Below are 72,089 nucleotides of genomic sequence, written 5' to 3' on the forward strand. Positions count from 1 at the left end.
AAAAGAATTTAAATTGTTTGTCCTCCACCCTTAACCCTCCCCATTGCCCCTTAATACATTAATTGAATTTCTAAAACTTTCACCACTCTCTAGAAACCCATTGCCCGTTAATACATTAATTGAATTTCTAAAACTTTTACTACTCTCTCTAGAAACCTAAAAAACATGTGTGAGCAAGCAGATATTTTAAATACCCTAAATTTAAAATTATTATTTTGTATAATTCTATACATATATAGGTTGTAATATGGAATTTAAAATCCCCTTCATACAAGTACATGCCATAATTATATTGGGTAAGTATTTTTTGAACCCCTTCTTGTCCGTAAATTTTTTGAACCCCTTCTTGTCCGTAAATGGCTTGTACATCTCCCAAATTAAAAAATCCCCTTCCTTTAACGAACCTATTATCTTACATTTTGTCGTGAATGATCCCCCGGGAACCTTCAATGGATGGGACACTATTGGGCTTACCTTGCCCTAAAAGTATAATCATAAGAAGGACATGTATATGGGCTAAGCATCTGAAGGCATAAGGAAGCTAGAAAATAAGTGTTTGTTGCTTTAAGGATCACATATGTATGCACGCATGTGCACACACTCACACATGCACACATGTGTGTGTGTGTGTGTGTGTGTGTGTGCGCACACACGTGCATGCAAACATGTACATGCATCTCAATATGTTTTATTGTGCACAATGTTAAGTTTACCCATCGAAGGAGCATGGGTGCCCCTCCCATTCTACATGCATTTTACAATTTAAACTCTCTTTCTAGTTTTGTGCCAGAGGTTTTCCAAGGCAAATGCATCACAAAAATTTATTTTCTATTCTTGAGTGGGGTGTTTGGCATAGCTCTTGGGTTGGGCACCCATATCACGAATTTCATGTCCAGCGTGTTGAAGCTGCATGTGTAGTACTTGAATCAACTTATTCACTATTCTCCACATGGCCACATGGAAAGGAGTGATGCTTGACTTGTTGGAAATGTAGTGTTGATTGTTCTTGGGAATCTCCATGTTGTTGGAGACACAAAACTCAAAGATACAATGGCAAGGTAGTTAAACCACTAATCTCCATGTTGTTGGAGACACAAAACTCAAAGATACAATGGCAAGGTAGTTAAACCACTAGTCTTGCCATGAACTTCTTTGATACCTAGGGTGTGTATTCATGGAGGGTCTCGCACAAAACAATGGTGGTTTGCTAAAGCTGGTGATGTTTGATGTTAAACCTTCCCATGAGCTCAGCACCAAGTATAAATCCTTCGTCCCCACATCCCACTTGTTTCAAGGGTAAAGACACCTACATTGAATGGGTGTTACTGAAAGGAGTTGGGGGTGGTTGGGGAGACCGTTTTGGCCACCACTTTTGTTGGGGTGGATAATCCAAGCACGCAAACCATAGTAAGCTCATAAAGGTGATAGAAGGCATATGAAAAGTAGACACTAAGATCAAGTTTTTATTATTTGTAACAAGGCAATGTGCTACCATGTTCACAAAGAGTGGTGCCACATGTATCCACTCAATGCAACCCTCACATCATCTTAGGTTCTACCAACTTGCATATTCTCCCCTCGTTCATGGTCCCACTATGGCATGTGAACAGGTGAGCCTAGCATGCATTGGATGTAAGGCCGGGTTCACACCACTCGCACATGCTAGGTGTTGAGGATCTCCAATGAGACACAAACAAGTCGATAGGGCTGTTGATCGCACCATCTGGTGGGCGTCTTTAGCCTGAGGAGACGGCCAAGTTTTGAGGAATCCACCCTTGCCCATCCTCGTTGCTCTCTTTGACGAGGAAGATAGCTGCATTAGAAAATTCTAAGCCAGTAACATTGGGTGGGTGGTTCGTGAGAATTGCTCGGAGTGTCTCGCAAGTAAGTGGACACACTCTCATGATTGGTCACACACCGGCTGAGATTTATGGACCGATACTAGAAAGAAAAGAAAGAAATATTAATGTCCTCGGAAGACCTTGTGGGTGTATGGGACAAAGTACCAAAAAAAAAAGATAGCTCATACAAGCCTCACGGAGCTGAAGCAAAAGCAAAGGGTACGCTAAGGCCTTTTTGCTGAGTGCTATGCTATGCTAAGATACGGGTGGGCTCCCCCTGCCTGAACTTGCAATCTGGTGATCTTGTCCACCAATGGAAAGCTTGTAGTAGTCCAATGCTGGGCGGGAATCCCACATTTGAAATTCGCCGGACCTGGCTGAGCTAGCTCTCAAGGCTCCATGGGGCAACTAGTAGGGTACCCACGGGAGGCTCTCTAATAGCATGTTCCGGAACCTTCGATGGCACTGTTTTTAACCTTGCTCCCTGGAATTGTCTTTTCTATGCACACTTGTGCTGGAGCATCCTAGCATAGCAAATCGGGCTATAATAACTTGTCGTGGAGGTCTGGACAACCAAAAATAGCCCGGAACCAACAGCAACCAAACTTTGGTTCAATTGTGCGCCTGACGCTATCTGATTCAGAGGAGAGCGCTCTGAGAGATACGCTGTCTCCTCTGAGAGAGAGAGAGAGAGCGCGAGCTCTGAGAGATACGCTGTCTCCTCTTTGGCTGTCGGCGCAGAGAGAGAGAGAGAGAGAGCGCGCGCGCGCGCGCTAGAGACGCGAGAGAGAGTGAGGTACGCTTATTTGAGGCTTCGTGCTTCCGTCGCTTCACGTCTCTAGTGAACGGTGCACGCGTACCCGCGCTGTTGAGTTCACTCATCAGGATGATGGTTTGTTGTCCTTCTTTTCTACCACGTTGTTGCTTTCCAGAATGAAAATTCTCGGAACAAATGGTGCGTATCTCGAAGACGGAAGAATGCCTGCGTTAATCACGGTCGAGGGGAATTCGTAGCCGCCGGGTACCTTGGAGCCTGAAGCACAAACATCCAAATCGCACGGTGCCTCGTATCATGGCAACACGGTTGCAGCAAAACAAGCCGTAGTCTCGGGCGTGATTTTACGCCAGTCGATGATTCATTAGACTGAACCGTGAAGATGTAACACACAATGTTCGAAGCTGGTCATGGTTTGAGAAGTCGAAGCGATCTCTCTAAAGAAACAAACTATTGAGATAGCTCCTCGGTTGTTGATTCCTCCGTGATTCAGTAGCCAATACAAAAGCGTCGCTGGGCAGAAGATTTGCGGTGTTTTGACGCCACTAGTATGCTAGTATGAATGTGACATGGGAGAATGAATAGTATCCATGAATGAAAGGGTCAACATTTTGCTTGTGAGCAACTAGCAGTTAACTTCCTTTGGCAATGGGCTTGCCACGGCCGCCTTCTGGGGATATTGATGACGACGCAGATGTGATTGTTAGCGATCGTTCTAAGCAAATTGAGGCGTCCATCACTGGAATTACAAGCTCTGTCACGTATGGCAGCAATATATATTTTCAAGAAGTCGGAGCACACGAAGTCGAATGTTGTCGGTATTCAGGATGTGGTGTCGGTTCGAGCTTGTTGAATAAACAGCTTCAAAGTGCAGGGCCCAGTCTGTTTGACTCAAAATCTGGAAAAGTGGGTGCTGCGGTTGGGAGCAGTTCACCTTTCCTGAAGGATTCCATAAGCAACAAAACTCCTGCCTCGATTATTGTTGGTTTCTACACTTCGTCATGTTCTGAAACAAGCCAAGAGCAAATTAGCGAATCCTTAAACTTAACAAATCCGGCACAGTTAACTCAACCTGCAACATATCCGGAAGGAGTTACAAGCTCAGTAAGAAAGAAGGCCTTTTCTCCGCTTTCAAATTTGCTAAAGTCTGGTAGCAGGGCTGACTTGCTTGGAAACCTGGAAGGCAAGCAATCAAAAGAAGGACAAAATAAGGTTCAAAGCATAAATAAGCGACCAGGTTTAGACAGCAAACTCGTGTTGGAAGACACAAGCACAGCGTTTTGTGTCTATCAAACGGCAAAATGTGGAATTTGCAATAAGAGCGGCCCAGTGTCCATTATATTGTCAGATAGGGATTGCCGTGCAGGAAGTGTCGATAAAGTGGATTGCAACTGTTTGCTGACAGATGGTCCCTTGCTTACAGATAAGGAAGTGCAAGCATTGCATGAAGATATTGGAAGGCCCCATCCAAAGCAACTAGATCCTGTGAGAGGACAAGAGATTCAGGCTGATGGGTGGATGATGGGAGCCCCTTGTCAGCATTTTTCACAACAATCAAGCTCCCCTGGCCTGTCCTTATCACCACTTGGTCCAAAATATTTGTCGAGAGTAAATAGCTCTTCCAGCACTCTTGAAGTTGGGCATTCAGTTACTGCAGCAGTATTGTCTCGTGCTGTCAACGGGGTACATACTACGAAAGGGCAGATGGTTGGGATGACAAAGAGATCTGTTCTGCATATTGAAGATGACTACGATGATTTGCCTCGCCATACACCTCCAAAACAGGAAGTTTGGTGCCAAAGATGGAGTTATGAACCTCCCTTATCAGTCCAGGTGGGATGCAAGCCAATGACAAGCATAAATGGTTCAACCACAAGGAGGTCCCTAGTGGGGTCCTTTGAAGAATCTCTGTTGTCTGGCCGTTTTCTGGCAGGAAAACCTTGTCAGGTAGTTTTACATCGCAGTCCTTTTGTACAGCCATTCACAAAAACTTCTGCTCGCCTTGCCTCTATTGGTACATTCTTTGTCTAAGAAATGGAACATTGGCAGGTACACTTAGTATCGCATGGTAAAACTGTGCTCAAAGGATCACTTTATATGGCTTATGTGAAAGTTGTATTGGACCATCTTCACAGTCTGTGCAGGTGTATGACCTTGTTTGTGGTCATTCAAGTTGTAATAGTTTCAGATTTGTGTATTGCTCTTACTATATGCTTTGTGCTCTTTGCAGAGGTTGGACGGGTTCCTAGCTCTCTTAAGTGTGACTGGTGGATCTTGGTCCCCAGTGTTGCAAAAGCTTCCATTTTCTGTTTCTTGTGTGGATGGAGAGACCTCATTACTCTACTATGCATCAATTGATCTTATTGGCAATGAGTCGTGCATGCGAAACAGAGGAAACAAGAATTTGAAAAATGGCTCTCTTGATGAAACTCCAGTGAACAAAAGCCGCTTTCGAGTTCCCATCAGTGGTCGTGTGCAATTGGTAATTTTGAACTTTGTCTTTGCGCAGATGCAATTGTGTGGAGCCTGTTTGCGCCGTAGTTGGTGATGTCTTGTCTATCTGTGGATTGCCAGTCTGTACTAGTGTCTCTTGGCTGTAAGCTTGGTGATATAATGGAATCCTTAACAAAGTCAATCGTCTAGACCTCCATCTGTCCTGTCTGGGCGTTGAGGTCTCCCAAAGGAGACCCATGTCAGGGATGTAGTGAAGTAGGAATTGGGGTTCCCGCTTCACAGCAGGCTTTTTGCATAATGAGATGTCACAAGTTGGAATAGCAGACTGTGTGACATGCAACAGTCGATCTAGTTTTCTTTTATCAGAATTAACCACCTAAGAGTAGCTAATCAAGCACATAAGGGAGGTATTGAAATGTTGGAATACCTCCCTCTACCACTTTAAGTAGCAATATATTCACTAAGGATAGGCGATATATTTTTCTTATGTGACTCATATCTCACCACCTTGAAGTAGCATATACATCATGGCACCAAGGAGAGATGTTGAGTGTTGTGGTGCCGTGAGCATAGAATAGAGCTAAGGTATGAGTAAAATTATGAAATAAAAGCATTATGCCACATTGAAAGGAGGATTCATCCCACATGTGAGCAAGTAATGAACTTATATAGTACACGCCTACTATAAAAGGGAGATCACTTTCATGCAAGAATATATGCAAGCTGACCATCTTATGCTGAACCAAATGAGTCTGGAGTGCTCATTGGGTATCAACACCTTGATGATACTTTGTAGTTGTGAAAAAAACATGACAGCCACACCCCCCTAAAAAGACGACTCCCACGTGTATCCATATGTACTATGGCAGACCTCTTCAACACTCTGATGAGTCCCTGCTTACCATATGACGCCTCTACGTAGGATTTGATGTAAGTCTGCTATTGCAGGTCTAAACTGTATATGGGGTCTGTATATGGGGCGTCTTGAGCACATCAATCTTGGTTTGCTGTTTGTCCCTGATGTGGACATTGCCCTTCCTGTGGACAGCTGCCCTCATAGCCTCCCTCACTTGTGTTATGCCCACTTTTTTGTGATCAAGATGCATTGACACACGTACGCACACAGCACGCACTCGCGCACACACATGCAGAGAGAGAGAGAGAGAGAGAGAGAGAGAGAGAGAGAGACGTTACATATATCTGTAAAGTTGCCTTGGGTAATGTGTTAGTCATTGTTCTAGGAAGATGTCCAGGTGAAAGTAGATGCTTGCCTTTTTTAGAGCCTATTTGTACTTTAAATTGACCCTTTTTTGTGTGTCTGTACAGGTTCTCAGTAATCCAGAGATGACTCCTGTACATACTTTTCTATGTAGCTACGACTTAACAGACATGCCACCTGGGACAAAGGTATGGATATCCATAGAAATGTCTCAAGCTGCCGAAACCTGATTACAACGTTGCTAACCCCCTGTTTCTGGAATAGGTTCATTGTGATCTATCTGTCTCTTGATGAAGCAGTTTGTGCAGCAGTGAAGCAGTTTTGTGCAGCAACACTGGTAGTCTACTAACGCTCACTGTTTGCCTCTCTCTTTTTCTCTCTGTCTGTCTCTTTTTGTGTTTGATTGCTAGACATTTTTACGACACAAAGTATTTTTATCAGCACCTAGATCAGCAGGAAAGACTGGAAAGGTTGCTTCTGACAGTGCAAAAGGGGACTGCACATCTGGTCTATCCTTGTGGGACAGCCTGGCTGTGCATAGCGATATAAATGGGGCTGTCTCCACTGTAGCCTGCAAGAAGACAAAAGAAGAAACTGGGGATTGGAGTGACGGCTCAAACAGCCTGGCTGTGCATAGTGATAAAATTGGGGCTGTCTCCACTGTAGCCCGCAAGAAGACAAAAGAAGAAAGAGGGGGGAGAATTGACGGCTCAAAAATATGTACAGTCCAGCATTCCGATACAGTTGGAGGTGCTGAAAACATATCATCAATCTTTTATGACATTGAAAAGAGTGGCAATAATTCCAAGTTATCCAGCAGGCTTGATAAGCGTGTCTTGAATGGATCTAACCCTGAGGAGAACGATTTTATAAGCAAGGGATACAGCAACAGTGCATCCCCAAGTCCTACTTGTAAAAATTCATCCAGTTGTAATCTTGTACAGGCCAATAGCAGGAAGGACTCTGAAGGAGCAGGAAGTGTTTTGCGCTATGCTCTCCATCTGCGCTTTGTCTGCCCTCACCTGAAGACAAACCACGAGACCAGGAAACCCAAGTTGCGTTCTTCAGACCCCTCTGAAGTGCACTTCAAGGGTGGAGGGGATCATATTCTGGATGATAAAAGGCGGTTCTACTTGTACAGTGACCTTCGGGTTGTCTTTCCGCAAAGACAGGCAGATTCGGATGAGGGAAAGGTATCCGTCTTCATTGTCTCATCTTTCTGTGTTTATTAGCACCAGATTTTTAGGAGAGGGATGGGTTTCCATTCTGTGTTTTACCAGTGACATCTTTTTATTTCTTTTTTCCTTGGACATTTGAAAGGGAAGCAAATGCTCCTGTTGGGTGTTGGTTAATAGGAATCCTCTTTTTGATTTTCTTTGTTAAAGAGCTGAAAGAATTAAGTCAATCAATTCTGTTATTTATTTATTATTTTAGACATTTTCCATAAGTAATGCTTCATGGATACCTCCAAAGATAATACAAAAGGTGCCTCACAACCTGTAGTCTCTGGACAGCGGGATTCTGCTCCACTTGGTGCTAGATCTGAGGCAACAAGTGTTGCCTGGCTCTCCTTCTGCTGTGTGCCTCCAAATGAGGTCTTCAGTGACTTATGAAATTGTCTTCTCAGCTACCCTTCTGCAATGGATGTTCTGCTCCAACACCTTGCCGCTACCAATCTCCACTTTGCTAGTGACTGGAGTGCACCCTACAAATGGCTGGACTGAACTGCTCAAACTACTTGCTTGCTGCCCACTGTTTGTGCCTGGATTGCACCCCACAATCGCTGCCAAATGATCTGCGAAAATTGTCTATTTTGCCCTCCCCGGGGGACTTTTTTTTTTTCTTTGTGAAAAGAAAGAACCTTCTATTAATGCTTGAAAAAACCTCATACAAAACAGCAGCCCCAAAGGTGCTGAGTATGGAAAAAAACCTGATAAAGGCTGAAAGAACAAACCAGCCTATTCCAGAGAAACCCAGCTCACTGCCTAGGGAATCTCTAGTACAGGGGCTAACAACCAAGTAGGGGGAATATACAACCAGCGAATCCCTCGCGGAGTGAATGTGTAGAAAACTCGTGCAGGCCAAGCCTTGCAGAAACGTGTGCGCCTCGCAACAGTTGCCCTAGAGCCCGGGGTCCCGCGTTCCCAGGTTGAGCGCAGGGTGTAAATGACATCCTGCCAGATCGACCAAGGTAGTTGAGGGTGGAACCGGATGCTCACCCGTCACCAGACTACAACGAGCAACCCAAATGTTCCACGCTGTGACATTGGCTACTACCTCCCATATGCTATCCTTTGGAGGGGAATGAGGATCTATGCTATCAGGAGGAACCGCCTCGTGGAGCTCTATCTCTGAATGCTTTGACCCTGCATCCGGTAAGCTGGGGAGACCTCATCAATTTGGAACACGTGACCTCCCTCAGTCACCAGGCCATCATCCCCCAGGTGTAGTCCCTCTGAAGGCTTTGCATGCGGGACAAAGTCGTGAGGGCTCCCATTCAAATCCTCACTACACTGTGACAGCTCCAAAGGCAGTGGGGAATTGTCTTCAGAACTCCAGCAGAGCAACAACGACACTACTCCTCTCCACCCGCATCTGCTCCAACCATGGGCCTATGGGCAAGGGCGGCTAGCCAGGAGAAATAGGAGATCTTCCTTGGCCGCAAACTGGACCAAAGGTGAGTCCAAAACTTGGAACAGACCTCGTGGGGTACCTTCTAGGCCACCCAATGCCTCTCCCTCGAAGGGGCCCAAGTCGAAGTGTCCATCTGGAGCCTCCTACCAACGCGGGTGGTATAAGAAAAGAAGGGCACCTCGTCCACCCGCTCCGTGAGGCCGACCCTGGAAGGACAAAACTACTCTCCAGGATCCCACTAGACCTCCTTCAGGGGCCTACCTTCCCAAAGCCAAAGGCGCCATCTGGGGGCATCCTGCTCTAGAATGTTGGGTGATTAATGTGCCACTCCTTCCCCAACCAGCCCACAACTCTGATCATCTGCCAATGAATCCCATCCAGACTCCCATCCATCTTTGGGTCTCTCTCTGTGAGTGCCTGAAGCAAGCCTCCAGGTCCTACGCAGAAGAAACCGGGCTGATTGTTGTCTTGTTGGATCATCATCCTCAAGGGAACCCCAATCCGAGAAAATTGACCCAACCAACTGCTGTCCATCCACGTGCTGAGTCCCTCCCACCAAGACTCTGGGATGGCGAGGTCAATCTCCCTCTTCCGCTGCCTTGCCCCTCGCATATGCGCTAAGGCTCCAAGCCTCACCTCTGCCTTGGGGACGAGCATTTTCCGAGCGAAATCTTCCGAGCAATCGAGCGAAGGAAAAAAAAAGCTTCCAACTATGTAAAAACATGGCAAAAATAGATCAGAACAAAACATAGTTTCACTTAGAAATATGCAAAGTATTATAGCAATGCCTATTTTATACACAAATCTTTACATGAATCTTTTGGAATGGTAAATAACATAATGGGATGGCTTTTGAAGAAACCCACATGTAGAGTAGACTTCTTTATGAAAATTCCCTTATGATCCTTACAACTTTTACTTAATAGGGGGTGACATTGAAAACCCTCTCTCAACCAAGCCTATGAAAGGGTTTATCCAATGAAACCTCATTGAAGTAAGCCATCAAGGTAGTTTCGCCAGCGAAACCCCTTTGAAGTAGGTCTTCCAAGGTAGTTTCGCCAGCGAAACTACCATAGACAACACTTTTAAAAGTGGCATAACTTTCACATCTAATGTCCAAATATAGTCATTCAACCACTCAAAATGATCGGAAAAAACCATTTGAGCATATCTAGGGGGTTTATATTTTGGAAAATCTTGCAAATATAGTATTAAATACTACATATATTTTATGAGAGTGATATATAAGCCCAAGTTAATACTTATTTATAGTAATTTAAACTTTGTTAGAAACATATCTATAAATATCTTGTTATCTATGCTATTAAAATACTAGAAAGCTCTTGTCATATTGATATAAATATGTTTAATAAGTAATTATATATGTATAATATTATTACATTGAGAGTGATTATGAGGGATGTTTCTTAAAGGAAATATTTTTCAACACTTTTTTAAGGTAATAATAGGGGTACAAAGGATGTCTATGAAGAAGAAAATTTATGTTATGTGAAATTGAATGAGTGACAATTCTTTATGTTTTAATGATAAAGGGATCTAGTTCTAGTGAAAATAAAAGTGTAAAACCATGTTTCTTAAAGAAAGATAAATTTTAAAATATCTTGAAAAACACGCTCGGATACACCTGCTCTCATAGGTTTTCGTTGGTAAAATTGACGCATCCCCTCTGCCTTCAAGGGCAATCTACTCCATCTGCCAAAGGAGCAAGCCGGGCCACTGTCCCACTGTGCCCATCCAATGAGAGGAAAGGCCTCGCCCGTGTGTCCACCGACAAGCATCTGACTAGAGCTCCCCGCATAAAGCGCAGAGACTCCTCTAATCCATCTGTCTAAGAAACTCAACCTCTACATAGTGCCCTCCAGGAAAGACCACTCTACCCTATCGTAAGCCTTCTCAAAATCCAAGAGAAGGATGGCCAAAGGCTGCGACTCCTCCGTGGCCCAATCCATTGCCTCCCAAAACATGAAAATGTTGTCTAGGATGCTACGCTCCTGAACAAGGCCGATCTGCGTGTCATGGATGATGTCGGTGAGATGAGGCCGCAACCACAAACTCAGGACCTTGGCGAGGATCTTGTATTCGGTGTCAAGCAAGGTGATCGGTCTCCATTGCCGAATGTTTGACCTATCCCCCCCTTTCGGGATCAAACAAATCCACCCCATGCTCAGGGACTGAGGAAACGAGCCCGTGTCGAAGATCTCCTTGCAGGCTAAGCGGAAAGGGGTGGAAATGATGTCCTAGAAGTTCCGGATTCAAGCCATCTTCGCTGGGACACTCCTAGGTCAGGAGGGCCTTGAGGGCTTCCCATAGCTCCTCATCCATAAAAGCTTCCTCTATACTCCTGCACAATCCCGCGAGACTACGGTCCAAATGTGGTTCCAAACTAGCTCACGGGTCACAAGGCAAGCTGGAGTCACCCTCTCCACCTGAAAGAGCTAGCTGTAGAAAACCGTGGTCAGCTCTAGAATCTCTTGTGGATTAGTGTGCATAATGCCATGCAGATCCTGTAATCGTTGTAACTGCGTGTCTGCCGATCGAGGTCCATTGGTCTAAAAGAACTGCTTCGTCATCCTATCCCTTGCTGTACCCAACGGGTGCAGGTGGAGTGGTAGGAGAACTCAGCTCGCTGAACCTCTGTGTCCTGGAGCTCAAGGCACGCGCTCTCATATCTGTCACTAAGCTATTAGGATCCTGGGTCCTGCTCCCTAAGCCTCTCTATGGAGATGAGATCTCGTCGCAGTGCACACCTGCGCTCCTGAAGAGCCCTCCATCTAAGGGCGTGAGACTGCAGCTCCTTACTGTTCCTCTGAATTGCATCTGCCACCCACGAAGCCCAGCCCTCGCAAGGTGCTGACTTTGGCTGCTGCCAAATCTCAGTCATGACTTGCTGAATCTCCTCATCTTGCAGGAGGTCCTCTGGAATGCGGACCCCCTTTTGGTGAAGACACCAGCGAGGCTCCTCTAGGTAGAGTACTGCTGGAGAGTGGTCTGACATCATGGTGCCTGCTAGAGTCCCTGTAGACCCGCCTCTGTGGAGTGCTCAGTCCCCAACGTAGAAGCGATCTAGCCTCTCAAGCAATCCATCATGTCTCCTCTGGCCGAATGAGAAGAGGAGGCTGCCAGGTATCTTGTTGAACTTTGGCTCTTGCCACGGGACTTTGCCATTGATCATGAAGATGGACTATTCCCATGTGCTTTGCTCTGCTGCTTGCATCTCAGAGAAGGAGGCACCACCCTGCTTGTCCTCCCCAAACTCCAGGTTGTTGAAGTCTCCTCCAACAATCCGGGAGTCAACATTTGGAAGACACTCTGTCAGCCTCCTCCAAAAGGCCGGACGGTGGTGTCTGCACGTTGGGGCATACACATTCAAGATCCCAATCCTGGACTCTCCCATCCTGCTGACTTCCATCCAAACTGCCCATCTTGGGATAAGCTCACCCTGATCATAGACCTCTAGGGCCACCGCCTTTGAGACCACGATGCAGACCCCTCCGCTCCGTCCTATGGCAGGGGACCACAACTCCGGGCCTCTCCTTGAAAGAAGGTGGTGTCGCCGTCTGATGTATGATGCTGAGAACATATGCTCCTATATCATAAGGAAGTCCACTGCTCGCCCTACCACTGCCCTCTGCAACTCCTGCTGAAGGATCAGGTACTGCGGCTGACTACGAGCATGGTCATGGAGCCCGTGCACATTCCAACTCATATGGTCCAGCTCATGAGGACGGGGAAGCAAAAAACAAGGCTCTCCTGTGAGTGGGTGCCTGTTCCAGAAAAACTGCCTTTTGTGACTTTGAAGGGGGTTTGGAGGGCAAATAGTCCGTATCCATACGTCGGCGTACTAGGGTGGACACCGGCTCTATGCCAATCTTCCGTGCCCATTTCATCATGAAGGAGACTTCCACTCCAAACAAATCAGGACACCTCTGAAGTGGTTAGTAGTGTGCTTGGTCAATCTTTGCCTCGACAGAAATCTGATAACCCCTACTACCAAACCATACATCGGCTTCTCCCGCGTGAAGGTCAATTGAAAATTCACTTCAGCACCATGGGCGTGCCAAAGGTCCAGTCCGTGTGGCCCCATCCATTTGTCCATCATGCGTGAACCCCCAACATAGCATCAAATACCACTAGAGACCACCTCTCCAACCTTGTGGAGGCGAACTGGAATCTCCGGGGCTGCAAGATCATAAGCATTACCTCCAGAGGCAGAGGGTAAGAGTCCGGAATCTCTAGGTAGTTTCTGTCATGGGCATCCACAAGCCCGTGGCCATGGTAGCTAGTGCCAGTGCAGGCAGCCAGGTCAACTGCCACGCAAGCATCTGTACAGCCATGCAGGCAGCCTTGTGCAGTAAGCAATCAACACACAGTCAACAGAGAGTCAATGCCATGTCATCGCAGGTAAAAAACATAGAGTCTACTTTTTGGTCAAAAGGCAATGCATTGACTTTTTGATTGACCTAGTCAATGGTCGGCGTTGACCAGCCGACCAAGGTCAACGGTCGCCGTTGACCAAGTCGGCAAGGCTAACCAAACAACTTATAAAAGGGCAGTCTTTGGCCCTCATTCTTCATCCACTCCTCAGGCCTTCAAGCCTTCAGAGTAGTAGAGCCCAGGCCTCCCCGCAGCAGACCAACAGGGTAGCCTCGGCCTCTTCAGGGATCTAGTGAGGATTTTCCTCCTCTAGGTAGTCTAATCTTCTAGTTTTGCGGTGAGAGTTTCAGCCCCTTCATACAGTTGTATTCAGCCCTTTGGGCATTCATTATTCAGTTGTATCTATTTCCTTTTCGGAGGTCCACCACATTCTCTCCCTCTGATTTTCTTTCACTCACATCCACAGCATCACTTTGTGTATTGAGTGCTTGCAGTTGCAGTTAGTATTGAGCAGGAGAGAGAGTGATGTCCCGCTACACTGGTATCAGAGCTTTAGATTCTTTCCTGAGACAGATGGTTTTCCAATATTTTTTTGTATTTGTTCTTGAGATAGGAGAGAGAGGAGGATAGTCTATCTCCCGCTACACTGGTATCAGAGCTTTAGATTCTTTCCTGAGACAGAGGGCTTTCCTATATTTTTTTGTATTGAGACAGAGGGTTGAGAGAGACTAAGGATAGTCTATCTCTTGCTACACTGGTATTAGAGCTTTAGATTCTTTCTTGAGGCAGAGGGTTTTCCTATATATTTTTGTATTGAGACAGAGGGTTTTCTTATATTTTTTTGTATTTTGTTCCTACCCCGAACTAGTGGTAGTATCATACTCCATTAGCCGCTCCCTCCCTTACTCCATCGCGCATCAGGCCAGCTCCTGTCTTCACCCATAGGTCTTTACACCTTGCGGCGTGAGGGGAAAGTTTGTTTCTAGAAGTTAGGAGGTTCAGGTTGGTTAGGGACAGCCCCATCGTAATGGTCCAGACAAGATCTGGTAAGGACACCATGAGCACCAGTGAGCAGTCCAACACACAGGCCCCTGTGGGCGTGGGGGGGAGGAGCCCGGCCTTAGCCACGAGGGCAATCTCTGGCTAAATGACCCATCTGCCTACAACAATGACAGTGGCTTGGTAACCTAGAAATCTCCACTTTTTGATGAAGAGTACCCCCCTCAAGGGTTTCGAGGAGGATCAACTCTGGGAGGGACTCTGGGCTCTCAACCACCAGTTTGATCATGGGGACTCCATCGTCTGCTACCACTGATGCAACCGAATCTGGCAGGGACTCTAGCATCGTGCCAAATGCTCTACCAATGGAGGGGAGGATGGCTCTGTATTCCTTTGGGAGCCCTGGGAAGTGGAGCGTCACCGGGAATCGGGGAACATGGTGTGTTGTGCCCATATCCTCCACTGTAAAGCCATGGTACCAAGGGAAGAGGTACAGTAAATGCGGGCCAAGGAGGATGGGGCTCTGCTCTACAAGTGTCAAGGTGGTGGCAGGGGAGCTCAGCTGGATGAGGAAGACGTCTCGTTCGTAGATGGTGACCTCTTGCATGTGGTTGCCCTCTAGTGCCAAGCTCGTCTGGATCCACTCTCACCTGTCTCCTTGTGGGTGCGAGGCCCACAATTCTGCCCACGACTGCCTTGTCCTGGAGGGACTGAGCTGCATGTTGCACCTGTTGCTTGTCGGCTGGAGAAAGAATGACCTTAACGGCTGTGGGGTTCGAGGGTGTTGCCATAGAGCCCCTTTGGCCTCACCAAGGGTCACCACCAAGACTTTCTTTCTCTGAACAAGCACAAAAACTCCCACTGCTAGGAAGGGGGAAAGAAAAGGAAAGGCCACTTGGATGGTGGGCAAGGAAGCTGCCTCACCCTCAAGCAAGGCTAGGGAGCCCTTGAAGAAAGAGGCACCTCGAAGAAACCAAACCCGAACACACCCAAGGCCCGAGGGTCGATGGAGGAGTCAAGAGAGGGCTGGAGGTCTGCAAGGAGATCCTTGAAAAAGGGAAAAAGGGCCCAGCCTTCTTCTTGGGACGGTACCTACCCACTAATGGGCTTTGAGCAGCACGGGTTGCTCACTAAGCAGCACAAGGTGAAGGTTGCTGCTCCAAGGTACGCGGGGCTTTGCGGGCAGCTCTGAGTCGCCACCCACAAGCCATGAACCAAGAGGCGAGGCACAAGGACAAAGGTAAGGAAGGAGAGGACAAGGCGGGGAAGAAAGAAGGTGCGGGAGAGGGGCGTGAAGGAGGAGGCAGGAAGGGAAGGGAGGAGACGGGGAAGGAGGCGGAGAAGGGGTGGGATGGAGGTGGGAGGGTGGCGGGGGGGGGCGAAATGGAGGCGGGGAGGAGGCGGGGAGAGGAGGCGAGGAGCTAACGGGGGAAGGAGGCGAGAGATGGCGGGGGGAGGAGGCGGGGAGAAGAGGTAGGGAAGGAGGTTGGGAGAGGATGAGGCGGAAGAGGGCTGGAGGGAGGAGGGAGAAGGCGGAGAGGGTGGGTAGTGGGAGCAGCCAGGGAGCCGTCTGTGTCTGCTCTGTACTATTGCTGCGGAAAGAGCCGAGTCTTTCTAGCTAGGAATTCTCAAGAGGCTCCACTTTCAAGAATCCCCCAGGGAGACTTCAAAGGTGTCACGAGAGATGGCAGTTGTTACCAGTCCTGGTATGGCCTTGTAGGCTAGTTAGGACATTTGGTCCTAGTCCTGCTCAACTAGTTGACATTGGGGCCATATAGTGGCCACATTTGTACTTTCTTCATTATCCATTTGCAAGTACTCTTGTTTGCTCAGTTGTTGTTTACTCACTTGCGTTCCACTTGCACCATTGGGCATTTCAAGCACATTACCCCTTGCGAATCTCTATTTTACTCCTTGAGTGACTCTCCACACAGAGGCATTGTCGCTTGTGCAAACAATGTAGCTTATCCGCGAAAGGGATTGGTTAGGTGCAAATCACATGAGCACCAGGTGATATAGTGACACTTGTAGAAGTTTTGTATGTTCCAGGTGTTACGTCCACGACTAGATGTAACGCAGGTATAGGGTTCACTAAACCCTAGGCCTAGTTGTCAAGGATCTAGGATTAGATCTGGAGTCAACGTGGGGCTTGATCTGGGGTCCTATCCAGAACCTCGACCATGAAAACCCATAGCGATTCTCTCTCAAGATCCATATGCCAGATCTTCTCTCGAAACCTCATCTGGAGAGATGACGAGATCCATCTCTAGCACACCATGGCCTAGAGACTCCCCTCAAAGTATGAGGTAAGGTTCTTCCTGATATGGAGTGGCTCTGATACCAACTGTAACAACCCTCACCAGGTCTGGTCAACCCTAGACCCTGGTGGAGTATCCACGTAAGTTCCATAACGCAAGCAACCCATCCGGGTCAAGGCATCTTCCCTAGACACAACCCATAAGGGTTGGCGACCTCCATGACGTCTGAATTGGCGTTTCTTGGTTTTACAATCTGGACAGAGCTTCGAGGAATCCCTTTAATCCTTTCCTATGCTTGTGCAAGGGAATCCTAAACTTACGCATAGAGATGGGCTCTAGGACAAGCTTATGACTTGGGAATCCCAAACCTGCTGATAGGGATGGGAATCCTAATCTCCAGGGGTAGGCTTTGGATAAGCCTGTGAATCCTTGAAAAGCGTGAGCACTCCTAGGTATGAATCTTCTTCGGAAAGGTTGTACCCTTGTGATCTGATATGGGTGTTGCTGGATAGTGACTTCCTCAATATCTAATCACCTAGCTTCATCAATAAATGTGAAATTGGGGATTTCTTGGTGCCTATATAGTGATCCGATTGAGGGTTGGATACACCCGATTGTTAGCTTGATGCCAATGCAGGTTGGGGAGGTTTTCTGCTGAGCAGATCACTCTAAATTCATGAGAAGAAGAGGATCTTGTTTTCGGCTGATCCAAGAAGGGCTTTCTGCCCTAAATTTGTGCGCACAAGTAAAGCATAAGCCCTAATCCTAAAGGTGAATCGAGGCTATAGGTTTTTAACTCTAAAGGAGGAAGGGTCTATGCAGAGCTAGCGCTTGTGGATAGGGCTATTGATTTTCCTGAAGATTCGGGAACTCGATTTTAGTATTAGGGAGCTATGACCCTGATTACGGCAGACCTAAATTGTGGAGTCCAAGATTGTGAGTAAAGCTCTCCCTGTTATGGGAATTTACTTTTGGTATCCGTTCAGGAAATTTAGGACTTGCTTTATTTGAAAAAGCAAGATCTATTATTGACGCTAGACTGTATCAGCCTGCTGGTTTAGCGGTGCTTATAGAAGTAAAGGGGTTAGAGCCTCACACGATTGGCCTTTGGGATCCGCAGTGCCTGAGGTTGATCAACCCCTTCGTATATAACTGATTTGTTGCTGAGAATCCTCCCTGATTTTTTTAATTCTTTACCTCAAACTTGAGGTCGAGGTTTTTTCTTAAGTGGCATTGAGAATCTCGTCTCTAGTACCAGATTCAATAGATTCAGCAGCATGCCGATTGCCTTCAAGTTGGATAACTCTATAAGGGGCTGCAGTCTGCTACTTTGACAGGTAATCCTCAGTTCATGGACAACTTTGATTACCTTCATTAAAGTATTTGGAGTTCTTACGTTTAGCATAAGGCTGGATAGATCGATTAGTAGATAACAGCTGTTATTCCAGGGTGGTAAGGTGTAATCTCTGAGGATTTAGAGAGGTAGACACCTCCGAATTTGTTCTTGGAAAGGGGCTTCCTTAATTTTGATCTATTATGCGCTCTGGAGGCTTAAGGATTGAAGGAAGAAGCATATACCTTATCTCCAAGATCGTTCAAGGACTTGTTGGTAAGCCACTTGTTGATTCAAGCCTATGATTGACTGCAGGTTTAAAAACTTCATACCAGAATTCAGATTTGATGAAGTTATATGATTGGCCCTGTCGGAGTTGATGCCTTACCCAAAAATTGGGAAAAGTGCGATCATGGCAATCGTTGTTAAGAATCTCCTCAATATGGTTTTGCCTAAATCTTGGATTGGAGACGTTAAAGGCAAAATTTTAAAGCTGTTAGCTTCATGAAATTGAAGGCTACACAGCAGAAAGCTGAGCTTATACATGACTTAGATTGTAAATCCATGAGGTCTTCTATGTGATATTCATCCACCGTTTTATGTCGGTACATAGGTGGATTGCATAAGGATGTTGTAAACCACCACTTTATATCTTAAGGGTGGAATAGAGCATAGTATATTTGCTCTACTTTTGTAATTGTCTATGTTTATATGCTACAAATATATTGACGATTACCATTGCTGTCCATGTTTTATGCTACTTGATTCATTGATTATGTTCCTAAGCAAAGTTGCCATTGAATCCTCTTGTCTCTCAACTTGTGGATATCCCTAATACAAATCATTCTTGATCCTTAAATCCTTCCAGACTTGTGGATATCCCTAATACAAATCATTCTTGATCCTTAAATCCTTCCAGACTTGGGTCTGCCTAATGACAGCCAGATTGGGATTGACTAAGGTCAATGGGTGCAAATCAAAGAAAGATTTGGTTACTCATGGATTTGACTAACTAGTCATGGAAATAGCGAGATTATATGAACAGTGTAAGGTTGGCTAACCTACTATTCTCATGGGATATTGTATAGTTGGTAATATGACTTCCTATGGATGTTGTGCTTGGATGGAGCACTATTGAGACTCTATGTTCCTGTGAACACAGAAATTTTTGGCCATGTTTTAATGGAACACACAAAATGGAACACGTGGTAACATTAAAACTTATCCTGTATTTGGATATTAGACGTTACTGATACCTATGAAGCACAACATGAGAAGTTGACTCCTTGGATTGAGGAATCCTTCTAGACTTTGGGCAGACTTATCCTTCTGGACAGGGTTTTGAGATGTCGGATGACATCAATCAGCCTAGTGGATACTTGGCTGAATTTCCACCCGCACCTCTCCCTCAAGGCCAAGGTTATGACAGACAGGTCTGGGATCCCTTTACAAAAGAGAGGGAGAGAAGATAAAATTTGGAAGATGATTTTCTAGAAGTGAGACTTTGCCAAGTATAAAATTCTCTTGTGAATCCCCAATACTATTAAGCCCATTGCAATTTTTTACATCATGGGATGGTGGGATGAATGGACAATTGTGGAAGGGTATGCCCTTTCGACGACGGGACACTTCTCTTGAGGCACACACCTTGTCACGTATCTGGATGGTGGTCTGCAGTAGTATGGGATGCTGTAGATGCTATTGTGGGTGCATCAGAATTCCTCAGTGGCAGGGAATTCAGAACCTCTACCATTGGGCGCGCACTTGGTAGATGAAAGGTTCATTCTTTGGTGATGAGGATCACCTAGTAACTCCTAGTTGCTAGATACCATGAGTATTGGGCATTCATTGGTGAGTGGGTGTGGCCAAACCTACCGAATGGGCTACTATTTGTTACCCTAATGTAGCTGGGTAATGGATGACCGTAGACTTGCTGACGAGCATAGGAAGTTGAGGGCTATAAATTAGTTGCAGCTCGATTTTTTTTTCCTACCCTGACATATATCAGTAAAAGTCTTATTTTAAGGGAAAGAGTAATCTGGGATAAGGATAGACCTAAGCTGGCAGGTGAGGTCTAGATCACTAGGAGTGAGCTACCCTGCTATACTTGGCAATGGAGTGCTAGCCAAGTCAGGGCAAGGCAAATTGGGCTGCGGCTTGACCATAAAGCAAGGGATGCTTGCTTTAAAGTATCCTAGCTAAGAATAGGGCTAAGAATAAAGCAGGATGCCTAGCCTATAAATATAGGCTAGGGGCTCAGTTGATGGTGTCCTGAGGATGCGATTCTCAGTGACCAAGACCTGCTGGCCAAAGAGCAGCGGCTAGGGGAAAGGGCTTGTGGTATGGGACACAAGGTTGGAATTTGAGGCTGGCTGGCTCTCTCCGGGTGGTTTAGACCTCTAGCCCGGGGATGGTTCAGATGAGGTGAGCTGCTAGCACCAACCCTTATGGGTTGTGTCTAGGGAAGATGCCCTGGCTCGGATGGGTTGCTTGCAGGCCTGGCTCGTGTTTTGTTTAGGGTTTCTGGTTATGGAGCTGACGTGGATACCCCACCAAGGTCTAGGGTTGACCAGACCTGATGAGGGTTGTTACACCAGGTATCAAGAAGAATCTTGGGCATTGTCACATGTGCAAACAATGCAACTCATTGAGTGATAGGGATTGGTTAGGTGCAAGTCACATGTGTGGAAGTTGTGTATGTTCTAGGTATCAATAAGAATTGATTTCTATTTCAGCCATCTCCACACATGGCTTCAGAGTTCATTTTGACGATCGTCATTGTGCCATGTACGATAACCAACACGATAACTGTTTTGTACTCATCGGGACACTTGACAGTGGCCTGCATCACCTTGATAGCTATAGAAGCTAATGCCATTGCTATATCCAATACTCACGTATGTCATGAGAGGTTGGGGTATCTAAACTCTAACAGTTTGGTGAAGATGCATTCAAAGGACATGGTGGTAGATCTCCCACCCATGCATGCAGTTACAAAACATGTGAGGGCTGCTTATTGGGGGAAATTCATTGGTTCCCATTTTCAAAGGATGGGACCATTGGTGCATCCAGGTAGTTGCACCTAGTACATTGTAACCGGCCTTTGACTGACAAAAGGGCAATGTATCTTACTCTATTATCTCACAACACCAAAATACAGCCACCATGTTCCATTGCCTTTGCCCAAACACAATACTTAGAGCATACAAATTCACAGCATAGCATCACTGAACTATACAAAACAAGGGAGGCTAGAATGCCCCTACTCAAAAGCATACATAGTGACACCTATTGGCCCCAACACTTGGCGCCGCTTGCGGTATTTATTTATTCACTGGTTAGTTCAATTACAAGGGACTCCCTTCTTGAACTCACCCGTAGGTGCAACCCAGTACAATGCCAACCCATGGTTGTGCAAGTGACCAACTCCGAGTGCTATTCTCTTGGTTCCCTTCAGTAGCCATGCATACCATAAGAAGAACAACCCAGCATCATGCCAAGCAATGCATCTACACAAATCAAAGCCATTACTGAGCCCAAGACTTGCTAGTGCACCCCAGGAAGAGAGTATCACAACCAGTACCCCAATCCTCTCCCGAGCCAACGGCAGGGCTTCCAACCTTCCAAAAACTGAACAAGAATGATAGTAGCACAAAGAAGAAGGACAAGAATTCGGCCAACAAAAGGAGCCTGTATCAGCTTGAAACAGCCTCAAAAGATGGTTGGACATAAGATAGCAGACTTTGGTAGGAGGGAGCTGTCCTTGACTGACTTCCAGCACTAGAAAAGGTCATAAAAGAGGGCGTCCAGTAAGCTGCAGCAAAGCTGCCATGAATTCGACCACCAGAATGAAGATTCCAGCCCACAGAAAACTCAGAAATCAGTGCGCCTTGCACTAGACAGGAGCTAGGAGTGAGGCGTCAAAAAATACGGCTCCAGATGAAGTAAAGGAGAACTTTTGTCTCGAAGAAAGTCGAGAAAAGCTTAAGAAAAGGCCCAGAATGAAGACGCCCTGGTCCAGGGAGCATGCCAACAACATGAAACATCAAGGGGAGGAGATCTGTCGCGGAGAAAGCTTCAAAATCGACTTCAGCCAGCAAAGGGAGAGCTGCAAAAATCCGCCATCTTCAGAAGAAGACTCCTTTGGTAGGGGAGAAGACCCAGAACCGCAAGGAAGACTAGAGTATGTACGCTTTGACTTTTTGACGCAATCTAAGCTGTCCGAGAAGTGCTGAGGTGGGCAAACTTCTTGTCAATGTTTCATTTTCAGATTGAACATGTTGAAGGCAAGAAGAATGTGGTTGCGGATGCTTTGTCCAGGAAGCCACAAGCTTCAGTTGTGACCATTGCTTATCATAATGAGTTGGATGTAATGAAGGATTACTATGCGGAAGATGAGCAATTTGCTGAAATTAATGACCAGCTGAATAATGGATAGAGACACGAGCATTATGTGCTTAAGGATGGGTTTATGATGATGCATGGCAGGTTGTGTGTAACTAAGCAGCTAAGGCAGAAGGTCATGAGTGAATGCCATGATCCACCGTATGCAGGACATCGAGGTATTGATGCTACATTTAAGGTGGTGGAGCATTTCTTTTATTGGCCTACACTGCGTCACGATGTTGAGGAGTATGTTCGCACATGCCTAACCTGTCAGAAGGTGAAGTAGTATGATCGCAGAAAGACTCTTGGACTGTTATGTCCTTTGCCCATACCCGATGGACCATGAGAGAGCATAGCCATGGATTTTATTTTTGATTTGCCAAGGACACCTACAGGTAATGATGGAATATGGACGATCATTGATCGCTTCAACAAGTAGGCGCACTTCATTTCTATACGGAAGAAGTTTGGGGCAGATCATATGACGAAGCTATTTATGCAGAATATCTTCAAGTATCATGGTATGCCAAAGTCCATTGTGAGTGATAGAGACCCTTTCATGACCCTTTCAAGTTTTAGCGGGGACTTTTTGAGAATATGGGTACTACACTCCTATTTTCTTCTGCTTTTCATCCACAGACCAATGGACAATCGGAGGAGGCTAATTCCACAGCTCTAGATTTGCTGAAATGCTATGTTTCGGAGCACTAGTCACAGTGGGAGAAGTTTTTACCATTGGTGGAGTTTGCATACAATAACATGGTACATTCTTCCACAGGTAAAGCTCCATTTGAGATAGTGGAAGGCCGACGTAAGATTCCATCCATCTTGCAAACGAAATATAAAATTTTTGAAGCTGATAAGTATGTGGAGAGCTTGGACATAACTTATCTAAAGGTGAAACAAGCATTGCAGAAGTCACAGGAGAAGCAGAAAAAGGCAAGCAGACTATCACAGGCATGACGTTGCCATCAAGGAAGGTGATTATGTCTTGCTGCGTTTTCAGAAAGCAAGGCTGAAAAGTACTCGGGGCCGTACTCGGCTATTCCTTAAGCTAAGTATGAGGTACTATGGGCCTTTCAAGGTAACACAACAGATTAATGATGTAGCATTTCGCTCACAGTTACCTGATCATTGGAAGATTCACAATGCTTTTCATGTGAGTCTCCTTAAGCCTTTTCAAGCTGATGTGCCTACGGATTTGCCTCCGGAGATCTAGCCAGAGGTGGAAGACATGAATGCGATCCTTGTACCTGAGCAAATTCCAGCACATAGGGAAAGGAAGGTAAGAGGTAAAGTTGCATGACGCTACTTGGTGACATTTTGTAATTATTCATCATTGCGAAGTGGATGGACGAGGACGAGTTAGCAAATACTCCTCATGTGTTATAGCTTTACCTTGAGGCTTTCCAGTTGGAGCCCACTTTGCGTGGCATTCATTCAGGTTCAGCAGCGCGCCAGGTGTCTGTAGCATTACCTGATGCACAGGGGGGAGTTAGTACTTCCATTCCTTTTGTACAGACCCGCTTATGTATCTAGAGGACACTTGGTGTTGCATTTTTTTCCACCTGAAGTACTAGTTGTTGACAGTATCTTCATCGTGAGGGCCTCTATGATTGGTGTACTAGTCACTTGGTTATGACATATCTTATGTGCAATGTATTATGTATTTGCTACCATGGCTCTTTAGATACATATTCATTGTTGGTTGATCTGTCGGCGGCATTGTTTGGTTGGTTTGTTGGGTCACTCCTATTTCAGACTTGGTTGATCTGTTGACGGCATTGTTGGCTGTCTTTCAGATTTGGTTATTTGGTTATTTTTCTATTTCAGCTTTGGTTATTTCATTTGCTTTTGGTTTTTCCATTGGTATTATTTCTTTTTGTTTTGGTTTGCAGGCAATCGAGGACGCTTGTCTTCTTTCAAGAAGGGGGTCTGTCACGAGGACGTGAAATTATGGGACTTTTGATTTACGACTCCCGTAATTTGCGCGTGATTGCCTTGAGCCTCTAGGACGCGAGGGTCCGGCCATGGGACAGGACTTGGGAAATTAAAATTCCCTAAGTGGGCCCTTGGAAATAGTGAATGTGCGTCCAGTTACTAGGCAATTAATTCCTAGGGCCAAAGTGTGCAATAGGGGGACCAAAAGAGTGGTGCAATTAAAAATTGCTATATTTAGCACAAGGTTTAAAAAGAGGGGGAGAGCTCTTCTTTTAGTGTCAGAAGGCCAAAATCAGTTCCAGAAGAGCCAAATCATCAGTTGTGAGCTGCCAGAGCCTGCCAGGTGCTGCTAGAGAAAAATCGTCATCTGCCAGGAGCTTCCAGAGCCTACTGTTCTAGGGCTGTGCCAGGTGATTGCGTCCAATTCCAGGGCTGTTCCAGGCCAAGTTGCTATAGAAGATTGCGATTTTGTTTCTAGGCTGTCGAGGCTCTGTAGAGGGAAACTTGCGATTTGATTTCTGGAGCCTTCCGGGTGTTGCTACTGATTTTGATAACTTTCCAGGTGTGGGTGTTCACTTCTAAGCTGCTCTTGGGGCTGTGCCAAGGCATAATTAGCTTTTCTCTGCAGGATCTAGGGTTTTCTAGCCCTGGTGACCTTTCTTCTATGGATACTGGGTAGAAGAACGCTTGTCTTTGCCTGCTTTTGCCGTTCCCTGATTGGTTGCTGGCTAGTTATTGCGTTTGGGTTTCTCTCCTCGCGAAGAAAGGTTGATTTGTGCTGTTGGGAAGTGGCCGGAGAGGCTATAGATTGAAGCAACCTGTTTGGGAGTGCTTTATCGATTGATTGCACCAGAGTTTGGCTGTTGAGGGAGTTGTCTTGTAGTTGTTCAGCCGTGTCTAGCTGGTTGGGCACTTGGTTGTGCAATTGCAGGTGTGACACAGACAGTGGATGCTATTGGGGTCTCTGTTGCATGCTTTGGTTGGCTGAGGATACATGATTGTCTAGTGATTGGATGCCATTTACCGTTTGAAGTTGAGTAGGGAATTATAGGGTGGGCTGGACGGGAGTCTGCGGGCGTTGGTTTTGCCTGTGGTGCAGCTTCCCAGAGACCTTTGTAATCAGCCGCTTGGCTTCAAATTAATGTTAAATAAATACCGCAAGGGGTGCCAACATTTGGGGCCAATCGGTTGTCCTTGTTTCTGAGTAGGAGTGCTCTAGCTCCCCTTGTGATTTGATCTATGGTGCATAATTATTTGTCAAATTACTGTGTATGCTGTAATTAAGTGGATCCTACCACCCTTTACGTTGTTGAGGCTGGTTTCAGTTTGCTTAGTTGTGCAGGACTTGAGCTTGCTCTTGTCAAAGATCCCTTCAAAGGGTGGAGGTGGCAGGTCCACCATGCTTGTGTCTTAGATGTAGAGAGTTTGGCCATCCCGTTTCACAAATTGCAGCCCCCCGTGAAGAGGGAGGACAAAGCCAGCACGACATTGATGGCTCAATCACACCCGCTACACGATGTCCCTGACCCATCGGATGAACCCTTGGGTTGGGAATGAAGCCACAAGGGCAAGCAAAAGGAGGAATAATGGACAAGATGCAAGGATGCAGGCACAGAGGACGCAGGTGATGGACACGGACCTGCTGTTGGAACCTGGGAGTAGCAAGCCTCTGAGTCCATGGAGAGCTCAAATTGTAGAAATAGTGTGTCCATATGGATCTTTTTGCTTGAAAAGCATTGCATGAAATACCATTTTTCTTAGAGTCACTTTAAATAACACGTTAATTTTCTGTGATGGGATCGCTTATATCGAATTGAAGTCTTTTCTTAGTAGCTCCTCTTTGGAGAGTTTCTATAATATCATTCTTAGTCACAGAAGTGCTATAGTTATTTTGCTGCTAACTATTTCAGCTTCCTTTATTGTTTTGATGTGATTTATGAACTTTTCTCATGGCTGCTGATTCTTCCTTTAATGTGCCAGCTGCGAGTTGAATATGATTCTCCAGCAGATCCCAAGTATTACAAGTACTGCAGTTAGCTTTGGCACACTTCATGTCAAATGATGCAACATTCACTTTGCATATTTGTACATCTCTAAGGATCCATTCATTGCTCCACCAGTACATTGCTTTGTGTACATAAGTTATTCTTTATGATATTTGAATTGTGCCATCTGTGTCGTACAATGAATAGAGGATCATTTCTGTCACATGTGTCACAGTTGGTCTTTTTACTTGCTAATATCTGGCCACCATTTCTCATCACATGTTAAATCATAACATCTCCGTATGGGAAACCATCATGGAAGGATAGACTCTTGTATCTTTATTATTATTTTTTCCACATACACATGCATGCACCGATGCAGATGTGCGCACGCACGCACACACACACACACACACATGCACGCACACACGCACAGAGAGAGAGAGAGAGAGAGAGAGAGAGAGAGAGAGTTAATGTCTTTAGAAGACCAAAATAGTGTATGAGATGAATTATCAATGGAAGCTTCTTTCAAGGCAACGGATGTCTTGCATGCATGCGCGTTTGCCTTTCTGGACACTCCAATGCACTTGTGTATGCACTTGTGTGTTACAATGAATTAGAGGTTTCTAGTAGAACCCATTAAATAAATGAAAAGGAAATGAGGATCTTTTTTGGACTATTGGTCTCTAATGTCCTTTTCTTTGCTCTATGGGACAAAACTCATAGGTGCCACGAGAGGGCCTAAATCTAGTGATGTCGTGGGCTGATGCTTTCATGTTCTATTGTGCCAGATGAATGTATCTCCTTCCCTAGTGAAGTTCTTGACTATATGTTAATGGGGTTCTTGTCCATTAAGGGGTCTCTTTTTGGTGTTGGGTAACTTCATATATACAGAATTGGATAATCAATGGCCTATCTCATGTCCCTGAATCCTCTATTAACAAACCTATTAATAGATAGTGGTATGACCTTTATCTCAAAATAATGGGGCATCCCATAAGAACGTGCTCTCTACATCCACCTCTCACATGTCATGGAGAGTGCACAATGCAAATCACATTGATGTCATGTGGCTTCTATCCCCATCCTACTTTATATGAAATTGGCACACAGGTGGCCCATGGCTATTCACACGACTTATGAGATATTCTCACTGTTAGTCAAGCCTAGGAATTCTCTATATAGATGCCACTTTAATGCTATGTGGCTACACCAGGAAGATCCATGTTTGCTAAGTATACACCTACTATAAATCATATTTGATGATCCCACACATGTCTCGTTGTGTTGGGGGTGAGAAAAGTGCATCCTAGGAGTATTGGTATGGTGGAGGATGGCCAATGCATCTAGTGGCATGAGCAAAGCAACATCTCTCATCCCCCTCGTTTGCAAGTTATATGGAAGAATAGAGCTTGCCATGCTCGAGGCATTCTCTGATGATACATGTTGACACATTCCAAATCTATGATTACTTATGATTATCTCATAGTGTGTCAATTAAAGGAGCTAACCCATGCATGTAGACCTTGAAGAGGGTCAGGGATAAGAAAATTGGATAATTAGGTACAATTGCAATATAATGATTATCTAACAATCGCATGTAGAGCTTGAAGAGGGTCAGAGATAAGAAAATTGGATAATTAGGTATAATTGCAATATAATGACTATCTAACAACTATAGATTTTAGGGACTATATGATGATTAGATACAATTACAATCTCGTGATACATGTAACAACTATATGATGATTACTTACAATTGCAATCTAATGACTATCTAACAACTATAGATTACGAAAAAGATCCAATATGAGTATATGGGTCAATTGCATATATCATCGCAAATCTATACAATCCTTGGAATCAGATGCAAAAATTACAGCAACTAAGAAGAGATTGCCATGTGAATTTGACATGAAGGATCTTGGACCTGAAGTGCATTGGTGGAGAACAAAGGTCATGTACTATTGTATTGCAGCAAATATACGAATATCACAAGAAAGTATGATTAAAAAAACCTCCGACTCTCTACAATGTTGTCAAATTGTTACCAAAGCAAAATGTTTTGCCATAAAAAATTAGCAAGTATAAGGCATTTACTATATATCATGATCTATGAAAATGATGAGTAGCATAGCTTGTGGAATAGGTAAATTAGAGTCATATCACAAGATGGTATGCTTTGCTTTATCAAGCCCATCCCATAGGTCTCCACATGCCATTAACAGAGCATTTAATCTCTCTCTCTCTCTCTCTCTTAATGTCAAAATATTAGCACAAAGAAAGAAAGTGGGTAGTTGGTTCTCATGCTAACCTGAGCAATAGCCTCAAATTGGCCACTAAATTTACGCATCAACTCTTCACGTACTTGGTCTTTGAACTCTTTTTGCATCTTGTCTTGTACTTGCTCTCGAATTTTTGATACAATACCTCAAGATCCTCCTTTCTTAATATGATCGATATGTGACGGTTAGGCAAAGATGCACCTAGGCCATGGCCTGGAACTCGACCGCTATTGACATGGCCAAATGGTGGTGGTGTTTGCTCTAATCCCTCTGATATTCTCTTTCAAATTTCTGATTAAAAAAAAAACTAATTAGAACTTGCATATTATATTGGAATGCTTATGCAGTTGCATGCATTTCAACATGTAATTTGCAAGATATCATAAAATACCCCTTTTTCTTATTTTGCATTCTCACTAAGCTCTCCCTTGGACATCTTACCATATCCCTTTGATGTATGCGCTGAATACAAAACCTCCTCCATAGTTGTAATTCTATCTTATTTTTTCCCTTGGTTGAGAAGGACATTTAGTAATTAATATATTATTAAGAGATATTAACATAGGCTTTCTATACATATGTTGACTCTATGCCAACATGGACTTATGTAGAAAGAGAATGTGTTACAACTTCTACGTCCGACTTCTACATGTAGAAAGAGAATGTGTTATAACTTTGTGTTACAACTTCTACACACGACTTCTACATGTAGAAAGAGAATGTGTTACAACTTCTACATGTAGAAAGAGAATGTGTTACAACTTCTACATACGACTTCTACATGTAGAGAGAGAATGTGTTACAATTCCTACATGCAGAGAGAGAAGCTCTCCAACTTGTATAAATACCCCATAATGGAATGAAGCCCAGACTCTTTGGGGCATTGTGTTGAGTCTACTTTGGTATTCCAAGCATTTGTCTCAAGTGTCCATGCTTCCTTGCACTCCACGTCCAAAAGCATGTCCTAACCTTGCAACTCCTCCTCCCTCCTCCTCCTTCCAACTCCTCCTCCCCTCTCCTCCAACCTTGCAACCCATCCTCTCCCTCTCCTCCTCCCTCCTCCTCCTTCCTCCTCCTCCTCCCTCCTCCTCCTCCTCCTCCCTCCTCCTCCTCCTCCTCTCTCCTCCTCCTCCCTCCTCCTCCTCCCTCCTCTCTCTTCTTTCCCCCATGCTCTTACACCTTCTTCCTCTCCCACTCCTATGCTCCCCCTAAACCCTTTGTTCCTCAACCCTTAAACTCCATGATCTATGAGGGAGACGAGTTCTCCACCATGTACTCTACCCTGAACCTTGGATCCTCCTTCTAACCCTGGACTCCTTCTGAACCTTGGAACCTCCTTCTAACCCTGGACTCCTTCTGAACCTTGGAACCTCCTTCTAACCCTGGAACCTCTTCTAAACTCTGGAACCTCTTTCTAAACCCTGGAACCTCCTTCTAAACCTTGGAACCTCCTTCTAACCCTGGAATCTCCTTCTAAACCCTGGAACCTCCTTCTAACCCTTAAACTCCTCCTAAATCCTACAACCCCCAATGAAGGCGAAAGCCTTCATTACCTCAATCATGATGATACACGTTTCTTTTACACATGCATGCACTTTGTTTGCTTACCACACTTAAGCCTACGTCTCTCACTGGAACATGACTCGAGGTCCTAAGCTACACGTATACTACAACGACAACACCAATATCTCTGTAGGTGACAAAAAGCCTCGGAACCCTGCAAGTTGAGAGAACCCTGCTCTTCCTACGAAAGCAGTAGGAAAGAGCCAACATTTGGCGCCGTTGTCGAGGAGACTAGTGTCTCAAGTAAGAGTAAACATATGCAGGTATGTGTAGAAAACAAACTACTTCGAACTTTCACGAAAATAACACTCAAGGGCAAGGAGAGTAAATTTTTTTTTCCATTTCTAGCCAAACATATTAACCCCAAGCATCAACCTTGGGTTACTACCTTAAGAAATTTTCTTTATTTCTTAAATAGAGGCCACTTGATAAACAATCAGGCTAGGTAGTGGACACGAATGTGTAGAGCTTGCAATTTCGATCATTTCACCTTTTTGCAGAAGAGCAAACCGAGCTATCCATAACAAGTTACGGCTCTGGAAAAGTTTAGGGTTTAACCCTAAACCTAAACTCATTACCTATAAAAACCCACTCACCCCCTCATTCTTCATCTTTCACATTTTGCCTCCATCCTCCTCTTCATTCCGAGTCCTACGCAAGACACTCCTCCCTCTCCATCGACCACGACCTTACTCCCATCCTCACATTGTAAGTGACTTCGATCCCATCTCGCTGCGATAACCCAGCCATCCACCCACCGTCCATTGTTCCTCAACAATCCCGTTACATCGACAAAGACTTGGAGAGCATTCAGGTGACCACCTCTCCCTCCCTTTCGATTTTCATCCGTCAAGTTTTTTATTTCTTCTCTCTTTTCTCCCCCTCCCCCCTCCCCCCTCTATTTCCACCATCTCCACCACCCCTTCCCCCTCCCCCCTCCATCTCCACCACCCCTCCCCCCTCCATTATTTCCACCACCCACCCCTTCCCCCTCCCCCCTCCATCTCCACCACCCCTTCCCCCTCCCCCCTCCATTTCCACCACCCCTCCCCCCTCCATCTCCACCACCCCTTCCCCCTCCCCCCTCCATTTCCACGACCCCTCCCCCCTCCCCCCTCCATCTCCATCTCCACCACTTCCCCCTTCCCCCTCCATTTCCACCACCCCCTCCCACCCCCCCCTCCCATCTCCACTACCCCCTCCCCTCTTCCCCCCCTCCATCTCCATCTCCACCACCCCCTCTCCCTCCCCCCTCCCCCCTCCATCTCCACCACCCCCTTCACCCCTCCTCCCCCCTCCCCCCTCCATTTCCACCACCCTTCCCCCTTTCCCCCTCCATTTCCACCACTCTCTCTCTCTCTCTTTCCCTCCCCCTCTCCTTCTTTCTCTCTTACTCTTTCTCTCTCTCTCACTCTCTCTCTCACTCTCTCTCTCTCTTTTCTCTCTCTCCACTCTCTCTCTCTCTCTCACTCACTCACTCACTCACTCTCTCTCTCTCTCTCTCTCTCTCTCTCATTCTCTCCCCCTCCCCCCCCCCTCTCTCTCTCTCTCTCTCTCTCACTCTCTCTCTCTCTTTTCTCTCTCCACTCTCTCTCTTTCTCTCTCTCTCTCTCTCTCTCTCTCTCTCTCTCTCTCTCTGTCTCTCTCTCTCTGTGTCTCTCTCTGTGTCTCTCTCTCTCTCTCCCCCTTACCCCCCCTCTCTCTACCATCCCCCTCTGGCTTCTCTCTTCCCCCCTTCTCTCTACCATCCCCCTCCCGCTTCTCTCTTCCCCCCCTCTCTGTACCATCCCCCTCCCGCTTCTCTCTTCCCCCCTTCTCTCTACCATCCCCCTCCTACTTCTCTCTTCCCCCCCTCTCTCTACCATCCCCCTCCCGCTTCTCTCTTCCCCCCCTCTCTCTACCATCCCCCTCCCCCTCTCCCCCCTCCCCCCCACCCCCCGCCGCCCCGAGGTAGTGCCCCGCAGAGCCGCCCGCACGCCAGTGCGCACCCGCGACGATGCTAGCAGTGCCCACCAATGGCAGTGCACCAACGCTTGCCCCGGTGCTCGCCCGCCCTACCGCCCTAGCGCACACGCCTCGATGCCCGCCTGCGCCCTCCTTGCTCGTCGCCCTGCCCCGCCCCACCCGCGCCCTCCCACGCCATCCACCCCGCCCACCACCCCGCTCCCCTGCCCGCCGTTCGCCCTACCGCCCTACCGCGCCACCGCCCGGCCGCCCTACCGTGCCCCTCCCCGCGCCACCCCGCCCTACTGCGCCCCGATCCACTCACCCTGCCCTCCGCCCGCCTCCCTCACTCCCCACTCCACACTCTCCTCCCCTCCACCTCCCTCACCCGCCCCTCCACCCTCCTCACTTGCCTCTCCACCCTCCCCTCCCCTCCACCTCCCTCCCCTCCCCTTTGTGTGAAAACACCCCCCCCCCCCCTCGCCATCCCCGTCGGGATGCCCCCCACAAGAGTCACACACACACACAAAAAAAAAAAAAGAAAAAAAGAAAAAAAAAGAAGCTAACCTAAAGCTAACCCTAGGGTTAAGTTAACCTTAGTTAGGTTAGTTTTAGCTGTAGTTAGGTTAGTTAAACTAGGCTAGGTTAGGTTAGTTTTAACCTAGGTTAGTATTAACTTGGGTTCAGTTAGTATTAACCACGTTAGGTTAGTTTTTACCTTACTTAGGTTAGTTTAACTGTTGGTTAGTTACCCTAACTAGGTTAGTTAAACTAACAGTGGGGTTAATTTAACCCTAACTAGGTTAGGGTAGCCTAACTGATTAGGCTTCTAACTACACAAATAGGATAGTTAACCTAATTAGATTAACTTGGTTCAAACCCCTCAGTTGGACCTAAATTGCATTCACACCACCCTTAGGACACCCCCCCCACAAAGCAAATTTGACCCCTACTTTAACCCCTCCTAACTCATCTGTTTGGGACGCAAAATGGACCCCGTTTGACCCAGATTTCACACACAGAAACACCACGCTACGGGGTATTTTTCCAGCCCATTGCACACCATTTTGGCATCCCTAGCACTCACTCATTCGCGCCCCCGTGTGGGCCTCATTTTGCACAAATTCGCTCATATTTTCACGCGTGACCTCCGATTAACGATCCATCTGCACCGGCACATTTCCCTACACACGTAGGACAATCTTAGGCACATTGTTAACATGACGGTCCCTACACAAGCTAACACCACTCTAACGCTCCTAATAAAGCTACATCCACACCCGCACTTGTCGCAGAGACACCCTTGGCAAATCTCGCCCAATCTGCATGCAGCTATGTTTCGGTCAATGCCTTCGACTCTAATGCTCGCCACATCTACATATAACTCTACTGCAATAACCACCCCTGCCAATCCTCTACCCCAAATCCCCCCCTAAGATTCAACCACTCCCTTTAACTCCTCCACAACCCAACATTGCTAGACACCGTCATGACAATGATGGGGATATCGACCTCAATGCCGAGGCTGACAATTTCTTCAATCGAAGAAATAACAACAATCAAGGCCGACGCCCCTTGGGAAAACTGGAACTTCCCAAATATAATGGTCGAGGAGATCCAGCCTGATTCCTCCAGCATTTTGATGCCGCATGCCGCACAGGTGGAGATCAATCCCATGAAACCAAGGTGGCTTGGTTTCCCATGGCCTTAACTGATGAAGCATTTGAATGGTACCTAGAACTTCTCGTGGAAGAACGTGCCAAATGGGACCTACTTCAAACATAATTCAAACGACGCTTTCAAACAGAGAGGCTATAAGGATGATCCCGCTCTGCAACTAAGGAAGCTCGAACATGGCGAGAAGATGTGCACACGTACCTAGGAAAGATGAAGAGATTGATTGCCAAATGTGACCCACGCCCAGATGCAAAGTACCTCATGGCATGGTTCATTGCAGGACTCAGCTCCTCAAGACCAATCAAAAAGAGCATTTGCTACAGAATGGGGTATTTTTGCATATAGAGTCATGCCATTCGGCCTTTGTAATGCCCTGGCCACATTCCAGTGAGTCATGTTCACAGCTTTCAAGTCATTTTTGAATAAGTTTTTACAGGTGTTCTTGAATGATTTGTGCATCCATTCAAACAAACAGGACCACTTCAAATTGTTGAGAGTTGTGGTGCCATGAGCACATAATTAGAGGCTAAGGTATGGTATAGGAATGTATTAAAGTAGCCACCCTAGGATGTGGACTACATGATGTGGAGATGTGGATTGAGGATATCCACAAGGAGAGATGTGGATGAGAAGATCCCACATGGTTGACTATTCAAAGGGCACTCTCTATATAAGAGGCCTATCATGTATTGTTGAAAACACATTGCAAGAGATATAGATTTGCTATCTCCCTCTCATGTCTTATTTAGTGTGCTTTGAGCCTCCTTAGTTCTTCCATTGATCTTGTGTGCACTAGGCTAAGTACGATCCGCACTTTGTCATGGTATCAGAGCTTAGGTCTAGCTCTCCTTGATTAGTTGTAGGCACACCTTAGGTACTCATGGTTTCTCTTGGCTAAATCTTTAAACTCCATTTAGAGATTTGAGTTTCCTCTAGAGTGAACTTCACTTCCATTTCGAGAGAGATCACTTTCTTCTTGAGAGATTTCAATTCAAAGAAAGAGATCTTTGTAGGGTTCATTGAGAGGAAAAGAGAGACATCCTCGTTGAGATTGCTTGAGTATTCAGAGACGAGAGAGAGATATAGCCATACTAAGAAGTTCTATTTTTTCAGAGGCTCCAAAGCCCTACAGCTCCACCTTAGTTGCAAGGCAGGCTTACAACGCTGGTTGCAACAACAAGCACCTGACTCCTGCAGTTAGTGATGAATGACAAGTGAGCAGCAAAGCTCGCGGGCACCACCAACGACCTTCTGCAAAAGGCCACGGGACTGCTCTAGCCACTCAGCTCAACAGCTAGCTTCCCAGCTCCTAGCTCCATCAACAGCCTCATCAACGACTTCTCTCCAACATACGCCAACACTATGGGATAACCAGTAGCACGTAACGATTTTGAGCACCTTCATCTTCAACGATCACAAATCCAGTCCCAATCAAGCTTCTACAGCTCCCAAGGACTTAAAGGTGCAGTAGCCTAGCTTACTCCATCGATGAGCAAGACAACTCCCGCCTCTTGCTTCAAGTGCTCATGCTTCAACAAGCCTCAAAGCCCATAGACAACCAACGGCCATCGCGACTTGTAGCAGAAAAAGACTCCTACGAGCTAGCGACTTCATCGTCACGTCCCTAGCCTCTAGTCTCGTCAGCAAGTTGCTCGAGAAGCTCTTGAGCCAGTCGCCAGCCAATAGAAATGATCACGTCCACCTTCAACTGCAAGGCTCCCGACTCTAAAGCACAGGAGGCCTGAGAAGCCTGGCTCACAGCGACCAGCATGCTGGCAGTCCGTTCCCTTTTCCTCCGATCGAGCTTCAGCGATGCACCCCTGCTCCACATCTCAATCGACATCGCTCGTGTGCATCTTTCTCCTTTGAAAGGCTTTACATAATTGATTGACATGTGGCAGGATAAAAAAGAACCATGGTATAGTTTCCAAACCTTGGTTGAGTACATCTGGTTAAGATAACTCATTGGTCAAAGTCTTGCCATGTGGCAGATAAGACTCTGGTCTAGTTAACTTAACCCACCGTGGTTAGAGTTAGGGTTAGCTATGCCACGTCAGCATGCACAGTCAGTAGTGCCACCTAAGCAGAGAGTCTCTTGTTAAGCACAGTTTTAATTCTGCATGTGAATCCCTGTGCCATATCATCAAGGCCCCCTCTTCTTCACAGAATGATTGACAAGCCATAACTTGCAATCCAGGAAGAATTTGCACATGCTCCAAAAAGGAAAAGTAATAGTCTTTTCGAGCTCTACATGCCTGTCAGATAAGAATCATTGTTAGCAATTAGACACTGCCAATATTGAAAGAAATCAATTGGTAAGACCTTTGCAACAAATGATAAAGCAAAGCATGAATGCACACATTGCTATCATAAGCATGCCAAAAGCACAAATGCATGAGATGACCATAGCATGAAGCATGGCATCCACACATAAAGCATCAAGGCACATGGAAGAACAAAGCATCATGCATGAAGCTACACCAAGCAAAGAAGCAAACGCCATCGTCATCAAGCCATGAGCCAAAAGGTGACATAAATGGAATGTATTGAGAAACAAAAACCTTGCCAACCTTGCCTATATTTTGTAAATCAAGCCTGACCACCTGAGAGTAGCTATGAAAGCACCCAGGGGAGGTATTGACATGTTTTAAAAAAAAAAAAAACCACACTTTACCACCTTAAGTAGCAATGCATGCACTAAGGGGAGGTGATGGATTTGTAACTCACATCTGACCACCTTGCAGTAGCCAAAGAATCATGGCACCAAGGGGAGGTGTTGAGAGTTGTGGTGCCATGAGCACATAATTAGAGGCTAAGGTATGGTATAGGAATGTATTAAAGTAGCCACCCTAGGATGTGGACTACATGATGTGGAGATGTGGATTGAGGATATCCACAAGGAGAGATGTGGATGAGAAGATCCCACATGGTTGACTATTCAAAGGGCACTCTCTATATAAGAGGCCTATCATGTATTGTTGAAAACACATTGCAAGAGATATAGATTTGCTATCTCCCTCTCATGTCTTATTTAGTGTGCTTTGAGCCTCCTTAGTTCTTCCGTTGATCTTGTGCACTAGGCTAAGAACGATCCGCACTTTGTCACAAATGTCTTGAAGAAGTATTAATCAAATGTAGGGAGTATGGCATCTCCCTAAATCCAACAAAATGCCAGTTCATGGTCACCCACGGAGTTGTTTTGGGACACATCATCTCTCAACATGGGATTGCAACTAACATGGACAAAATCAAAATCATCATGGAATTGCCGCCTCCTACAAATTCCAAAGGTGTACAGGTCTTTATGGGACATGCCGGCTATTATAGAAGATTTATATTGCGGTATGCCATGATAGCTAGACTCACTTTACAAATTATTAGTGGAGTTCTTATGGACCGAAGAGTGTGACCAAGCCTTTGAGCTTTTAAAGTGGTGCCTAATCAGAGCACCCATCCTTATATCTCCCAATTGGGATATTGATTTTCATGTACATACTGATGGATCCAAGTATGCAATTGGGAGTGTGCTTTGTCAACTTGGTGAACATAAGAAAGACTACCCCTTCTACTTCGCCAGTTGACAACTCAATGATGCAGAGATCTCAACTATACAACCACAGAAAGAGAAGCCCTAGCAATGGTGTATAGTGTAAAGAAATTTCGGCACTATCTATAGGCAAATGATTTTGTCTTCTACACTGACCATCAAGCATTGCTTTATCTTGTGAACCATCCGTGTACCACAGGAAGAATAAGCAGATGGCTCCTCTTGCTTCAAGAATTCAACTTCAAAATAGTGATCCGCAAAGGTGCCCAACACTACATTGGTGATCACATGTCTCGAGTCAAGTCGGGAGAAGAAGCCACTGGAATAGAAGACGACTTATCAGATGCCACACTATTTTAAATAGATGCTATTTCAGAATGGTGCGGAGATATCATTGGGTACTTGATGGCAGAAAGACCACCCCCTGACATGAAAGCAGTAGATGCCAGAAAATTGATTCTAAAGGCTGCACCTTATCAACTCATTGTAGGACAACTGTACAAGATGGGCAAGGACCAGATATTAAGAAGATGTGTAATGCCTCATGAGATCATGCCAATCCTGAGTGAAGTCCATGAAGGCATTGTAGGAGGACACTTCCAAGGGGAAGCCACAGTAAGAAAATTTCTCCTCGCAGGCTATTGATGGCCAACGCTATGGGTAGATGCCTATGAATATGTAAAAGGCTGTGATGTATGCCAATGGACTATTAAACCACAACACAAAGACTTCAATCCCCTAACACCAATTGTTGCACAAAAACCATTTGAAAAATGGGGGATTGACTATGTGGGTCCCATACATCCAGCAGCAAAAGGAACACAGGCACGCTACATCATTGTGGCCACTGATTACTTTACAAAATGGGCTGAAGCTAAAGCAGTCAGAAAGGTAGATGCCAGAAGCACAGCAAGATTCTTATATGAAAATGTGATCACCCGATTCGAATGCCCCATTGAAATTGTGTCGGATAGAGGCACACATTTTGTCAATGAGGTAATCCAAGAACTCTTGTTTGGATTCATGGTAATCCATAGAAAAAGCACACCCTACTACCCCCAAGGGAATGGACTAGCAGAATCCACCAACAAAATAGTATGCATTATCCTCACCAAGGTAGTAGAACCACAATGTTTTGATTGGGCAGAGAAATTGAATGCTGCCTTATGGGCATACAAAACCACATTCAAGGTCAGTACAGGGAACACACCTTTTCAATTGGTATACGGCCTTGAAGCTGTGGTCCCACTCGAATTTGTAATACCAAGTCTACGCATCGCAGTACAAGAATGCATGGGAGACCAGGAATCCCTGAAAGAAAGGCTCTATCAGTTGGAGAAGCATACAGAGACAAGACTAGTCGCCTACCATGCCATGACAATAGAAAAACGCAGAAGAAAGGCATGGTTTGACAGAAATCTGAAAGCTAAAGACATCAAGGAATGCGACTTAGTCCTATTATACAATGCCAAAGTACACAAGGGGAAACTAAAGTATCTAGGTCAAGGACCATACCGAGTACGAAAGATGAATCCCATCGGAGCTGTGCTACTAGAAACATTGGATGGAGTCCAATTCAACACAACAGTAAATGGGAGCCGACTGAAGCACTATTACATCAACACGCAAGCCATTCTCGACAAAAATGAAGATTTGGGAAACCAAGTCTTCCTTAGTTAGGATTAGATTGTATCACGAGCACTCACTAGCATATGCACGTTTTTGCACATATAATTTGCACTAGATTGTTACACGCACTCATTGGCATATGCACGTTTTTGCACATGTAGGAAGACCTAATCAATTTCGTATTAGGGATGATTGAGTCTTAGTTTCCCTATTAAATCCCACAAATAAGCATATAGTTAGACACATCACATGCACTCACACGATTTTGCATAGGCACATAATAGATTGCATCAATAATAGTATCACACACTCTCATTCCATACTCTCAAAGCATGCAATGAATTCACAAGCATGACAAGAAGCTATGCCAAAACTCAAGATGAATTGGAAAAAGAGTCTGCAACCTCCGCAAGGAGACCCCCGCCAAACATCATAGCCATCTCCTATATGCTATAATATCAGACTTGCATACAAATTATCTACAAGCTCAATGATACGGGTGCAATCGCATCCAACATGTATGCAAGATAGCAAGAAATGCCAGCCTCAACAACAAGACCCCCGCCAAACCTCTTCCCAAGAAGATTCGATGGCAATGTCCGCAACCTTGGCAACGACTACCCCTCCTTAAGAGGAGATAAGCTTCTTGACTACAGACCACAAATTGTATGGTGCAAAAGCATTACAGCAGGAACGACTGGATTACGCACATGGCATCCCAACTTTGAAATCAAGCCATAACCCAAGGACGGGTAATAAAATGGATCCGGGAGGATGTTGACTCTGTGCCAACATGGACTTATGTAGAAAGAGAATGTGTTACAACTTTGTGTTACAACTTCTACATACGACTTCTACCTGTAGAAAGAGAATGTGTTACAACTTCTACATGTAGAAAGAGAATGTGTTACAACTTTGTGTTACAACTTCTACATATGACTTCTACATGTAGAAAGAGAATGTGTTACAACTTTGTGTTACAACTTCTACATATGACTTCTACATGTAGAAAGAGAATGTAACACAACTTTGTGTTACAACTTCTACATACGACTTCTACATGTAGAGAGAGAATGTGTTACAATTCCTACATGCAGAGAGAGAAGCTCTCCAACTTGTATAAATACCCCATAATGGAATGAAGCCTAGACTCTTTGGGGCATTGTGTTGAGTCTACTTTGGTATTCCAAGCATTTGTCTCAAGTGTCCATGCTTCCTTGCACTCCACGTCCAAAAGCATGTCCTAACCTTGCAACTCCTCCTCCCTCCTCCTCTTTCCAACTCCTCCTCCCCTCTCCTCCAACCTTGCAACCCATCCTCTCCCTCTCCTCCTCCGTCCTCCTTCTTCCTCCTCCTCCTCCCTCCTCCTCCTCCCTCCTCCTCCTCCTCCTCCTCCTCTCTCCTCCTCCTCCCTCCTCCTCCTCCCTCCTCTCTCTTCTTTCCCCCATGCTCTTACACCTTCTTCCTCTCCACTCCTATGCTCCCCCTAAACCCTTTGTTCCTCAACCCTTAAACTCCATGATCTATGAGGGAGACAAGTTCTCCACCATGTACTCTACCTTGAACCTTGGATCCTCCTTCTAACCTTGGACTCCTTCTGAATCTTGGAACCTCCTTCTAAACTTGGAACCTCTTCTAAACTCTGCAACCTCTCTCTAAACTCTGGAACCTCCTTCTAAACCTTGGAACCTCCTTCTAACCCTGGAACCTCCTTCTAAACCCTGGAACCTCCTCCTAACCCTTAAACTCCTCCTAAACCCTGCAACCCCCAATGAAGGCAAAAGCCTTCATTACCTCAATCATGATGATACACGTTCCTTTTACACATGCATGCACTTTCTTTGTTTACCACAATTAAGCCTAGGTCTCTCACCGGAACACGACTTGAGGTCCTAAGCTACATGTATACTACAACGACAACCCCAACATATCTGTAGGTGACAAAAAGCCTCGGAACCCTGCATACTGAGAATACCAAGCTCTTCCTACAAAAGCAGTAGGAAAGAGCCAACAACGTATAATAACAATAATATATTTACCATCTCCTCTTGTAACCCAATGCATCCAAGGCAACCAATATGTGTGATGTTGACTTGCTTTGCATGATTTAACTCATGTCTTTGTTGGAGTTCCCATCTAATATGAATTGTAATGTAAGTAAGAAATTTCATCCATACATACATAAAATCATAAATAAAAAGTTACAAACGTGATCTCTCTCTCTCTCTCTCTCTCTATCTCTTAACACATATGTTGATGCGTACACATAGCTTTTGAAATATTCGTAGTGGAATGGAATATTAATACCCTATGCTGTGGGGAGTGATAAATTTGGAGAAATACATGCCACTTGTCATCATGCAATCATGAGTGATTTTACCCCACCTTTGTGGCCTCTTCATCAAAATTCTTATCCTCTAATCACTTTCTACAATTCAGCTAGCCTCATTTGCTTAAATCCTCTCCTTTCTCATGGGCAAGCCTAATTATTTCAAGAATTTATAAAGAGAAACAAAAAGAAAATTTAAGTTTGTTATTAGCACTGGTTCATTAGAGTCCAGTGCTTTAGGAATAGATTCGGGGCATTTTGGAAAAATTTGTGTAAAAAGCCATGTATTTATTTGATTTTTTGGAAATTGGGAATTGGAGACTTCACTAGAGTTGTGTGGGCTTTTTGTTGAGTTTACTTTTAGTGGATTGTTTAGTTTCATGGCAGGCTACCTTTGCAGTGGGTTTTTTTTTGGGGGGGTGGGGGCATTGTACTGAAATTAAAAGTGCCAACAACGCCCCCATACGAGGTCACCAAGATAGAATCTTGAGTTGTCCCTAGGACTTGTAGTGGGTTCTTGCACTTTCTACCATTGGGATTGCTATTTCGTCTTTGGAGCGTTTTTGTGAATGTCTCCATAGCTGGGTTGAGGTTCTTGATTTGCTTCCACCACCTTGATACTTGCCAATCTCTTGCAGACCAGGATCCCCCCATTCTCCTCAATGCACACTCCCATGACTATGGCCATGGCAATTGCTATACATAGTTGCTTCTTCACAGACAGTCTTCCCCAATTTTGGGTATTCTGATGATCATTTCTATCCCCAATTTAGGACGAATTTCACCGTGCCATAGAAGGAAAAACTGTCCAGGAGATCGCAAGGAGCCCATAATACCCAATACCCACTGCAGCATGAATTTGGGAATTTTGGGCATCCCCAGACACCTATGTCTTCTGTAGCACGATGAAATTCCACCTGGATTTGATAGAAAATGACATTTTAGCCATGAAAACCTATTTTCAACCTGTCATAATGTAATAGAATGATGTATAATCCCAACATCTTTCATGTCAAAGACTATATATTAATTTTGTTTTGATTTCTTTGTTTATCACTTTTTAGTGTAAGTTCAAAGCCAATTTAATGTTGTTGGACAGTTCTAGGCACTGGTATCATTAGTTTTGACAAATCTTGGAGGAGGTGTAGAAGAAAAAAGTTTTTGGGATGTTGCAAGGAGCCCAAAAATCCCAAAACCCGCCATGGCATGAATTGGATGCTCTGGTCCTCCTAGAATGCCAAAATTTGCGTTGTGGTGGGTTTTGGGCTTTTTGGACTCCTTGCGATGTCTCAAACACTTTTGTCTTCTGTGCCACGATGAAATTCCTCTAGTATTTGATGGAATGCATTATAAAAAATGAAATGAACAATAGAATGCATCATAAACACATAGAAGTTACTCAATAGTGTGATAATGTATAAAATCAAGATATATTTTGTTAAAAAAGATCACCCTCTAGGCCTCAGATACAAAAATGCCTTCATGGGCAGGGGGATAGTCTAAGTCCTAACGGTGGGCTCCATGATATTCTATGGTTTCAAGCTTGGGTCCATCTATAGCCGCTTTGATAGAGCCATGTCCTTGTCCTTGACCGTGACATGCTTTGCGTGGATGGCACATAAGTTGGCATCCTAGAACAATGTGGTGGTAACTTGCTATGCAACCTCCTAGAGCACCTCCATAGCTCCTGCGCTGAAGCACACATCGTCCTTGTACCCCTATGCTATCTCCTACATGTTGGAAAGAAACACGCGGGATTAGGTTGTCGGTGCTCTTGTGCGGTAGCTGTCTGATATCCCTTAGGGCCCTTGCTCCTGGTTTCACTCTGTATGGCTTCTTGACTCTTGGTGAAGGTCATACAAGTACTTGGACATGGATCCATGGCCTCTTGTCTACTTTGAACTCTTGTGCTGTTCTTCCCTATGCGGGTCCTCCTCCGAATCCTCCTCTCATGTCCAACTTGAGCTTGCACCTTTCCTTAGGTCTTTGTGACATGGCTTCCTTAGCATCTGCTTTGTCTTGACCCTAGGCTTCTCAGGTGGTGGCATGGGCATAGGAATGTCCATGATGGGCTATATAATAGGGATAGGGATGATGGTACTCTTTTGGGCAGTCTACTATTCGGGAATACTCTCTAAAAGCTTCTTGATATTGGGGAGGTTCTTGAAAACATTCTTCTCATTTGGGGGAGACATGGGGGTCCTCTCATGGGGGCGAGACACGGGGGTCCTCTCATGGGGAGGGGTGGTCTATCTCTCATGGGGGAAGTGTGCTGCTCTTGGTCATGGGGAGGAGATCTTAGAGTAGCTCTATTGCAGTGATCAGGGGAGGGCATCCTGTGTTGCTCCTGGTCATAAGAATTTTTGGAGCCCTCTTGGGAGTTGGGGGTTGGCTCATGGGATTTTGGGGAGGGATCATGGGAGTTGTTGGAGGTCTCATGCTTTTGGGACTTGGAGGAGGGCTCTTAGGGAAAGGAAGGCTCACAAGACCTGGGGGAGGGATCACAAGGGTCTAGGGAGGGTTCATGAGACTTGGGGAATGGATCACGGGAGTCGTGGTAGGGCTCACAAGACTTAGGAGAGGGCTCATGCTCTTCGGATCTAGGTGTAGGCTCATGAGAGCTAGGGGAGGACTGATAGGAGGTAGGGGTTGTGTTAACCGATTGGCTAACAATATGCCACTGCTGGTTAGTGATGTGATTAGATGGATAGTGGCAAGTCCGTAGAGCTAGGATTGGTGTCTTAGAGCTGGATGGGCCCAAGAGGATGGTAAAAGAATGAGAAGAGAGACTGGTATACAAGTTTTGAATACAAGCTCCCTTTTCTCTTCTAAGAGTTTCTTTTTGGGTGTTCTCTTGTTTCCCTTGTAGTGTTTTTGTGTTTGCCAATCCATCCCCCTTCACTCTCTTCTTCCCTCCTCCTTCTCCCTCCCTTCTCCCCTCTCTTCTCCTTCTCCCTCTTGTCTCCATTTTCTTTCAATGCAATTTGCATGCAAATTTCATCATATCTTGATGCTCAGGGTCCCAATTTTCATCTTATGTTTCCTGATTTGTGTGTTCCCAGAGCTATCCCTACGGCCGTGGGGATAGAGCTATGGCGACAACTTGTGGGGGGGATAGCAAGTCGGTGGGATAGAGTTAAGGCAACGACCAGTGGGATAGAGCTAAAGCAATGAGTCAATGCTTGTTTGATCGGGAGGATAGAGCTACATCAATGACTTGTGGGTATAGAGCTAAAGAAATGATCGACGGGATAGCCTTATGGCATTGGGTCAATGCATGTTTGACCGTGGGGATAGTTGATTGACAATAATTAATTAGGGCGGTGGGTTAGGTATTGACATGTGTCAAGTCATGGGGATAGGACCTAAGTCACCAAGTCAATGCATGTTTGATCGTGGGGATAGCGCTATGGCGATGGCTATGGGGATAGCACTAAGGCAATGACCCATGGGGATAGGAATGCGCAGTGTCACCAACTGGTTTTTTATGATTCTTCACAATTTTGGAGTTTCTGTTCAAGGTTTTTTGTGATGGGGGGATGCTAAACTACCTAGTACCTACTCAATGAAAAAAACAAGAAAGAAAAACAACATTTGAATGCAAAATGAGAGATTTCTCAAATAGGTGACTGTCAACACTCAAAACCACTTTGATTTTCAGCATGATTCATCATTCTTGGTTGTTTTTTGTGAGTTTTGACACCATACACTCCTTAGCAATCTTCTAAACTATCTTCCTACCAACTCAAAACACTACAAAACATAAAAAGCAAGATTCAAATGATCCAAAATGCTTTCCAATAGAAAATGACAGCTTCTTCTTTGTTCCATTCAAACACACACTTCTTCACTCATTCCTCTCCTACAACTCCACTATCAAAGCTCCAAGTTAAGCTTGAAACAATGAGAAATGGGTAGATGATGAGAGAAGGCATGTGCACTACAAAATCATACCTTGAACTCCCCAGAAGCGGCACCAAGGATGTGTGGTCTCAACGGTGACTCACATGTCATGGGGATCTTGAAGGAATGGAGCCTCCACTCCAAGCTACTCCTTGTGATAGCAATGCAAGGCATGAGCCATGCGCATGTGTCACTCAAGAGGCTCTCGGATTGTTGCAATGTGTTTCCACGAGAGAAAGAGGGAAGGTGGAAAAGGGTGAGGAGAGGGAATGACAGAAAATATTGTGTTGTTTATACAAAAGAAATTAGCATCCTCTTCAAAGAAGAAAGGTTTAGAGGTACTTCATCGTGACCCACACATCTCAAAGTATACAGGGGAGAAGAATGCAAGCAAGCACTACTTTCTGCTTTGAAAGAATCTCTACAATTCCTAAATAATCCCAGATCAAGTGATGAATTGTTTGTCAAAAGAAGCACTCTCACTTGCTTGTTAAATGCATTGCCAAGAGACCATGAGGTATCCATTGGTCAGGTCTCTAGAATTTTAGATGTACATCCAATAGCTTTTCATCATGCCCATCAAATTCTCTCCTGTAATGAAGCTAGCGAGAAGCTTCCATTGGATTTATGCAAATGTTAGCTTCTAGTTTGGGGCATTGACCCCGCATCGAGGCAGACTCAACCTAGAATTGGGGCCTCAATTGTGCCAATGAACACATGATCTTGAGATCAAGAAGAGTCCTACAAGCTCACCATGAGCCAGAAGATAGTGCCTCAAATAGCATCTTGTCAACTTCCATACCTAGCTGGGCATCCTCAGAGTCAGCAAGCTCAAAAGTTGGTTCTCACTCCCTGCAAGAACTACCATTAGGTGAATTATCTAGCTTGAAAGAGTCCATGAGTTAGGATACAGACTGAACCCTCTAATGTTAGAGCCTCAGTGGATCTGAACTCCATCCCCACTGATCTCCACTCTCCTACCCCATCTATAGCAGCAACTAGATTAAGGGAAACCTTTTCCAAAATCATGGGAAGGTTTGGATTGATAGATCTGGCTGACTTGCTGCTGAACCCATTTGCTTAGCAGACTAGAGCACTAGAAGAGCCTCAAGTGCTGGCCCAACCATGGATGTCAGAAGCAATACTCAGGGAACCAAGCCCCATGATACCTAATGGTAATCAACCCCCATCATACCAATTCTTTGATGATAGACAATCCTATGTGGATGGGGATTTGGACCCACATTCTCACAAGGGCCCCAAATGCTAGAGCAAAAGGGGCAGAGGAGTAACCTTGAAGGCCCACAATTAAGACCCTCCACTTGAGAAGCCGCTAGGATGCCTCCTTGGCAACAAAACATGGGAGATATTCCCTACCCAACAAGTGCCCCTTATAGGCCTATGCCTGCGGGGAACATACCACTCCCTAGAGGTCCTCCAATCCAACCTGTTAGGCCCAACCCAAGTCACAATGCAAATGCCTAGTGGGCCTGGATCCTCCCATCCCAACCTCGTGCCATCATATCCATGGAATCCTTCATCAGGAGCACCAATGTATGGGACATGGCCCACCATTCCACAACCTCCTCCTGTATAAAAAATGGTCCTTATGGATGAAATTTTAGCTAGTAGGAAAAGGAGTCAAGGAAGGATGCTTGTATAGAATGCTAGCTACAGTACCAAATTTGCATGCCATGTCAGCTCAACCTCAATAGATGCCACTATCTGCAAAATGGCATAAGAGATATGGTCATGTCAATTTCAAGAGCTTGCTAGATCTAAAGAATCAGAATATGGCAATCGGGATTCCTAAGCTACATTTTCTTGGAAAAGTTTGCCAAGCATGATGCTTCGGCAAACAAAAGAAAATCAAATTTGGCAGAAGCACGTCTCGAGCACGAGGTATTCTTGATTTGATACATACAGATGTATGGGGTTATGCTAAGACCCGCAACATCAATGGTTCACTTTACTACTTGACTTTCATCGATGACTACGGCAGATATTGTTGGGTCTACTTTTTGAAAGAGAAATATGAAGTGTTTTCTAGATTTCAAGAATTCAAAGCCATGGTAGAGAACCAGACAGGAAGAAATATCAAAGTTATAGGCCTATGCTTGTGGGGAACATACACTCCCTAGAGGACCTCCAATCCAACCTGTTAGGCCCAACCCAACCCAAGTCACAATGCAAATGCCTAGTGGGCCTGGATCCTTGGGCTTGGATCCTCCCATCCCAACCTCGTGCCATCAAATCCATGGAATCCTTCATCAGGACCACCAATGTACAGGACATGGCCCACCATTCCACAACCTCCTCCTGTATAAAAAACCATCCTTACGGATGAAATTTCAGCTAGTAGGAAAAGGAGTCAAGGAAGGATGCTTGTCCAGAATGCTAGCTACAGTACTAGATTTGCATGCCATGTTAGCTCAACCTCAATAGATGCCACTATCTGCAAAATGGCATAAGAGATATGGTCATGTCAATTTCAAGAGCTTGCTAGATCTCAAGGATCAGAATATGGCAATCGGGATTCCTAAGCTGCATTTTATTGGAAAAGTTTGCGAAGCATGCTGCTTCAACAAACAAAAGAAAACCAAATTTAGCAGAAGCACCTCTCGAGCACGAGGTATTCTTGATTTGATACATACAGATGTATGGGGTTATGCCAAGACCCGCAACATCAATGGTTCACTTTACTACTTGACTTTCATCGACGACTACGGCAGATATTGTTGGGTCTACTTTTTGAAAGAGAAAGCTGAAGTGTTTTCTAGATTTCAAGAATTCAAAGCCATGGTAGAGAACCAGACAGGCAGAAATATCAAAGTCATGAGATTAGATAGAGGAGGTGAATACATGTCTTTAGCATTCATGAACTTCTGCAGAAGTCACGGCATTTGAAGACAATTCACTTGTGTAGGTACTCTTCAATAGAATGCAAGAACTGAAAGGAAGAATGGTACTTTAGTAGACAGTGCTAGAGAAATGCTTAGTCAGAATCAGTATTGAGTAGAAACAATAGCCAATGCAAACAATTTGCTTAATTGGCTTCCTACCAAACTGATTCAGGGCATGACACCTTATAAAGCATTCACTGGACACAAGCCACACATTGGGCATCTCCGCATATTTGGTTGCATAGCATATGCCCACATATTTTGTCACTCTCCTCATCTCCACTCTTCTCCTCTCCTCTCTCCCTATTTTTTCATGGTATTAGAGCATGGTTGTACCTTCCACTCCTTCTTGTGAGAGTGTGAGAGATCAAGAGATTGAGAGCAATTGAGTGTCCTTTCATTCCATTGATGAAAGAGAAGTTTCTATCAAGATTTTTGTTCGTAGAAATTTGAGAGATTAAGTGTTCCTGTGTTGTGCGAGAGAGTGAGAGTATTCATTCTTCTTCACTAAGAGAGAGATCTGAGAGACATCCTTCCTTTGAGAGATTGTCTGACAAATATAGGGCTTTCATTCATTCTATTTTGTTCATGAAAGAGAGATAGATGTACTGAGAGAGATATCTATTGAGATATGGTGCCATGAGCACATACTAGAGGCTAAGGTATGGTATAGGAATGTATTAAAGTAGCCACCCTAGGATGTGGACTACATGATGTGGAGATGTGGATCGAGGATATCCACAAGGAGAGATATGGATCAGAGGATCCCATAGGTGTTGACTATTCAAAGGGATTTCTCTATATAAGAAGCCTATTATGTATTGTTGATTATGCACATTACAATAGATTGAGTGTTTCCTATTTGGTATCTCTCTCCTCATGGTTTTCACTATATGCTTTGAGCCTCCGTAGTTCATACATTGATCTTATGTATACTAGGCTTGATCCCACTTTATTCACATGGTATCAGAGCTTAGGTTTAGCTAAGCCTAGATTGAGATTGAGAGATCCATTCTATTGATTGAGAGAGACAACTTTGAGAGAGAGACTCCCTAGCACTTAGCAGCTTCAACAAGCAAAAGCTGCTATAAGCTAGCACTATAGGTAGAGCATTCCAAACGGCAACTTCTTTTTGAGCTCCTCCTTCTGAGATTTTTGCATCGATAGCTGCTCCCACTAGTAGCACCAAGCAAAGCAATATCTTCAACACAAGGCACCACAGCAAGCTCCATCAACTCAAATCAGTAGGTTGATCTACAACTAATTTAAATCTCTTTGTTGTTGAGTTGAAGAATCCATGACGTCTTCTTGCTTCACCTCTAAGCTGACAAACTGGGAGAATGATCCATGGAGCTGTCTGCTTGCTTCATTTTTGAGCCGTTGAGAGCTGCAAAATTCCTTTCGATTGTAAAATCCATGGCGTGTGCATGTATATGAGTAAGAGCGAGATGTGTGCTTGCTTCACCTCCATGCAGATGAACTAGCAGAATGATCCATGCAATATGCTTGCTTCATCGGACCGAGTTATGTTTCTGCTATGGCGCATCGTCCTGGTTGCCTCATCTTGGTTGCAGGGCTTGCGCAAGCATAGGCTACACCTTCAGTAGCTTCTCTCCCCTCCTCAAGAACTCGCTTGGCTACAACCAGCAAAATATCACCATCCTCGAGAATGCCAAGGACATCGGCGACACCCTCGGTCTCATCTCTGGGAAACCTCCACAAGCTGAGCACTCCTACAACGGCAGGTAGTTAGTGCCATAGCCCACAAGCCATAACTAATAAGCTCCAAGAGTGCCTTCAACCCCTCAGCCTGCAACGTTGTTCATCAAGACTCCACTGCAGAAGCTAGGCCTCCCATCTCTGCAATCTCCTACACTAGCCAAGGATGTAGATCCACAGTGGCGCTCCTCAGCTTCATGCTCCACCTCCATCACACGACCTTTAGCCCAAATTTATAGACTGTCCTTCACATCGCCATCGTTGTTGCAGAGAAGCAGAGCTTTCTTTTTTTTCCTCTCCTAAGGTTAGACCTTATGACACATGGCAACCCTATTGATCGACACATGGTAGATAAGCCACTCAAGCACATGACCTTGGGTTAGTCATACAATTAGGATTTTGGACATGTGTCATGTTTACAGTTTACTGTGGTTAAGTTTCTGTAGGTTTGGTTAAGTTCATCTTGCTTTGGTTGGGTCAGAAGATTGCCACATGGCATAGGGCCACCTCAGCATAGTAACCCCTTTCCAAGCACAATTTGTAAGTAGCACGTGACTCCATATGCCACATCATCAAAAGGCCTCTTCTTCACAAAAACTTCGACAAGCCATAACTTCCAATCCAGGAAGAATTTGGACATGATCCAAAAAAGAAAAGTGATCATCTTTTTGAGCTCTACACGCCTGTTAAGTCAATTTTTATGCAATTAGACACTACCAGATCTGAAAGTTTCTTCAACTGCTGGTAAGACATTTGTAATGGCAATACGCACCCCAACTATTGAGAAGTTCACTAGGGAAGGATTTCACACCTGGTCTACACAAATGAGGCATTTCTTGATGCATCAAAAACTTTGAAAGACTGTAAAAGAAGACATACCCACTGCACAAAATGATGCCTTGAAGGAAAAAGATGAAGCAGCACTATCACTTATTGGTTTGCACTTGGGTCCAAACATAATTCATCATATGCACAAAATGATGGCGGGAAGGAAAAAGATGAAGTAGCACTATCACTCATTGGTTTGCACTTGGGTCCAAACATAATTCATCATATAGACTCCAAGGATCATGCCAAAGATGCATGGGATGAGTTGAACACAGTATTTGGTGCAAAAGCCAAAAACCAAGAAATTCATCTTAAGATTGAATTCTATGGTTTGCACATGAGCTTCAATGAATCGATGCCATAATTTTTCAACAAAATCAAAAGCATTATGACCCAACTAGAAGGCATAAATGCAAAAGTAGGGGAAAAGGATACACTTGCAATCCTCCTTAAAAGCATGCCTGCAGAGTACAGTGCACTGACAACCACTTTGAAGAATCTTCCAGATCCAAAGTTTGAGGAATGTGTATCCTTTCTTCTTGAAAAAGAAAGAGAGTTGAAGGCATCGACATCGACATCAACATCAACATGCAAAAACAATAAGGAAGAACAATTAGTAAAACATCAACAAAGTGTTACCATTGTGGAAGGATGGGTCACTATCAAAGTGACTATAGACTAAAGAACAAACCAAAGTGTCACCATTGCAAGAAGCTAGGACACAACAAAGAAGGTTGCAGATTGAAGAACCAGCACGTCAACTACATGGAGTCATCATCAAGCCATTAGCAAAATGACAAGAATAACATGTATTGAGTAGCAACATCCTTACCACCTTCAGCCCACATGTTTGTAAATCAAACATGATCACCTAAGAGTAGCCATGTAAGCACCTAGGGGAGGATTTGATCTTGTAATTCACATTTGACCACCTTGCAGTAGCCAATGGATCATGGCACCAAGGGGAGATGTTGAGATATGGTGCCATGAGGACATATTAGAGGCTAAGGTATGGTATAGGAATATACACACTTTTGAGCCTCGACAACAAATCCACTTCTTACCTACACATCAGCGTCTACATCGACAAATCTGGGCCAACACTTAAAAAAAACAAAGAAAAGGAGTTATTTGGTGATTTTTCATCCTCGACGGTTGGTATAGATCTAGATCAAAGTAGCATAGTTCATCCTTAGAGGAGAGAACTCCAAAGCAAAAGCATGCCCAAAAATTCCCAAATAGCTCCTTCTCGGAGCCATTCCCTTCGCTCATGTGTAGCTTCACATCATTATATTTCCTAAAACTTGACATTCCATAGTTCAGTGGGAGTAGACTTTAGAGTTTTTCTAGAGGAATCGACTGATTGATCAGAGGGCAAATTGCACATTTGTTCATTTTACACACGCATGCCATTATTGTAAAGCCTCTTTGGCTATTTTTAGGCATTGTGCACAACATTTAAGCCTTGTAAAGCTTTTGGCTATTTCGACATCATTTGTCACAAGCTTTGTAATAGATTGGATTATATATATTATAGTTCTATCTTCACCGTTGAAAGTTCAGATTTTAGTTGATACATACAGTGTATTGCAGTTGATTCAAATAGTGATTTCACAGGCACTTTGAGTACATTTCTTGCACCATGTCTACCACTAGAAACCTTAATTTGGAGGCACCTACTAAGTTAGACAATTCAAAATACAACACATGGAAATACCAAATGTAGACCATTCTTGTACTTCAAGACAAATGGGAGTATGTCAATGGGTCTACACCTAGACCATCGGACAATCCTCGTCCACTCCCACCATTGCCACAACACTAGCAGTGTGATCTATAGCTCCACCACTAGTGTCATCACCTGCCATTGCCCGAGAACAGGAAGAATGGGACAAGAAAGACAAATATGCATATCATTTGACAAAGCAAAATGTGCAAGATGTCATGCTAGGACATCTCAATGTCACACAGTGAAGGCATCAAAAGAAGCATGGGATATGTTCGTAGCTCTTTACGAGTCTAAGAACACTTACAAGATCCTCACACTAAGAAACTAGATCAACCAGAGTTTCCACAACAACGATGAAACTGGTCATGCTTATGTAGTCAGGATCAAGGATTACAATCATAAACTTACAGTAGCAGCAGGAGAGACCATTAATCCCATAGAAATGGTTCAAGTAATCCTGAATGGACTAGGAGATGGATATGAGAACTAGTCTAGAGTATTGCCATTCAACATTGGAAGAATTATAGTTAGTGCTACTTGGTGAAGAACTCAGGACTCAGGCCATTCACGCATGCAAAGGTCATTCCAATGATCAAGCATTCACAGCCTTAGATAGAAGCAGAGGTAGAGGCAAAGCCAAAGGTGGATCATTTCAGTGAAGTAGTCATCATCAACAACAAATTCATCATCAAAGTCAAAGTCAGCATTAGCATCATCCTCAGTAGCATCAGCATCAGCCAACCAAGAGAAAATCATTCCAATAGAGGAAGATCCAAAGGACGAGGGAATGTATCCACCAATGTGTCAAAATTCAATGCAATTGCTATCATAAGTTTGGACACTATGAAAGAGATTGCCACAAGAAGTAGTACGACCAAGGCGGTCAATCCAGTAGCAATCAAGGGAATTTATGAGGAATAGGAAATCATCGTGGTGGACATTCAAGTCATAACAATTATGCCAATGAAGCTGAGAATATGTTTCTTGCAAGTGAGGATATGTAAAAGATTGAAACAATGTATCTTGACATAGATTGCAAATCAAAAGGGGAATGAAATTATCAAGTCAATCAAGTAGACCATGATCCTTGGTACATCAACAACAGTGCATCATCTCATGTGACAAAGCATCAAGAATGGTTCAAATAGATGAAACCATTAGAAGGATAACATAATGTTATCTACACTACAAATAACACACCAAATCTAGTTCAAGGGAAAGGCATTGTCCCTATGAACAATTTCACTGGTACGAAAGGATTGGTGAAAGATGTACTCTATGTTATGAAGCTTAGCAAAAACATCGCAAAAACCTCTTATCAGTTGGGCAAATGATGAAACACAACTACCAAGTCATCTTTGATGGAGATGAATGCACAATTAGAGACAAATCCAAAGGATATCAGCTACTAGTAGGAAAAGCAGTCAAGGAAGGATGCTTGTTTAGAATGCTAGCTTCAGTGTCAGATTTGCATGCCATGTCATCTCAACCGCAACTGATGCCACTTTTTGCAGTATGGCACAAGAGATATGGACATGTTAATTTCAAATTCTTGATACAGCTCAAAAATTAGAATATGGAAATTGTAATTTTGAAACTTCAATTTCTTGGAAAATTTTGCAAAGCATGCTGCTTCGGTAAACAAAAGTGAACGAATTTTGGCAGAAGCACCTCTCGAGCAAGAGGTATTCTTGATTTAATTCATATAGATGTATGGGGTTATGCCGGTGAAAATGTGGATCATGCTCTCCTAGTGCCAACATGGTATTAGCAAAAGATCAAGGGGGATCAAACCACAGAAGAAACTCCATGACAGACATACGATAGGCAATACTCAATCTATTGTAATGTGTGTACTCAACAATACATGATAGGCGTCTTATATAGAGAGTGCCCTTTGAATAGTCAACACATGTGGGATCCTCTCATCCACATCTCTCCTTGTGGATTTCCTTGATCCACATCTCCACATCATGTAGTCCACATCCTAGGGTGGCTACTTTAATTCTTTCCTATACCATACCTTAGCCTTTAATGTATGTGCTCATGGCACCATATCTCAACAATTCCCAAACCCGTAGCATCAATGGTTCACTTTATGACTTCATTTTCATCGACGACTATAGCAGATATTGTTGATAATACTTTTTGAAAGAGAAATCTCAAGTCTTTTCCATATTCAATAATTCAAAGCCATGGTAGAGAACCACATAGGCAGAAAGATCAAAGTCATGAGATCAGACAAAGGAGGTGAATACATGTTTTCAGCATTCATGAATTTTTGCAAAAGTAATGGCATTCAAAGACAATTCAGTTGTGTAGATACTCCTCAATAGAATGCAAGAGCTGAAAGGAAGAATAGTAATTTAGTTGCAGACAGTGCTAGGGCAATGCTCAATGAGAAACATCTTTTGAATCAATACTGGGCCGAAGCAATTGCCACTACAAACTACTTGCTTAATTGGCTTTTGACCAAACTGGTTCAAGGTATGACACCTTATGAAGCATTCATTGGAAATAAGCCATGCATTGGGCATCTCCACATATTTGGTTGCATAGCATATGGTCACATACATGACTATCATCATAGAATAATGAATGTGAAGTCATGCAAATGCATCATGGTTGGCTATAGTGAAGAAACTAAAGCATACAAGTTGTATGATCCCATCAACCAAAAATTCATTATCTCCAGAGATGTATTTTTTGATGAGGAATTAGAATGGAAAACACCAAATACACAGGAGACAGACACATCGCTTAGTCATCTACAAAAAAAGTTGATGAAGAAGAGCAAGAATTGCTAGAGACAGGGCCAAGAAGAGCAACAACAACATAGATGATCTATTAGGGAAAGCAGACCACTAGCCAAATTGACAAATGCTTAAAAAGGTCAAGCAATTCAAGTTGAGACCACCAATTATGCTCTTATGACTACCATCAAGGCTACAGAAGATCTAGTGTACTTCAAAGATGCACTTGACAAGCCAGAATGGCAAATTGCTATGAATGAAGAAATATAATCTTTGTACAAAAACAACACTTGAGAATTATGCGACCTTGCACCAGGAAAGAAGGCCATAGCAAACAAATGGGTTTACAAATTGAAGTACAATCCATATGGAAGCATTGAAAGATACAAAGCTAGACTAGTTGCAACCTTGCAAAAGGATTTGCATAGCAATATGGTCAAGACTATGATGAGACTTATGCTCTAGTAGCAAAGATGGATTCCATATGGTTCTTGATATCACTCACGACACTTAGTTAGATGGAATGTGTATCAGCTATATGTCAAGAATTCTTTTCTCAATGGTTACCTAAATGAGGAAGTCTACATGTAGCAACCAACAGGTTATGTTGAACGAGGGAAAGAGAATCACGTTTTTCATCTCAAGAAAAGTCTCTACGGACTTGTTGGTGTTTCTAAAAAATATATTTTCAAGAGATTTGGTAGAGATATATATAACATTATCTTTCCTGTCACAATGTTGCAATGTGATGTCACCATGTAACACTCTTTCTCTGATGAAGTGAGTCTTTGAAATCAATGTTCTTTGTCCTAGAGTGATATACTAGATTCTTGGCTGTATGCTTGATCTGATTGATTTCATAGTATATTGTTTGATTTGACTAATCAAAGTAATCTATTTCTGACAATAGTTTCCTGAGCCACATAGCCTCACATGCACCTATTGTGAGTGCACTATATTTTCTTCTATTGAAGACAAAGAAATAGTTGGTTGCTTGTTTGACAACCATGATATTGCACCTTGACCAGGGAAAAATTCCTATCCTTATGTGGACCTGTTGGGCTCATGATCTCCTACATAGTAACTATCACAAGGCCTTGCAACTCCCTAAGACTCCAAGGAAAAATTCATATCCTTATGTGGACCTCTTGGTCTCATGATCTCCTACATAGTAACTATCACAAGGCCCTGCAACTCCCTGAGACTCAATAGGAACGGTACATTCTTCAAGAACAACACCTCATCTACAAGAATCTACCCCACTCTTGTTTCCTATGTGGTCAAGCTACATACAGGGTAAAAGATTTCCCTCTAAAGAGGAAAAAATAAAGAAATAATCCTTTTCCCAACCCCAACAAGAGAACAAGCCTATTTGGGTGGTCAAGGAAGCAAGAGAGAGAGAGAGAGAGAGCATCTAGGAAAAAAATGAGGAGGAGGACAAGATAGGCACAGGGGAATCTAGTAAGGGAGATAAAGGAAAGGAACCTATCCTCTCAAAGAATTCCCTTTATGTCCTAGTAGACAGAGAAATAGAGGATTGTATAATGCAAAACCAAGAGGAGTGCAAAGTCCAACCTGGATGGTCCTCATATTTTGAGATTGACATCAATCAAAGTGATGATATTTGACAGAGAATGGTGAGGACCACCCCCTAGAGGAAGAGCTCCCCTTTATTACTATTGAAAAGGATTTTAAAGTAAAAAATAAAGTAGCTCTGTTTTTTTACAAAACAAGACAAGACTATCATAGATTAAGAAGTCTCACCTCAGGTCAAGAGCCCACCCCCCAAGGCCGAAAAGGGGAAGAGTAGGAATGGTAATAAGTAATCCCATATTCTTCCTCACACTAAATGTGTGCAGACTCACTTACCCTATTGGGGGTTATGAAATATTCTATTGGCTGGGAGCCAAATCCTTTTCATCAACCTTTCTGGACCCCCAAGAATTCAAAGTAACTGGGCAACAACTTGAGAAGAGACTTCTCTTTGTGGACAAAATATGAACCTCTAGTACTATGGCCATCATAAAGAGGGCAAAGGGGACACTTCCCTTGGAATACTCTCTCACTACAAGGGAGGAGTAATTAGTGATACACCCATGATTTCTAGATGGGTTTTCCTCATATGCATCATAAAAGGGATCTCTTTCAATGTGGTCTCCTTATATGCTCCAAAAGGCATCTAGAGCAAAATTCATGTCTGGGATTCTCTCTCTTTCCTAGGGGGAGACTGTATCCTCCTAGAAGACTTTCACATGGTTGAATATTTTGGTGGATATATGTCCTAGCAAAGGATCTATCATTAGAGCAATAGAACTACAAACCTGGGATAGAGTAAAAGACTCACTTCAATTAGTGGAAATAGGCAGTATCTTTGAATTCACTTGGTGCAATAGCAGATTGGAGATTACAGGAGAGAGGCCAGACTGGAAAAATGCTACCTCTGCCACGGAATAATTGACCTAAAAATAAGCACCAAGCCACAAATCGTCACTACTATTTCTCTTTTAGACCACAAAGTAGTCCTCTTTCAGTGTGACTTTGGCAAAGGTAGAGGAAGACAGTTCAAAATCAAATAAGAACATTTGGTCTCTTTCCTTCTCTTCTCAAAATTCTACCTCTGCTGAATCATGGCTAGAGGTAGTTTTGATGACCCAGGATACTCTCAAGAGAGCAAGAAAAGATGAAGTAGCTATGAGAGCTCAGAGTATGGACAAGAATTACAAAATTGTTGAGGCTCTTGAAAGTAGTGCAAGACAAGGTGATCTAGCTGCCCAGATAGATCTCCTCCTCTACCAAGGTAGAACTAAGAAGATAGGAGCATGTGCCTCTAAAAAAGAAAACCTTGAGTTAATCCAATAACACTTTGAAAATCTAGAAAATAAGATATGCACAAATGTTACAAGCAAGAGAGAGATGCAGATAGACTAGAAGCAAAGTTGTCCAGAACTTTGAAAACCTTTACCTAGACCAACCTCTCACTCTAAAGGAGTTGAAAACTATTAAAGAAATTATGGCTGGTGGGAAAAATCCTGGGGAGGATGGCCTTCCATTGAGTTTTACAAAATCTTTTGGAAAGACATAGGCTACTATCTTCTTAAGCTTTGGGCTGGACTCCTCTTAGCTCTTGTCCTACCACACATGTTAATGGAGGACTTATCAAGTTAATTCTAAAAGGAGGAGATAGACAGATACTTAAAAATTGGAGACCCTTGACTATGCTAAGTGCAGCTACAAGACCTTTGCCACTAAGGATACAGAAGAGAATTGACTCCTAGATTCTCCTTGAATAGAAGGGTTTCATCAAAGGTACACACCTATTGGAAGCCATTGTCAAGTTGTGGGAAGGATGTGAACATGCCAAGAGTACAAAGCAGGACATCTACTTCCTAAAGGTGAACTTTCACAAGGCATATGATAGACTGGAGGGGGACTTCATTATCTAGACCCTCTAAGACCTTGGACTAGGACAAGACTTTGTCACTTATGTTAAAATTTTTGCTCTCAAATGCCTCAACAAAAGTCTGTGTCAATGGTCTGATGATGGAACCCTTCCTTCTCAAAATGACAATAAGGCAAGGGTGTCCACTTGCTCCTCTGCTTTTTTGCTATAGCAACTGACTCACTAGGGTGGCTACTAAGAGAGCAAGTGGAAAAAGGTGATCTCAAAGGTATTGAGCACCACTTGATCACATAACAATTTGCTAATGGCCCAACACTGACTCCTCAAAACACTCCTCAAGATGTCTCAACTATCCTAGAATGTATGGAGGTTTTTTGCAATGCTTTAGGTTTTGTGATTAATCACACCAAAATAGGGTAATCCACCCTTTTTGTCTAACAACATGCCACTCTTACACAGCTTGGTTACCACAATATCCCCAAGGGCACTGTCTTTAGACTATTGGGGTCCCACTGGGATTTGAAGTCTCCATGAAGGACATGTGGGACTGGTTCATGGTGGTCAGGTTCAAGGAAAAACTACAAAGATGGAGGGAATATCAAGCCAACTTGGCAGGAAGGAGAATGGTTCTTGATCATTGCATCTATTAAGCACAAGACAAACATGAAAATCTTACCTACTGTGACTCTTTAAGAAAATGAGTTGGATGCTTAATGTATTGCTTTCTAGCAACACGTTGGTCTCATCCAACTTACATTTCTTTCTTCTTGTTTGTTCCCTCTTCCTTGATGCTTCCCAAGCCCTTATAGTCTTCTTTTCTAGGGAGCAAAAGGATGATATTGTTGTGGCAGATGTACCTCCCTGCTGTCCTAGGCTCATAGGGTTTTGGGAAGACATTGTCTCAAACAAATTGCCCTCTATCTGCACATGCAAAGGTTCGACAAAGTCCACATCCAGAGATTGCATGGCATCTTCCATACCTCTGTTAAGAAAAATCTATAGCGATTGAAGTAGCTTTGAGATTCTCTATGATCACGACAGGCTATTTGTTTTCCTGTGGCTTAAGGTTGGGCAATCACAAAGCAGTGTGTTGGGGGCAAAATTTAGCTCCAATAGACACATGATTTCCTGCAATCTTGATCATAGTGGAATGTTGGGAGGCTCCATCAACTACTCCTCTTGCTACTTGGATTGTTACTGCAACTCAAGCTACTCTAGAAGAAAACACGAGAAAGAAGAAGTAGTAAGCTCGTCACAACTGGTGATTACTTCACCTGCGGCCTACGCATCAACGATTCCAAAGTCATTTGTTGGGGCGAGATGGACGTTTCTTCGGAGCCCTCAGTCCTTGATGGTGAGTTCGAAGCAATCTATGCTAAAAGGTTTCATGATGCAGGCGGGGGGGAGCAGCCGGCGGGGAGGCGCAGCAGGGAGGAAGGAGCAGAGGGGCAGCAGGGAGGGTGGAGTGTGGAGCTGCAGGTGGGCAAAGCTACAGGCGGGGGGGAGCAGTAGGCGCGGAGGCCTACGATCACAGAGGAAGAGGTGGAAGGCCGGTGGTGGATATTTGACGGTGACATGGTGGTTGAAATTGAAGGGTGGGTTTTAAGAGAAGCATAGCTGTAGGGTTGATAGCTCTGCTCATAGGCAATAGAATAATATGTGCTTTTATATGCTTGGTTGTCCTTTTTATTATTTTTTTGTGCTTTCATGTGCTTTTGTGGTGCTCTTTTACGTGCTTTGTGCTTTTCTAGTTCATATCCTTTCATGTGCTTATGTGGTGTGCTTTAATGTACTTTCATATGCTTTCATGTGGTTATGTGGTGTGCTTTTTTGTACTTTCATATGCTTTCATGTGCTTATGTGGTGTGCTTCTATATGTTTTTGAGTACTTATTTGTGCTTTCATGTGCTTTTGTGAGCTTTTATATTCTTGGTTGTGCTTTTTTATGCTTTCATGTGCTTTAATGTGCTTTTGTGGTATGCTTTTATGTGCTTTTATATGCTTTTTTGTGTACTTATTTGTGCTTTCATGTGCTTTTGTGGTGTGCTTTTGTGAGATTTTATATTCTTGGTTGTGCTTTTTTGTGCTTTCATGTGCTTTTGTGGTGTGCTTTTGTGAGATTTTATATTCTTGGTTGTGCTTTTTTGTGCTTTCATGTGCTTTCACGTGCTTTTGTGGTATGCTTTTATGTGCTTTTATATGCTTTTTTGTGCTTTCATGTGCTTTTGTGTGCTTATATATTCTTGGTTGTGCTTTTTTGTGCTTTCATGTGCTTTTGTGGTGTGGTTTTATGTGCTTTTATATGCTTTTTTGTGCTTTCGTGTGCTTTTGTGTGCTTTTATATTCTTTGTGTGCTTTTATATGCTTTTTTGTGCTTTCGTGTGCTTTTGTGTGCTTTTATATTCTTTGTGTGCTTTTATATGCTTTTTTGTGCTTTTCTGTGTTTTTATATTCTTGGTTGTGCTTTTTTGTGCCTCATGTTTTTTCATGTGCTTTTGTGGTGCAATTTTATACGCTTTTTGGTGCTTTCATGTCCTTTTGTGTGATTTCATATTCTTTGTGTGATTTTATATTCTTTTTTGTGCTTTCATGTGCTTTTGTGGTGTGCTTTTGTGACTATTGGGTTAGTTGAAAATGGTGAGAGGCATGAGCAAAGAGGCAATGGAGGAAAATAGATGTTAGGATGGAGCTCGGGGAAGGTTAAGAGGGTGGTAGCAGCAAGGGTAAGTGAGGTTATGAGGTTGGCAGAAAGAGTGGTTAGATATGGGAAGTTGGATGTGAGATAGGCCCTGTCATCTTCAGACACTTCATTTTGCTGGTGCGATGGGATCATCAGCTGCATGGGTGGGATGTCGGTTATGTTGTGCCTTGCAAATAATAGTGATGGCCTTTGTAGCAATGGCAACAAACCTACAATAACCCTGAGGGGAGGAGTACCCATGAGGCATACATATGCAATGAAAGCATCCGTCTTGAGTGCTATAAACCCGGCATGTGTAGACAGGCAGAAGATATTTTTCTCATCTTCGGACAAGTCTTGGCAAATTATGCGCAGGGTTTTGGTCCCTATGGAACGTTCCTATTTGATTGTTGGATGAGCAGATATGATCCTGATTTGGAGTTGCTTCCATTGGATAAGCACGCGTGCATTGAGGTGATCTTCCACTTGTAGAGCTGCCACAAGCTCTTGGTACACCACTGTTGTGCATTGTAGTGGGGCTTCATTGGTGTTGTCTTCCAATGCCTCATTGTTGTGCATTAGCAATTGGAGTTCAAGCTTGGAGATGATTATCTTTTGGGAGTGCATCTCATTCATTTTTTCTTTGTATTGCTGTTGGTAGATGGTTGTATATGCCTCCTTAAGTTTTCTCATTCGCAAGGTGACCTTTGCCTGTTGAGGAATGTCTTCAGTGGTATTGGACCATTGGTCCAAGACTTGTGCTTGTGAAGTGCTGGCCTCTTGAGTGGTAGCAAGTTGGTCCTTTGAGATTCTGCATTCCCTTGTAAGCTCATCAATGCTGAAGGCACGTGCTGCCAAAGATTATTTCATGTCTTCAAGCTTGTCTTTGCAATCCTAGAGCTCTTCTTCTTTGTGAATTAGAGTGAGAGTCAAGCTTGTGCCACTACCTCCGTCTGTTGAGCATGTGCAGATGTCAAGGAGTTATAGTAGGTTTGTAGGATTGCCGTTGCTTGTACTATTGCTATCAGCTATGTTTGACTTTGGTGGAGGTTGGAGGTCACATCCCTCATTGCCTTCTCTTGAGCCTAGAGAGCTTGGTTCATGCGCACTTCTTCTACCTCCTTCTCATCTATCTGTGCTCGAAGTGCCTTGACCTCTATGGCAATTGCCTAGAAATGGTCTTCGATTTCTGTTGCAGTCTGTCTGTCCAATTCTCTTGCATATTTTTCCTTGGCCAAGCTAGAGTTCTGATATTTGGATCATTTGGCTAGCTTGATGTTGGAGAATGACAGACGGTGATGAGGTCTACGATACTGTTGATACAAGTGGTGTCCATGTAGCCATCCCGATGATTCTGTAGTACTTGGGAGAGGTTGTTCCAATGGTATTTCAGTCCCTTGTGTACAATAGTCAAACTGTTGATCTTGTGAAGAGAGTGGGAGAGAAGTAAGGAATCTCACTTGCAGCTTTCTCACATACACAATGGGGGAATATACACAAAGGTGGAGGTTGAAAACAATTTTCCTCTTCTTAGTTGTGAAAGCCAAAAGAACTCTCTAAGTACAAAAGGAATAGGTGAACCCTATATGTGGGTCTCAAACCAAACTCAGCTAACCTAGGTGGCATACTAACTGAGCCACTAACTAGAGTACATAAAGATAGCTGTCATCCAGCTATTATTCATGGATGGTGTACCAACTGCATCTGTAGCTAACAAGTCGGTGACATAAATGCACAACGGTCACCCTGGCATATCACAAGTGGAGCTCGATATCTCAACACTCCCCCTCGACCTTAATCCCAATTCCTGCACACCAAGTAGGTCTCTGAACTTGCGCAGCTTCTCTGCACTCAATGCCTTCATGAATATGTCAACTACTTGATCCTCTATGCTGACATAAACTAGATCAATAAAACCTACTAGAACCTTGTCCTGCACATAGTGATAATGCACCTCAATGTGCTTTGTTCTAGCATGATAGACTAGGTTATTTTCCAAGTTTATACTGCTCATGTTGTCACAATAAATGACAATTGGACCATCTGTAGACTAATGCATATCATAAAGTAGCTTATGCAACCAAGCTACCTCACATGTAGCCATTGCTGCACCCTATTAAATTACATGGCGCAGCGGAACAAAAACTGAACAAAGAATATAGAGTACATAGCAAACTGGAGAGGAACAAACTTTTCCTTCAATACTGATGTAGTACAGATGATGGCTCCGTCCACCCGTGCACTCCCATAGTGGAGCTTAGATGGCGATCTAGACAGATACTAGGTGAAGAGCTACTAGCTAGAAGATCTGATCTGATCTAAACTGATATGATACAATGGACTGGGGAGGTCGCCTCTTTATAGCTATGAGGGTGGTAGCTAGACCAACATAGTCGGTGGAGTCGACCAGTCGACCTAGTCAGTGGAGCTGACCAGTCAACCTAGTCGGTGGAACTGACTAGTCATCCATGGAATATTCAGGGAATCTTTCCTATACTATTGCCTCGAGGGCTCCCACCCCGAAAACCCCCACTAGGGGGGCTACTGGCCCCCCTAGGACCCCCAACTAGGAACTAGTTGGTCCCCAGGCCCCAATAAGAATAAGGGGCTCCCACACAATCACCTTTCTATCATCAACAATCTCATTGATAGACCTCATCTGACATGCAAGTCAGGATCCATCGAGTGTCCTAGGCTCACACATGGCTTCTCCTCATATGGGGGCCTTACAACTTGAGCACCTTGGACCACTGGTGGTTACCAAGAGGGTGGGGAATTGAGCATATCTAACACCCCCCCTCAATGTCCACCCGTAGGTGAACTACCTTCTCGGCCCAATGCCGAGTGTTTGAAGATGACCTTGAAGCTAATCCTTCCTGAGTGCCTTGGTGAAGATATCTGCTCCATTTTGCTCTCTTGGACAATAGACCAATTCCACTATCCCATCCTTGAAATCACGCACATAGTGATACTGAATCTCTATATGTTTTGTGCGCACATGAAACACTGGATTTTTAGCAATGGCCATGCAACTTTGATTGTCGCACCTCAGCATAGTTGCCTCATCCTCTTGCACTCCCATGTGCCATAAATCCTCCTCAGCCACACTGCTTCACATGTAGCAAAACATGCTGCCTTGTACTCAGCCTTGGTAGAAGACAATGCCACTGCTGGTTGTTTCTTACTGATCCAAGAGAAGATACCTAAACCTAAAGAGAAACAATATCCAAAAACTGATTTCCTGGAATCAACATCTCCAGCCCAATCTGAGTCACAATGACCAGCCAAGGAAGTGCCCATACCATAGGTGATGCCATAATCAAGGGTGCCCTTCACATACCTGAGCACCTCCAGGGGCTTATTGGAGAACCTGCTCAAAACGCCAATAGCAAAACTGATGTCCGGTCTGGTGTTGCACAACTTCCTATACCTCCCGATAGATGAGACTGTCGACCAACTTCCTGTACCTCCCGATGTCTGCTGGTGGTGAGGCATCCTCCATAGACAACCTCGCATTTACCTCCATAGGTGTAGCTATCTCCTTGCACTCGGACATACCAAATGCCTTCAAGATCTCCCTTGCATATTTTTGCTGAGAGATGAAGATCTTGCCTAGCTCGTGCCAGACTTCAATCCCCAAACAGTAGTGCATCAAGCCTAAGTCTGTCATCTCAAACTTCGTGCTCAACGCCTTTCTGGTCTACTGGATCATGTCTTCATAGTCATCTATAATAAGGAGATCATCCACATATAGAACAATAATAGCAGTTTTTCTACCTTTCCTGTACACATACAAGTTAGCATCTGAGGCACATCTTTTGAAGTTTAATTTATGAAAGAATTTGTCTATCCGTTGGTACCATGCTCTTGGGGCCTGTTTCAGCTCGTATAGAGCCTTCTTCAGCTTACATACCTTGTTCTTAGAATGGGGGGCCTCAAACCTAGGTGGCTAAGCCACGTACACCTCCTCCTTGAGGTCACCATTCAAGAATGCTGATTTAACATCCATTTGATAAACTGGCCACTTTTTATGAGCAGCCACCGATAGTATTGTGCGAATAGTGGTCATTCTAGCAGTTGGAGCAAAAGATTCCTGAAAATCAAACCCTTCAACCTGCGAAAATCCTTGTGTAACCAATCTGGCTTTGTACTTTTCCAAAGTCCCATCGGCCTTGTACTTTACCTTCCAAACTCACTTGCTGCCAATAACCTTTCTGTTAGGTGGTCAATCTACTAGCTCCCAAGTTTCATTCTTCATGATGCTGTCATATTCTACTTGCATATCATTTTTCCAATCTCATTCTGCAAGTGCTTCCTCCAAACTCGCAGGCTCCTTTACTTCTGCAATAATCTCAGCCATCAAGGCCATATTGACTATGTGAGCAGAAGCCCTCCTTTGCTCCTCGATTCTCTGAGACCGCCTTGGTCCATTTGCATGTTGCTCAACAGGCATAGGCATCTGGTTATCATGGTTGTAGAGCTGCCTTACCCATCGCGGCAATGGCTTTTCTGGTGGTGTAACAACAGGTTGGTGACTTATATCTTCATCATCTGATATTTCCTCCTCCTTTATAGCTCTTGGGATAGGTCCATAGTGAGTTACCTCTTCGCTTGATGATAAAGTGGAAGAGCTCTTCTCTACCTCCACTGCATGTGGCTGCTCCCTGAACACCACATTGCGGTTCACTATGATCTTCTTTGCCTCTTGGTCATACAACTTATAGGCTTTCTTCTCATCACAATAGCCTAAGAAGATACATTTGGTGCTTTTTGGTTGTAGCTTGTTTCTCTCTTTGTCTAGTACATGCGTATAGCATTCACACCCAAACGTTCTGAAGTGGGAGATAGATGGCTTCTTACCGCTGTAAGCCTCACGTGGTGTTTTACCTTTGAGTGCCTTTGTATAGCTGTGATTAAGGATGTAAACCGCAGTATTGACCGCCTCAGCCCAAAAGTGGTTTGGCAGTCCAACACCTTTCAACATACACCTCCCCATCTCCACCGTGGTCCGTGCATTCGACATTTAACAACCAAATTTTGCTGAGGCATATGTGGTGTTGTCGTTTGTCGCTTGATCCCTTTGCTCTTGCAAAAATCTCCAAACTCTGTAGAAACAAACTCACCACCACCATCTGATCTGATTTTCTTCACTTTTCTCCCTGTTTCATTTTCAACAAGCTGTAGCCATTCTTTAAATTTACCAAAAGCTTGAGCCTTTTTGCGAAGAAAGTACACCCACATCTTCCTACTATAGTCGTCGACAATCAATAAAAAATAGGAAGATCCCCCCAAGGCACGTGTAGGCATCTTACCGCACAAGTCAACATGCACCAACTCTAGAGGAGCATTTGCTCTATTCTTGTTTTGTTGTGGGAATGCCTTTCTTTGTTGCTTGCCCATCATGCAAGCTTCACATGGTTCTTTGATTTTTGACTGCAGGTAAGTGAGCAACCATTTCTTGCTTCTGCATCTCCTTCAGCACTGCAAATCTGATGTGGCTGAATCTTTCATGCCAAAGTCTGCTTGTGCCCACTCCAACGGTGGCTGTAAGAGCACTTAGCTCATACAGGTTGTTCCTCCCTACTCCTATGCCAACAAGATTGCCTACACTATCCATAGTTTTTGCTCCTATCTTATTGAACCTCACCTCATGGTCAAGGTCAGTTATGGAACCAATTGATAGCAAATTTCTCTTGATTTGTGGAACATACCGCACATTAGATAGTTTCTTAACATGTCCATTCACAGAAACAAATGAAACCGTACCTATACCCTCAACAGGGCATTTTATGTTATTACCAACCGTCGTGGTAATGGGTTCCTGTAGAGGCTGCATGGAACAATATAGACCCTTCTTGCAGGTCATGTGATGGGAGGCACCACTATCCAACACCCATGAATCAGTGGTTGAAGCTTCTTGAACTGAGGAACACTCTTCCTCAATGGCCAGAAATAGATCCACAACTCTACTTCCGCTGTGTTAGCTGTCTCTTTCCCCTTATCTATCTTCTTCAGGATACCATTCTTTTCATTTGCTTTCTTGACCTGGCAATCTGCAATCATATGGCCCTTCTTTTTGCAGTAGAAGCATTCTCCCTGAAACTTCTTCTTGCCGCCATTCTTCTTTTTGTCACCACTAGTAGAGGACTCACCTTTGGTGGAGGAACCACCTTTGCCTTTCGTAGTGGCAGAGAAAGCAGCATCCCCATTGCCACCTCCATCTCGAGCTTTAAGCCTCAATTCCTCCTCCATAAGTAAAGCACAGAACTCCTCAAATGACAATGGTTGGGGTCTCACCTGAGTGTTAAGCACTGTTACCAATCCATCAAACCTTGGTGGACATATCCGGAGACACCGCCGAGCTAGCTCTTCGCTAGTCTTTTGTATCCCAGCACCAGCCATCTGGTCACACAGATTTTTGATTCGAGTTATGAACACCTCCGCTCCAGGCCACAGTTGCCTTGGATGTATGCTGAATCAAGGTCAAAACACTATTAGTAGTACTTGTAATCAGGGCACACAGAGCATCTGCATTCCTGCATTTCCAAGCTCGTAGAAGGTTGGCATTGGGAGGCATCATACTCCCCAGATTTGCTGGGTCAGGGGTTCCTTGTGGTTTTGGGTCAGCAATCCCCAGTACCGTCTCCAGAAGCTCATCTCTAGAAGCTCATATGAATCTAGAATAGTAGTAATTTTAAACTTCCACAGAGTGTAGTTCGTACCATCTAGCTTGCCTTCAGTGAAGGCTGGTGGGCAAATCCTCAATGCCTGGATTGTTGGTGCAGCAATAGCTGTTGAACTCGAGCTGCTTCCTGTTGAGCCGCTTCCTGTTGCCATCACTCTATATGCTGTTGAAGCCCTCGCCTCTCTTCTATTCTTCAATCCTTAGAGCCGCCTAGGCTCTGATACCATGTTAAATTACATGGCGCAGTGAAATAGAAATAGAACAAAGAATATAGAGTACACAGCAAACTAGAGAGGAACAAACTTTTCCTTCAAAATACTGATGTAGTACAGATGATGGCTTCGTCCACCCGTGCGCTCCCACAGTGGAGCTTAGATGGCAATCTAGACATATACTAGGTGAAGAGCTACTAGCTAGAAGATCTAATCTGATCTAAACTGATATGATACAATGGACTGGGGAGGCGCCTCTTTATAGCTATTAGGGTGGTAGTTGGATCAACGTAGTCGGTGGAGTCAACCAGTCGACCTAGTCGGTGGAGTCAACCAAGAAACCTAGTTGGTGGAACCGACTAGTCGTCCATGGAATATTCAAGAAATATTCCCTAGGACCCCCCAGCTAGAGGCCAGCTGGTCCCTAGGGCCCAACAAGAATAAGGGGCTCCCACACAATCACCTTTCTACCATCAATAGTCTCATTGATAGACCTCATCGGACATGCAAGTCAAGAGCCATCTAGTGTCCCCGGCTCACACATAGCTTCTCCTCATATGGGGGCCTTACAACTTGAGCACCTTGGACCACTGGTGGTTACCAGGAGGGTGGGGCATTGAGCATATCTAACACACCCCTGTACTCAGCCTCTGTGCTCGACAAGGCAACTGTAGGCTGTTTCTTGCTGCTCCAAGTGACTGCAGCACTCCCAAAAGAGAACACATATCCACTAGTAGATCATCTATCAGAAATACTACTAGCCCAATTAGCATCAATGTATCCATGCAACTGTATCTAAACCCCAGTCTCATAAAATAGTCCATACTGCAATGTGGACTTCACATACCTCAGTATGTGTCTAGCCGCATCCAAATGCGGTTTCCTTGGAGCCTGCATAAACTGACTTACCAACCCAATAGCATAGCTCAAATCTGGCCTAGTAATAGTCATGTAAATCAAACTTCCTACTATGCATGTGTACATAGTAGGGTCTTCCAAAACTCACCTACATCTGTGCTCAAATTCACATTCTGCTCCAAAGGAACCGAAATAGGCTTACAGCCTGTCATCCCATTGTTGAGATATCGAGCTCCACTTGCGATATGCCAGGGTGACTGTTGTGCATTTATGTCACCGACTTGTTAGCTGGAGATGCGGTTGGTACACCACCCACGAATAATAGCTGGATGACAGCTATCCTTATCTACACTAGTTCGTGGCTCAGTTAGTATGCCACCTTAGTTAGTTGAGTTTGGTTTGAGACCCACATATAGGGTTCTTCTATTTCTTTGTACTAGAGTTCTTTTGGCTTACACAACTAAGAAGAGGAAAACTGTTTTCAGCCTCCACCTTTGTGTGTATTCCCCCATTGTGATTATGAGAAAGCCTCAAGTGAGACTCCTTCCCTCTCTCCCACTATCTTCACATGGTATCAGAGCCTTGTTCGTGGTAAGGAGCTCAAGAAAGCAAGCCAAGTTCGTGGTGTCTTGGTAAGAGGACCAGTGTTTCTTTCCTATTTCGAGTTTGGGAGCAAATCTCTGTAGGTAGCACAGCCAGAAGTGCAAGAGTGCACTGTTTCAGATTGAGACACCCTTCGCGGTGTGGCGAGAGCACAGTATATGCTGCGGGATAGGGCAAAGCCCTGGGTGACTTTATTTTTCTGATTCGAGGCCATTTCGGGGCTTGTTTTGAAGGCGGAAGTTCTTCGCAGGCACTCAGAAAAAGGCCCTGTTTTTGGCTGTGCGACCACTGCGCGCGGCTAGTCGGTGAAAAGTTGCCGCAGAAATTGCATCGTATGCCTTTGTGCAGAGATATTGGAAGTTGCAGATTCATGCTTGTTGCCTGTTGATGCAAAATCGTCACTAGGAAATGACTGTGTGGTGAAATACCACTTTCGTCAGTTTTGCAGTTCTGCCCGTGTGAGGCAAAAGCTGTGTTTTTTGCAGTGACAGAATATTTTGCAGTGTTCTGTAATGGCATCTGATTCTCTTTCACAGATTGTCACTGAAAAGCTTGACAAGAACAACTTCTAGGCATTTAAGTTTAGAATGACGAATTTCTTGATGGGAAAAGGCTATTGGGAGTTCATTACAGGAAATGAAGAAGAACTTGTTCTTCCTAATGTTCCCAATCAACAGGAAATGCAGGCATTCAAAGGATGGCATGAGAGAGCCAGGAAAGTTATGTACTGGCTGTCTATCAGTATTTCGGACTCCATGATTGTGCATATTCAGGATGCAAATACGCCAAAGGAGGCATGGGATACTTTGGCAAAAATGTATAGCACAAATACGCAAGACAGGAAAATGCAACTCAAACAGGAGTTGCACAATGTGCAGAGAGAAAATTTGAGCATAAATGACTACCACATGGAAGTGAAGAAAATTGCAGATGCACTTGCTTCCATTGGGTCGCCAGTGGATGATGACGATTTGGTTTCTGTGACCTTGAATGGTCTAGGAAAGGATTATGCACAATTTCGGACATCCATTGCCGTCCGTGAAAAATTTCCAGATTTTGAGGAGTTGATTACTCTTCTAATTTCTGAAGAGCAGAGAAATGGGGGTGCATCTTCTTCAGCAGGAACTTCAAAAGAAACTGTCTTCTACTCAAATGCTGGCAGAGGTAGAGGCAGAGGTAGAGGAGGCCGATCTGCAGGCCGTGGTAGAAATCAGAATATGCAGCAAACGCAAGAAAACCAGTCCTATGCAGGAGGACGTGGTAACACTAGAGGCAGGGGGAGCCAAAGAGGCCGTGGTGGATGGCAGAGAAGCCAAAATGCAAACAGCAATGTTGAATGCTACTATTGTGGCAAAATGGGTCATATGGCTAAGGACTGCTACAAAAAGCAGAATGACATTATGAATGGAAAATTGCAGCAAGGCAATTATGCATCTTCTAGCAGGCAGGGTGATGACAGAAATGAGCATCTATTTATGGTGCAGCATATGACCAATTCTGTGACAAGTGCAGAAGAACAAAATGATGTGTGGTATGTTGACTCAGGTGCATCAAACCACATGACAGGTCATGCAGAATGGATGCAAGATGCAAGGAAAATGGAAAAGCCAGGATTTGTGGAGACTGTTGATGATACTGCACATCCTATTGTGCAGATTGGCAAAATTCCTTTGTCTATGCAGGATGGGAAAAAGAAATACTTGTCTGATGTATTTCATGTCCCGAACATCACCAAGAACCTGGTTTCTGTTGGTCAGATGGTTGAGCAGGGCTTGCAGGTCAGATTTAATCCTCATGGATGCTTTGTTGAGGATATGAAAAATAATGGTCGCTTGATAGCAAAAGGAAAGAAGAAGGGCAGGATGTTTACGTTGGATGCAGACATGCCTGAATTGAGTGCAGCAATGTTTGCACATGGGACCGGTGTAGTTGCAGATATTGATATCTGGCACAAACGCATTGGTCATGTTAATATACAACGACTTAAATCAATGCAAGCCCAAAATATTGTTGCAGGATTGCCTAAATTCAAGGTTGCAGAAATGCACAAGGTCTGTGAAGCCTGTTAATTTGGGAAACAGGCAAGGAAACCTTTTCCTAGGCATGTTCAAGAGAGTAAAAAGCCATTGGAATTAATCCACTCTGATGTGTGGACTACAAAAGCTGCATCTATTGGAGGCTGTCACTATTTTGTCACATTTATTAATGACTTCAGCAGAAAACTGTGGGTGTATTTTATGAAAAAGAAAAGTGAAGTGTTTGGGCACTTCAAAGCTTTCAAAGCTATGGTTGAAAAAGAAACAGGCCTGCAAATAAAATGCCTAAGGTCAGATGGAGGGGGAGAGTACCTCTCAAATGAGTTTGTAAGGTTCTTGCAGGAGCATGGTATAAAGCAGCAATATTCATGCAGCCATACCCCACAGCAAAATGGAATTGCAGAAAGAAAAAACAGGCATATTGGAGAGGTATCTCGGGCTATGCTAAATGAAAAAGATCTACCAGATTATTATTGGGCTGAAGCAGTTGCTACGGCAGTTTATATAATGAACAGGACTCCCACTACAGCAATACATGGCATGACGCCAGAGGAGATGTATATTGGTAGGAAACCAGATATTTCTC

General features: G+C 44.2%; 1 protein-coding gene across 1 annotated transcript; it reads left to right on the forward strand.

Annotated features, from left to right (window-relative positions):
* The first annotated feature begins 2,492 nt into the window (after positions 1-2,492).
* Positions 2,493-26,348, forward strand: LOC147886653 (uncharacterized). Its single transcript, XM_087395881.1, has 5 exons — positions 2,493-4,563; positions 4,847-5,098; positions 6,397-6,477; positions 6,700-7,482; positions 26,216-26,348. The coding sequence occupies exons 1-5, from the start codon at positions 3,265-3,267 to the stop codon at positions 26,270-26,272; spliced, it is 2,472 nt and encodes an 823-aa protein (XP_087252007.1). The 5' UTR covers positions 2,493-3,264; the 3' UTR covers positions 26,273-26,348.
* Positions 26,349-72,089: the final 45,741 nt, after the last annotated feature.

Source organism: Dipteris shenzhenensis, chromosome 24 (genome assembly GCF_047967505.1).
Source record: "Dipteris shenzhenensis isolate YYH24624 ecotype China chromosome 24, Dip_SZ_1.0, whole genome shotgun sequence".
Taxonomy (NCBI): Eukaryota; Viridiplantae; Streptophyta; class Polypodiopsida; order Gleicheniales; family Dipteridaceae; genus Dipteris; species Dipteris shenzhenensis.

Bases quoted from the DNA above. Each gene is read 5' to 3' on its own strand.
- LOC147886653 (XM_087395881.1), top strand. From the start codon at position 3,265: ATGGGCTTGCCACGGCCGCCTTCTGGGGATATTGATGACGACGCAGAT. The intron at 4,564-4,846 runs GTAGTTTTACAT...TGCTCTTTGCAG, and splicing joins TGGCAGGAAAACCTTGTCAG to AGGTTGGACGGGTTCCTAGC. The intron at 5,099-6,396 runs GTAATTTTGAAC...GTGTCTGTACAG, and splicing joins TCAGTGGTCGTGTGCAATTG to GTTCTCAGTAATCCAGAGAT.